Source organism: Equus quagga, chromosome 17 (genome assembly GCF_021613505.1).
Source record: "Equus quagga isolate Etosha38 chromosome 17, UCLA_HA_Equagga_1.0, whole genome shotgun sequence".
NCBI classification, from domain to species: Eukaryota; Metazoa; Chordata; class Mammalia; order Perissodactyla; family Equidae; genus Equus; species Equus quagga.
Window position 1 is genome coordinate 5,780,073 of NC_060283.1, and position 68,970 is coordinate 5,849,042.

The window sequence follows — 68,970 nt, forward strand, 5'->3', positions numbered from 1 at the left end:
CACTGAATTAGAATCTTTGGACATATGGTCCAGAAATCAGCATTTTTAAGCTTTCCTGGTAATTCTTTTCAGCCAGCCCAGCACCAGTCCGAGGACCACCTCATGGTGCCCATAGCTCTGGGGGTCCCTTATCATTTTCCCCTGGGCTTCTCTGTCCTTCTGGCTGGGCCTTCAGGCTGGCTTGTGAAATACTCGCATCAGCATTTCTATAGATGAGAGAAAATGGAAGACATGGGTTATAGAGAATGGCACCTCTTTGGGGAAAAGAGCCCCTGGTACCCTGGTTTTGGTGCGTGTAGCCTCCAGAACTGTTGTGATGGCCGTGTGTACATACACGTGATCCCCAGGACCGTTGTGATGTCTGTATACACGACACGTGCCACCTCGTGCTGTCATTAGATGTTTATCTCTACCACTACACTGGGCTCTCCTGAAGGGGCCTCGCTGTACGGGTTTTGCCTTGCACAGCGCCTCACATCAGTAGGTGCCAAATAAATGCTGAATGAATAAAGATGGTGGATGGCAAGAGTAGGCTGTAAGTGACGAGAGCTGAAGCCCAGAGAGAGGTAGGAGGGAATCTGGCAGATGTGCCCAGCAGTGGGTATACTGGGGGCCTGGGATGGCCTGGCTGAGGAGGGCCTGGGGGGCCCAGTGGCAGGGAAGGGGCCAGACTGGAGGTGATGATGACAAGCAGGTGGGGAGGATGGCACCACCTATTTCACAGGTGAGGGACCGTAAGCAAACACCTAGCACGATGCTTGGCATGTGCTGAGCTGGCTTTTCCTCTCCAAGGATTTTTCTTTCTCTGCTCTCCAAGCTGGAGATTAAAACCCATGTCCTGAAGCGGGACCTCCCAGAGTCACCCAGAGAGGGTCCATCCTTGTCATACTTGCAAACCTTCGGGAAGTAGAACTGGCTTTGGGGAGCCCTCTCTCTGGTCTTCTGAACTCTTAGGCAATTTGGGGCCTGATGGGCAGGTCTCTAAGGCACTTGCAGTTCCCTCCTCCGCCCCACAGGGCCTGGCCCTGCCCCAGCAGGCTGAGCTCCGCCCCCCACCCCTCCCCCGCCACTGTCCGACCTGTTTGTCTGGAGCTGCCTCTGTCTCCTCTCACCACAGCCAGGTGTGCCCTGCTGACTTGTCCCGGAGCTTGGGAGCTCAGACATCCTGTAACTCCTTTCTCCCACTCCTTGAAACTTCCACCAGCCTTGAACCACCCCCCGCCCAGGACCCCAGCCTCTTGGGATCCCAGGCTCCAGGGGGAGGAGAACCTTGCTGCCCCACCCCAGCGCGGGCAGAGCATGGACTCTGGGACCTGGGCCGTTGAGAGGCAGCAGACATCATGAGTGTGAACGGAGTGAGCAGGGTGCATGGGCACGGCCTGAACGGGGCTGGTGAGTTTTACTATGAGGCTGTGGAAGGGTCTCAGAACCCTGGGGGCCTCCTGCTCTCGCCAGCTGCCTTCATCGACCCCGCTCAGTATGCCAGCGTGCTGGAAGGACGCTTCAAACAGCTTCAAGGTGAGCTCAGCGGGCAGAGGGAAGCGCTGTGCCCAGGGAGGGGGCCTGGGGGCGTGGGAGAGGAGCCAGAGCCAAGGACACACGGAGTGGAGCATTTTCTATGACTCAGACGTTTGTGTTGGGAGACAATGGGCAAGGGGAATAATTACAAGTGGCCAGAAAATATATGGATGCTGACAGAATTGGGAAAAGCTTGGACCCACTGGAAGGGACCGTGAGAGAGCGTGAGTGGGTGTGACCACAGGCCCCGCTGGGAGCGGCAGAGCGTGTGTGTTGCAGCGAATGCGATGAGCATGGAGGCAGCGGGCGAGGCTGTGCAAAGCAGCATGTGTGTCAGCTAATGAGGCCTTTTGCGCAGTCTCACTGAGGCAGCTCGCTGTCGGTGCGTTCAGAGATGGAGCTCCTGCTTGCATAGTTGGAGCAGGAGAGAGGGGAGTGAGCCAGGAGGCTGAGGCACCCGGGGCTTGTTTGTGTTGCCCTGGGTTTCTGAGTGGGTGTCTAACTGTGTGTGAGGAGACAGTGTGTGTGGAAACGGAGTGTGTCAAGGGGAGTTGGTGCAACAGGCTCAGGTGTATCTCTGAGCAGGCGTGTGTTCATCCGGCACCAATATTGCAGTGTATTTCTGAGAGTCACTGTGTTGTGTGTGTGTGTGTGTGTGTGTGTGTCTGTGGAAGTTGTGGATGCTGTGTGAAGCTACACTTTGTCTCTGGTGCTTGGCTTTGTGCAGTTCCCCCCCAGCTGCCCCTATGTCCACCCCTCCCCTTTTATTCTACCTGTGTGCCAAAATGGCCTCACCCTAGTGTGCCTGGCATTGGGGCAGGCCTCCTGGATCCAGTAATCGCTATGATCTGGGCAATCCCAGCTCGGGCTGTAGACCCTGAAGGGAGGCCCAAAGGCACCCTTGGTTCGCGGGATGTCCTGTGCAGTTGTTAGGACCCTGAGCTTGGCCCAGGTATAGGGGTTGGAGGCAGCAGAGACAGGAATAGACATGGGTGTGTCGCCAGGTTTTATGGGTGAGGTGCCCAGGAATGTGAGATTAAGGGATGAGTCTTTTCGGTTTTGGAGATGCTGGTGCTGAGAAGGAAACAAAAAGTGACTCTTCAGGCCCTGGCCACTTGGGTGGGGTCCTCGCCCTGGGCTGCTCTGCGGGGGAACAGCTTCCAATGGCCTGAGCCTCCTCCCTCCCTGTCTCATTTATAACATTTTTAATTTTAATTTTTTGTGGGACCTGCCAGCATCCCCTCAGCGGTAGCTCCCCCTGCGAACCAGGCAGCAGGGCATTTCCCCACTTTTTTTTGAGATTGGTGCCTAATTCTGCCTGGCCTTCCCCACCCCACCGTGTTTCTTGGGCTTATTGTTTTCCCTGTTCCCAACTTTCAAGGTCTCGTTTCTTTTCTTAGCGTTGGAATGTTGGTGTCCTGGGAATGGATCCCCTTGCAGCCCATTGAATGAACCCACCCCACAAGTAGAGGAACCCATCTTTTCTTTAAATGATCCCAGGAGAGCCAGCTGCCCGAGGAGGCCTGCGGCCTCTGTCACGTCACATCCTCCTAATGACCCCTTGGAAGAGCCGCTGCTGTAATTTCAGTCCACACCCTCCCCTTTGTCCACCACTCAAAGAGAACAGCCATGCCTCCTGCTTGACCTGAGCACCTCTGGCTCTTTGCTTTGGGTTAGTTCACGCCTGGACAATCATAACTCATCAAGGAGCCACTTCCTGCCAGGCGTCTTACACACGTTGTCTCATTTAATCACCACAGTGACCTGCTGAAGTATAAAGTAATGTGCCCGTTTGGCAGATGAGGAAAGTGAGGCCCTGACGGGTGAAGTAATAGCGTTTCACCCCTGTTACGTGACAGGGCCCTGATCCCAGATCGCAGCCCTTCCCTGCATGTCCCGTGCTTCTAATTTCTTTCATCCTTCTTCTCAAACCTGTTTTCTAGCTCTCATTTTTGTTTTTTACCTTGCTTATGAGCTCATTCCAATTTCTTTATTTCCCAGCTTTTTAAGTTATGGGGTTTCCTCTTGGCCGTTTTCCTTCCCCTCCTCCTCCCCGGACCTGACTTCCGGCCTCTCAGGCACCCCCTCATCCCCCCAACCCCACCAAGTGGTGGTTAGAAGCAGGGGCACTGCTCATGAAGGACAGAAATGACCCCATGTTGCTGCCACAGATGAGCGAGAAGCTGTGCAGAAGAAGACTTTCACCAAGTGGGTGAACTCGCACCTGGCCCGGGTGACGTGCCGGGTGGGGGACCTGTACAGCGACCTCCGGGATGGACGGAACCTCCTGAGGCTCCTCGAGGTGCTCTCAGGAGAGACACTGGTGAGCTGTGGTCCTGAGGGAGGAGGGAGCCTGAGAAACAGCGGTGAAGGGGACAAGCCATAGGAGTCGCCCTTAGAGAGAAGAGTGACACCACAGAGCGGAAAGCAGTGGCTGCCCTCTGCTCAGAGGATGGTTTCATTTTGAGAAGTTTTGCCATGTGGATTAAATAGGAGCACTGCCTCATGGAGACAGGAACAGTGGCCCCATTGAAAACATTTCTTTTCCCACCCACTCTGAGTGCCATTAATTCCCTTGGGAATCTTAATCTGCTCCAAGCCTCATCTATAACCGCAGCTTTGGCTCCATGAACTCTGGCACAGCCCTGGGGCTGTCCCTGTGTTCCCGAGGGAGCTCATGGGGAAGGTGTGCGAAGCAGGGCCCCGGGAAGGCTAGGAGGGAAGGAGGAAGCCCACGGTCCCACGCCTTTGTGTCCCCTGTCCCCCCACAGCCAAAGCCCACCAAAGGCCGCATGCGGATCCACTGCCTGGAGAACGTGGACAAGGCCCTGCAGTTCCTGAAGGAGCAGAAAGTGCACTTGGAAAATATGGGCTCCCATGACATCGTGGACGGAAACCACCGGCTGACCCTTGGGCTGGTCTGGACCATCATCCTTCGGTTCCAGGTACCCCGGCAAAGCGTTACTCGGAGTGTGCGCTGCACACCGGTGCTGCGCCTCAAACAGCCACTGCTGGTCCACGGCAAGATCGATACCAGAATGGAGGGTCTAGAACCTTGTGTAGCAATTTGTGGTTGCTGCGGATCAATTAAGCGGGGTGGAGACCAGTGTGGATGTTGTCAAACTTCTCTGGCAAACTCCCTGTGGCCTGATCTGTGTGCTGGTCCTGTGCTGTGGGACCACATGTTGGTCCACGGGGAATGGAAATTTCACAAACTGGTCCTTCACCACTGGGAGTTTGAGAACTGCATTCACAGTCTGGTCGGCCCACTCTTCTTCAAATTCTCCTACCTTCCTCAAAAGAACAGCCACCCTACTTCTTATGCACAGAGCATAGCCAGTCCACTGTCCTCATTCCATCACAGCTCTCCTGATTGCCCCGCTTCCTCCCCGCGTGTAACCTCCTCTGCTCCTTACAGCCCTGAGCAGAGCTCCATCAGCTTCATGTCTGAAACCTAGCTCTTGGGGAATGTTCCCTCATCCTCCTGCACTTCCCCACCTGGAGGAATCAGCATCCTTTGCTTCAAAGCGCTCCCACTCTTCTGGCTTCCTACCCCATTCTACTGCCTCAGATCCCTTTGACCTGATGTTTTGTGGTGACTGGCCCTGTATGAAAGGTCCCCAGGCTCTGCCCCTGCACCCCGATTACAGGAGTCTAAAGAGCGGTTTCCTGCCGTGTATCTCAGAACTGTCAGAGCCCCAGTCCAGGGAGTGAGGGCCTTCCTTCCTTCCTTCTTAGATCCAAGACATCAGTGTGGAAACCGAAGACAACAAGGAGAAGAAGTCAGCCAAGGATGCCCTGCTGCTGTGGTGCCAGATGAAGACTGCAGGGTGAGGCTGCCCAGGGAGCGTGGCCTTGGAGGGTGGATGCACCGAGGCCATGCGGTAAAGGAAGGACGGGCTCCACAAGCTGGGGATCCGTCCTTGAGTCGCGGACTGGGACTTGACCCAACTCCCTGTTTTTCCTGGTCCCTGTCTATAGGTATCCCAACGTCAACGTGCACAACTTCACCACCAGCTGGAGAGATGGGCTGGCCTTCAACGCCATTGTACATAAACACCGGTGAGGAGACGAGAAGATGGGGTTAGCGAGCCTGGCGGGACTGCTGGAGGGGTTAAGGAGCCAGGGGCAAGCACACGTGTAGACAAAGCAGTGAGACAAGCTACACAGCACTTATGAAGGATGAACGTTCGGAGAAGAGCCAGGATGTGGGGGCGCCGTCCTGCACACAGGGCTTGCAGTAGGAAGCGAGGGGACAGGAGCAGTGGGTGTGGGCTTGAGTGGCCTAGTTCTCGACAAAATAGAGTTGGTGACTTAGGGATAAAGATAGGGGTGGCTTTACTTTTCCTCTTTGGGATCTCACATGCTTTTGATACCTTCTAACTTCCCTCCCCACCCAGGCCAGACCTTCTGGATTTTGAGTCACTGAGGAAGTGTAATGCTCACTACAATCTGCAGAACGCTTTCAATCTGGCTGAGAAGGAGCTGGGACTTACGAAGCTGCTGGATCCTGAAGGTGGGGCAGAGCTATGTGAAAAAGAGGCAGTGGGATAGAGACAGAAGGTAGATGAGTGGGTGCCAGGGGCGAGGGCGGGGAGAACGGGGAGTAACTGCCAACGGGTGCAGGTTTCATTTGGGGGTGATGAAAATGTTCTGGAATGAGATAGTGGTGATGGCTGCACAACCTTGTGACTATGCTAAAAACCACGGAATAGTATACTTCAAAAGGTGAATTTTATGGGATGAAAATAATATCGCAATTAAAAAAAAAGCTGTAGGAAGAAAGGCAGCCCTGTGGCAGAAAGAGTCCTGGGATGTCGTTCTATCCCAGCCCTACCACAGGGCAGCTCTGTGACTTAGAGCCAGTTGCTTGGCCTCTCTGTGGCTCAGTTTCCTTATCTCAAAAATGAGAAGGTGAGTCTATGTGGTCTCTAAGGGTCTTTCTGATTCTAAAATTCTAAGGTTCTAAGTTAAACTACGTGACCTTGAGGTCTCCCTGTGCACTGGCCTTTTGGTCAGCTGACCCTGCCCGTGGGCTCCTGTGGTTCTGATCTTAATGCTGATGAGACTGGTACTGGCCTCTGGGTTCTTATTTTGTGCCTGGCACTACACTTGGCAGGCTTTGATTTCTTTAATCCTCACAATTAAAGGGGGTTGGGGGCGAGTAAAGGTTAAGTGACTTTCCCAAGGTCGTACAGCTGGTGGAGCCGAGATTCAAATTCAGGCAGCCTGGCTCCAGAGCCTATTTCCTCAGCCACCTCCCTGGGAGAACAGCCAGAAGAGGGGAGGAGAGAGGGCCAAGTGACTGCTCTGTGAGAAACACTCTTTACTAAGCTCACTGGGCAGATCTGGGTCTTGGTTATTTTCTTCCTGTTTTCCATCCCACCCGTAGCCCCGTCTCCTGTGCCCTCTTAGTCCAGAATGGCCAACAGCCAGCTAGTGATGGAAGTAGGCCAAGTACAAGGGTCCTTGAAGAGTATTTGAGAAGCACAGCTTTGATAAGGAACATTTAAGTACAGCTAAGTGTCCTTTAACTTTCTGAGATGATTTCAGTGGTTCCTGGCTGCCTGTGGGTTTTCAGAGGTGGTCAAGAGGGCTTCTTTAGCTACGATACCATTTGGCCTAATTAAGAGAACCCCGGGGGGGCCAGCCCGGTGGTGCAGCAGTTAAGTTCGCACTTTCCACTTCTCAGTAGCCTGGGGTTCGCCAGTTCAGATCCCAGGTGCGGACATGGCACCGCTTGGCAAGCCATGCTGTGGTAGCCGTCTCACATATAAAGTAGAGGAAGATGGGCACGGATCTTTCCTCAGCAAAAAGAGGAAGATTGGCAGCAGATGTTAGCTCAGGACTAATCTTCCTCAAAAAAAAAGAAAACCCCAGGGATTTCAAGTCATAGTCAGCCTCAGTCCTTGTGGTGGAAGCTGATTCGCTTGAAGGACCCTCATATCCTTGGGCCCACAGCTGAGGTCTGGGACTGAGGTCAGAAATAGTCATGACCGTGCCCCGAGATAGCCCTGAGAACTGACCTCTGTTCCCGCTGCCAGGGCTCACAGGGTCCATTTCTCGAACATCCCCGGTTCAGGAGGCTCCCTTTGTACCTTCCGTCTTGCTGTCCCTCCCTCGGCTGACTTCTTAGACGTATTTCCAGCCCATAAGTCCACGATCTGTCCCCAAATGGGAGTGCTGTTTCTTTTCTTGCCTTTCTTCCCCCAAACAGCTAATTTTATTCTCCGCTGGGGACACTGGGTAAAAAAAAGCCTTCTCGTGTTCCTGGATTTTGTACTCTGCTTGTTTCTAGGAGTTAAAGATATAAATGTTAGTTTTTTCGTGCCCTTTTTGTCCAAATAGTTTGTCATTTTGCTCTGAAGGGAGCTGGAAAGATGTCAGCCTTGGGGCGCTGCCATGGCCCTAGGATTGGGGTTAGCGATTCAAGTTGCCGGTGAACTTCTGGGAGGCAGGTTTCCAGTCTCTGCCTGACCTGAGTGGTCCTTTTTCTCAGATGTGAATGTGGACCAGCCAGATGAGAAATCCATCATTACCTATGTGGCTACTTACTACCACTACTTCTCCAAGATGAAGGCCCTGGCTGTGGAAGGCAAAAGAATTGGCAAGGTACTCCCCACCATGGGCTGGGAGGCATAAGGCCAGAGGGGTCTTACGCCCCTAAAACAGAGGCAGAATGGAGCTTCAGGACTGGGCCAGGGACCGCGTGGCCAGGACGCCCATGTCGCTGTCTGCAGGTGCTGGACCACGCCATGGAGGCTGAGCGCCTTGTGGAGAAATACGAGTCCCTGGCCTCAGAGCTGCTGCAGTGGATCGAGCAAACGATTGTGACCCTCAATGACCGGCAGCTGGCCAACTCCCTGAGCGGGGTCCAGAACCAGCTGCAGTCATTCAACTCCTACCGCACCGTGGAGAAGCCGCCCAAGTAGGTGCCCCAGGCCACAGCATGCCTGTGCTCACCCAAGAGGAAGCCTAAATTAGGGCGGCCTTTTGGGAGGGAAATTTGGCAGTGCCTAAATGCGGTGGAGGCTCGTTTCCCCCAGCTCAAAGTGCCAGAAGCAGTTCCAAAATACATTTTAAAAATGAGTATCCATTTTAAGAAAAAATCATGCTGTGGAAATGATTGCTGTAGTGTGTGGAGTCAGTGCAGCCTACTCAGACAAGATTCCTGGTTGGGGTGTCGCAGCAGCCCCATCCCAGCTTAGGGACAGGAGGGAGTGGGCCCGACAGGCGGGTCATAACTGTCCACACAGGAGTGTGGCTGGTGATGTGCACGTTGCAAAGGTTCTTAGCATTTGTCTATTACAGCAATTAACTGTTTTCAAGTGTGGAGTTGCTGTTAAGCAATTCTATATGCTAAAACTTCTGTGTTTTTCTGTTTTTGAGCTCTTTGGGAGTTAATATGTTCCAGCTCCAAAACTAATATTAATCCAGAAAACCTCTGTCCCTGTACATTCCAGGAATGATGTGAGGTGTGCCCTTTGACCCAGAAAGTCCTCTTCTGGGCTTTGAATGGAGAGGTAGCTTCAAAGATGTTCACAAGCCAGACCTTTGCAAAAGAAAAATAAGTCATGGGACAGCCACTGCAAATAATGTCGAAGAAATACATTTATTGACCTGAAAAGATATTCTTGAAAAATCAGTGAAGAAGCAGTTTGCAAAACAGTGATTGTGGGCAGCAGAGAGTAAAGGGCTCAGCGACGAGGCTCAGGGTGCCTGAGTTCAAATCCTGGCTCCGCCACCTCGCAGCTGTGAGCCTTGGGCAATTTATTTGGCCTCTGTGTGCCTCAGTGTTCTCATCTGGAAAGTGGGGGTATTAAGAGACCATAGATAGCGAGTTCATACATGTAAAGCCCTGAGGACGGGCCCGGCTCACAGTGAGTGAGTCCTCTACAACGGAAGCTGTGGTTATGAGGCAATCTCATTTGGGTAAAACGAAAATGAAGGACATATGCACCTGCCAAAGGGTGACAGTGGTCATTTCTATGTGGTTTTAGTTGCTTTAAAATTCTGTTATTTTGGTTTGCCAGTATTTTCCGGCTTTCACCCAAAGAGCATGTATTGCTTTTATGAGAAGGAGAGCAACACAGAACCCTTCATTTTGAAACCTAAAGAGTCCCTGAGCCCCTAGTGGCCTCTGACTCTGACTTCCCTCCTCCGCCCGCGGCCTCCTGCCTCAGGTTCACAGAGAAAGGGAACTTGGAAGTGCTGCTCTTCACCATCCAGAGCAAGCTACGGGCCAACAACCAGAAGGTCTACACGCCCCGTGAGGGCCGGCTCATCTCCGACATCAACAAGGTCCGAGGCCTCCCTTCCCGTCCCACAGACGTCCCACCCTCAGCACCAGCCCCCACTGCCCCAACTTGAACACTCGTCCGGCTGCCCGCACCCCTCCCTGGTGCAGACGTGACTCATGCATCCTCTCATGCTGCCTGCACATCCCCCTTCCTCCTCCATCTGTCTCTCCATGCGAGCCACATAATAAAATTGTACCCTAAGTCCCATATCTTATTCATGTCCCCAACTCTCTCTCCCTACTTTTATTGTCTTCACAGACAACATTATAAGATTAAGAAAAGTAATGGGGTTCACCCGCAGTCCCACCACCACAGACAAATCCAGTGGTTTCCATTGCTCCCTTTTCCCCTCGTCCTTTTCCATAAGCAGACGTAGGGGTCACATGGCTCCGTAGCTCTCACACCGCCCATTTCTCGAACAGACCCACTAGGCCGAGCTTCCTGGGACTCGCCATGTGCCCCCAGCTCCCAGGACCCCTCCCTACCCTCCCTTCCTGAGCCCTGGCCCTTTAGCGCCCATCCTGTCCCCACCTCGCAGGCCTGGGAGCGGCTCGAGAAGGCCGAGCATGAGCGGGAGCTGGCCCTGCGCACCGAGCTGATCCGCCAAGAGAAGCTGGAGCAGCTAGCCGCCCGCTTTGACCGCAAGGCTGCCATGCGGGAGACCTGGCTTAGCGAGAACCAGCGCCTCGTGTCCCAGGTAGGACACGGGGTCCCTTGGCCTGTCCAGGCTGGTCAGGAGAAATGGGAGAGAGAGAGCGGTGGATAGGAGCTGTGCGATGTGGGCGCTAATGAAACAAGAAATCCATCACCCAGATAAGAAGACCAAGGAACTCAGGAAGAACCAGAGGCCAGAGGCTTGAGCAAAGAAAGAGTTAGTGAGACAGGATGGGATGGGGTAGAGAGGAGACTCAGAGCCACCTCGTAGAGTTGGCATCTTGCAGCAGAAGCGGCCTGGAGGGCAGAAGGGGAGAGCAGAGGTGGTGTCCCCGAGCTCCCAAATCTCCCCTCCCTGCCCCCCGCCCCAGGACAACTTCGGGCTGGAGCTGGCTGCGGTGGAGGCGGCGGTGCGGAAGCACGAAGCCATCGAGACAGACATCGTGGCCTACAGCGGCCGGGTGCAGGCGGTGGACGCCGTGGCCGCCGAGCTGGCTGCCGAGCGCTACCACGACATCAAGCGCATTGCTGCGCGGCAGCACAACGTGGCGCGGCTCTGGGACTTCTTGCGGCAGATGGTGGCCGCCCGGCGGGAGCGGCTCCTCCTCAACCTGGAGCTGCAGAAGGTGTTTCAGGACCTGCTCTACCTCATGGACTGGATGGAAGAGATGAAGGTACCAGTGGGACGTGTATGGTGGGCTTGAGATGATCAGGAATTGCGGGGGTTTGACGAGGGGTGCCTTCGCTCGTTTGCTCAGCCGATCTTTGTGGTGTATTTACGGTGCAGAGCCCTGTCCTCAGATGAACACACAGGGCCCTGTCCTCATGGAGCTCACGTTCTAGCAGGAGGAGATGGCTAATAAAACCCGTGGACCGATCAATAAGCAAGATAGCAAGTGGGCATAAAACCTAGGAGGAAGCTGGAAGAGGGTGTGTGCTGGAGGGTTCCAGGAAGGCCTCTCTGAGAAAATGCCATTTAAGCTGAAAGCAGAATAGCACTAGGAGCCACCACAGGGAAATCTGAGGAGAGAAGGGCCAGGCAGAAGGAGCAGCTAGGCAAAGGCCTCAGGCCTGTTCAAGCGTGGCGTGGTCGGCCTGAGAAGGGAGGCCAGCGGGACCGTAAGAACAGGGAGTGGGCCATGGAATGAGATCAGGGAGGGGGCAGCCAGCTCACTCAGGGCCTTACAGGCCTGGCCAAGGAGTTTGGATTTTATTCCAAGTAACACGCCGCGTTGAAAGCGACGAGAAGGTTTTGCAAAGGGGAGAGACGCGATTCTGCCTTCTGTTCCTTAAAAGATCCCTTTGATACTGTGCGAGGAAAGACTGTGGGCAGCCAGAGTGGGAGCCGGGAGACCAGCTAGAGGCTGTTCTGGGGATCTAGGCAAGAGGTGGGGATAAGGATGGGTCTGGAGTGATGCTGAAGATTGTTGGAGTGATGGGAACTGAGCCATGACGATAGGAGGGGGGCGATAATTCTGGAGCTGAGAAAATGAGTCAGAGTGGAGATTCCAGGAGCAAGATTTAGCAAGAAAGTCATTCTTCAGGAGGGGAGTTGAACACTATGAGGCTGGGGTGCAGGACAGAACTGGGGGTCGCTATGCGGGTGAGTGACAGACAGAAGCAGGTGAGCTCAGCACCAAAGAGGTTGGGCGGTGCCATCGATGCAGGAAAATGGAGCGCAGTTAGCATGTGAGTGTGGTGGCGGCTCTCAGACGTGCATCAGTATGCCGCGTGTGCCTGGCAGGGCCGGCTGCAGTCGCAGGACCTGGGCAAGCATCTGGCTGGCGTGGAGGACCTGCTGCAGCTGCACGAGCTGGTGGAAGCAGACATTGCTGTGCAGGCTGAGAGAGTGCGGGCTGTCAGTGCCTCCGCGCTGCGCTTCTGCGACCCAGGAAAAGGTGAAAAGTCGGGGGAGGAACTGGAAAAGGAGGGGCTAGGAAGGAGAATGTTAACAGCTGCAGCAGCAAGACTGGGGAAACCTGGGGACAGGAAGGATGATGGGCGGATGGTGGGTGACAGAGCTAGGGAGGGAGGCCTAAGAGAGTGGGTGGGGGGATTCGGAACCGGGGTGCATGTGGTGCAGCAGGAAGGCTGAGGTACAGCTCTTAACCCTCTGGTGTGACTTTTCAGAGTACAAACCATGCGACCCCCAGCTGGTGTCGGAGCGGGTGGCTGCCCTGGAGCGGAGCTACGAGGCGCTGTGCGAGTTGGCGGCAGCGCGGCGGGCCCGTCTGGAGGAGTCCCGGCGCCTCTGGCGGTTCCTCTGGGAGGCGGGCGAGGCCGAGGCCTGGGTGCGGGAGCAGCAGCACCTGCTGACCTCGGCCGAAACTGGCCGCGACCTGACCGGTGTCCTCCGCCTGCTCAACAAGCACACAGCCCTGCGAGGTGAGATGAGCGGCCGGCTGGGGCCCTTGAAGCTCACCCTGGAGCAGGGCCAGCAGTTAGTCGCCGAGGGCCACCCCGGGGCAGGCCAGGCCGCCGCCCGCACCGCCGAGCTCCAAGCCCAGTGGGAGCGGCTAGAGGCCCTGGCGGAGGAGCGCGCCCAGCGGCTGGCCCAGGCCGCCAGCCTCTACCAGTTCCAGGCGGATGCAAACGACATGGAGGCCTGGCTGGTGGACGCGCTGCGCCTGGTGTCCAGCCCTGAGCTGGGGCACGACGAGTTCTCCACGCAGGCCCTGGCCCGGCAGCATCGGGCCCTGGAGGAGGAGATCCGAGGCCACCGGCCAACCCTGGATGCCCTGAGGGACCAGGCCGCGGCGCTGCCTCCCGCCCTGAGCCATGCGCCCGAGGTGCAGGGCAGGGTGCCCACCCTGGAGCGGCACTACGAGGAGCTGCAGGCCCGGGCGGGCGAGCGAGCGCGGGCCCTGGAGGCGGCCCTGGCACTCTACACCATGCTCAGCGAGGCCGGGGCCTGCGGGCTGTGGGTGGAGGAGAAGGAGCAGTGGCTCAACGGGCTGGCCCTGCCTGAGCGCCTAGAGGACCTGGAGGTCGTGCAGCAAAGGTAGGCCCCATGCAGGCTCCCCCCCGGGAGTGGCCTTGTGAGTTGGTGCCAGTGTGCAGTGGCGGGGGTGGGGGGTCCCACCATAAACTGCCTGCTCTTGCTAATCCCTTTGAGTCTTAGCAGTTTTTGTTTTAATGAAAAATGTTAAACTAAGAAGTAGAAAGCATTATCCAACAAACTCCTACGTACTTGTCACTCGGATTCACTAATTGTCAAGACTTTGCTCTATTTGATTAATTTTTCTTTTTAAAAGCAAATCCCCAATATCATCATTTCATTGCTACATTCTCCAGGATGCGTCCTTTAAGAAATATGAGGAAGTATTCTTAAAGAGAGTAAATTATTTTTTAATTGTGCATGCAGACCTAAAATAGTTAAGGCTTTGAAGTTATAAACCTTTTAGTCAGAGACACTGATTAGCCTCTCACGAAGTAGATTTATTTACAGAATAATAAATATTAAAATCATTTAGAAAGGGTATTTTTCTTATAGAACCACAATACCATTATCACAGAACCAAAAATTAGCAATTCCTTCATATCGTCTGCTACTCAATCTATACTCAAATTTCCTGGTGGTTTTCAAAATGTAATTAAAGATTTTTGTAGTTTTCAAGGCATCCCATGACAGGGGTCGGCAAACTACAACCTTAGGCCAATGCAGCCGGCTGCCTGTTTTTGTAAACAAGGCTTTATTGGAACGGAGCCCACGCTCATTCATTTCCACATCGTCCTGCCTGCTTTTGCACCACGACAGCGGAGCAGAGTACTTGAGACAGAGACCGTATGGCCAGCAAGGCCTAAGTCTTTACTGATGGCCCTGACACAAAACGTGAGCAGACTCTGCTCCATGAGAATGTCAATGTCCCTGGGAGAAGTTGTGCTTCTCATCTTTATCACTTAAATATTTCTGGTTATCCATTCACTTTTCGACACATATTGGTAGGAAGGGACCCAGCTGGGCCGCTGAGGGGTGAGTCCCAGGGGGAAGACGGAGGTTCTGATGAAGGTGGGGCCCTGTGCCAGAGATTAGTTTGATTTTTACAGCTGTTCCTGACCTTTAACTTTCACCATCTTTTTGAGTAACTCCAGAGATCCTCGTTTTTCTTCTTGTTTTGGGGGAATTAGGCGCTCCCTCGTGACCCACAGATACTATGAACCTTGTGGGTCGGAGGTGCAGAGGCTCCTAAAAATGACCCTCGTGCTGAGTGGAGAGGAGTCTGTGGGAGGCTAAGGGAGGTGGGCCGGTGCATCACTGCCGCCTGCCCTTCATGCCCAGCTTCTTGCACCCTCAGGTTCGAGACCCTGGAGCCCGAAATGAACGCCCTCGCAGCGCGAATTACTGCCGTGAATGACATTGCAGAGCAGTTGCTGAAGGCCAACCCCCCAGGCAAGGACAGCATCGTCAACACCCAGAAGCAGCTCAACCACAGGTAGGGTTGGGGAGGGCAGGACTAGGGACTGAGAGAGCAGGCAGCAGGCGCGATGGAAACTGGAAGAGAGCTCTGTAGGGCATGGGATAGAGGCTAATGAGGAGGGAGAGTAGTCTGGAAGATGTTGGTGGAGCGGATGATGAAAGAGTTGGAGGTGGGGTAAAGGCAGTTTGAAGAGGCTGGTGCCCTGAGCAATTAAGCAGGAGTCAGCGGAGGATGAGTGGGAGCAGCCTCTTTCAAACAGCAGAAGCAGGTGGGTAGAATGTACCAAAGGAGAGAGAAGCAGGGACAGAGCTTCCAGATATCCCTGGACGGGGTGGGGAGGCTGAGCAACTCCAAACGCCAGACCCTCGCTCCACTCCCAGGTGGCAGCAGTTTCGGTCTCTGGCGGATGGCAAGAAGGCAGCTCTGACATCAGCCCTGAGCATCCAGAACTACCACTTAGAGTGCACGGAGACCCAGGCCTGGATGAGAGAAAAGACCAAGGTCATCGAGTCCACCCAAGGCCTGGGCAATGACCTGGCTGGAGTGCTGGCGCTGCAGCGGAAGCTGGCCGGCACCGAGCGGGACCTGGAGGCCATCGCCGCCCGGGTGGGTGAACTGACACGAGAGGCAAATGCCCTGGCTGCTGGCCACCCGGCCCAAGCCCCTGCCATCAGCGCCCGGCTTGCAGAAGTGCAAGCTGGCTGGGACGACCTAAGGGCCACCATGCGGCGTCGAGAGGAGTCGCTGGGTGAGGCGCGGCGGCTGCAGGACTTCCTGCGCAGCTTGGATGACTTCCAGGCGTGGCTGGGTCGCACACAGACCTCTGTGGCCTCTGAAGAGGGGCCGGCCACCCTGCCTGAGGCAGAGGCCCTCCTGGCCCAACATGCAGCCCTGCGCGGAGAGGTGGAGCGAGCCCAGAGCGAGTACAGTCGGCTGCGGGCCTTGGGTGAGGAGGTGACCCGGGACCAGGCCGATCCCCAGTGCCTCTTCCTACGGCAGCGACTGGAAGCCCTGGGAACCGGCTGGGAGGAGCTGGGCCGCATGTGGGAGAGCCGGCAAGGCCGTCTGGCCCAGGCCCATGGCTTCCAGGGGTTCCTGCGGGATGCTCGCCAGGCCGAGGGCGTGCTCAGCAGCCAGGTGAGAGCCCGGGGGACAGGGCCCAACCAGGAAGAAGCAGGAACTAGGGAGCAGGGAATGTGAAGGACAGTGGTGGGTGGGGAGGAAAATGGCAGTGGTGGATTAGTTGAGGAAACAGGATGGGCAAGGAGAACATAGAAAAATATGGGAGTGGAGAAAAGATGTAAGTATAACTTAGCTAAACTGACTTAAGAAGAAATAGAAAACCTGGCTTGTCATATAACTATTAAAGAAATCAAATCTTAGCTAGAAACAAGATAGAGCAGAATTTGGACTGTCAAAGGCCCCCCAGCCCAGCGTCCATATAGTTTTCTGAGCCTCTCACATTATCAGGCACCATTCCCACTGTCTTCAGAGCCACAGGGTCTGCCCTGCCCCTTCCTGGTTGGCCTCAGCGTCTCAGGTCCCCTCGGAGAGGTTGAGAAGTGCTTTGAGAAGTGAACTCGATCTCTCGCCCCACCCCCACAGGAATATGTCTTGTCTCACACGGAGATGCCGGGGACACTCCAGGCTGCTGATGCCGCCATAAAGAAACTGGAAGACTTCGTGAGCACCATGGACGCCAACGGGGAGCGGATCCGCGGCCTCCTGGAGGCCGGGCGCCAGCTCGTGTCTGAGGGTAACATCCATGCCGAGAAGATCCAAGAGAAGGCAGACTCCATTGAGAGGAGGTATGATGAGGACAGTGGGCAAACGAGGGGCCAGAGAGGGAAATGAGTGAGCACCAGATGACCCGTTTCACTGACCAGGAAGATGGAGAACGTGGCACGGGCGGACGAACCGATAGGGGTGGGAAGCTGACAAAAAGTAGGAGAGGAAGAGCCAAGTGGTTGAAGAGGGACTGAGCCACAGTCTGGGAAGTTCCGCCTCCCCCACATTGGGGCGAAATGAAGTTTGCTAGGTTAGCTGGATGTGACATCAGGATTCCTGAGTTGTCTTGTGCTCCCAGAAAGCATTGTCCCCAGAGGAGGAGCACTGAAGGCTTCTAGGTTAGTTAGAGGATCCTAAGCCTTTCACAGCAGGCTCAGGGGCTTCACAAGGGGCTGTCGTTACAGACACAGGAAGAATCAAGAAGCCGTGCAGCAGCTCCTGGGCCGTGTTCGGGACAACCGAGAGCAGCAGCGTTTCTTACAGGATTGTCATGAGGTGAGGCTCTCAGTTCTCCTGTGTCCCCTCCGACATTCCCGACATCCCTTTCCCACACACCCTCGCTCTTTGAGCATAGGGTAAGTCCATTGTGATGTCTCCTGAGCATGTGGACCCCTCCATGGCTTCTCCCCACAGCCAGCACTTCTCCTCCTGGCTCGCTCTTGCCCACTTTGTGCTTCAGTCTCCCTCCCTCTGAAATGTACTCTGCCCGCCTCCATCCCTGCTCTGTGCTTGGTCCAGCTGAAACTCTGGATTGACGAGAAGATGCTGACAGCCCAGGATGTGTCCTATGATGAGGCCCGCAACCTGCACACCAAATGGCAGAAGCACCAGGCGTTCATGGCTGAGCTGGCTGCCAACAAGGACTGGTTGGACAAGGTGGACAAGGTGAGCGGTGTGATGGGAGCAGAAAGAAGAGAGCCACTGGGGCCTCCTCCAGGCAGGGGCCCGGCCACAGTGCAGGGGAGGGTCCTGGCTTCAGATTATGGCTCTTTCAGAGCTAGAGATCAGGGGGCCTCTCGTGCCAAACCTCCAAGGCGGAAAGTTATGATCTGGGGAACAAACGTCTGAGGTCTGTGGGACAGTGACTCCAGAGCTTTGAGAATGTACAAATGAGTAGGAAACCAAACTGCAGCTTTGGGTCAACACGATAACTATTCCTGGGTCTAGAGCTGGATGATGCTCTTTATCAGGGGTCAGCAAACTTCTGTAAAGGGACAGATGGTAAATAGTTTAGGCTTTGTGGGCCATACAGTTTCTGCTGTGAGTACTCAACTCCGCTGTTACAGTGCAAAAAAGTAGCCGTAGAGAAAACATAAACAAATGAGTATAGCTGTGTCAATAAAACTTTATTTATAAACACAAGCGGTGGGCCAGATTGGGACTACAGGCCACAGTTTGCCAACCCTTGCTTTTGAGTCTTGCTGTTCATGGTACTTGGTCTCCCACCCAGCTCTTCCTCAAGAGCTGAGCTCAGGTAAAACTTTATTTCAACTCAGCAAGTGTTCCCGGACAATGCTGTGTGTGCTCCGGACTCTGCTAGGTGCTGCAAGGTATATAAGAAGACTCTTTCCTTCCTGCAAGGGCATGATGGTTGGGAAAAGGAGGAGAGCAGTGTATATTCAGTTTTTCTATTCATTCAGCATATATTTAATTGGTGCTACTGTATGCAAAGCACTGTACTAGGCACTGAGGGGAGAATGAAGGTGATTCCATTGCGGGCTCCACTCCTGAGGAATGACACTGTAGCCAGAATGAGATGTACGCAAATAGCTAAATTAAATCCACCGCAGGATATAGTGCAATAGAGAGCCCGATAAAGCGTGGGCGCTAAGGAGAGAGATGTGGGAATCTGGAAGCAGGAGCCTCCAGGGCAGTCCATGAAGGACGAGTAGGATTTGGACAAGCAGAGCTATTGGGGGAAAGATGTCTCTAGGTGGAGAGAAGAGTGTGAACAGGAAAGCAGAGATGTGGAAGTGGGGTTCCTGTATGGGGGTCAGGGGGCAAGTCAGTGTGGCAGGAGTGCAGACTGTGTGAAGGGCCCCATGGAAGAAAAGGGGAGGAGAGCCTGCAGGGCCAGGTCATGGGAAGCCCTGCTCACCCCGTACAGACTGTGTGTTGAAGTGTGGCTTGTGCTGAAGAGTCATAAAGTTCCCCCAGCAGTGCTAGACTCCGCCACTCTTCATCCTTGCAGCCACGTGTGAAATGGCCTGAAGGTGGTACCTTGGTTTGTGTTCCCCTGGAAGCAGACCCTGAAACAAGGCTTCCAGTGAAGGCCACTTATCTGGGAGGTGATCGCAGGAAACACTAGTAGGAGAGTAGGGAGATCAGACAGAGGAGGGAAGGTGGTTCCTAAAGGGTCCATTGCCATGCCAGTCGCCCTGGTGCGGAACTGACGCTCAGTCCCAATGGGGCACCCTGGGAGACGGCACAGAACGTGCATCAGAGTTATCCCAGCCAAAGAACAAGGGCACCGAGTATTTGCCTTCCCGCTCCCCGTCTGTCACTGGTAGAGGGCTGCTCCTGGGGGCGATAACTCTCTGGCACAACCAGCCTGCCTTGCATGCATGTCAAGAGGCCACACTTCCCTCACGTGCCTGGAAGCAAAAGTCCTCAAGCAGAAAGGCTGGGAGTGGGGAGACCAGGTGGGACTCACTTGCCAGAGTCCAGGTGAGAGGTCATGAGCTGAGAAACATGAATGAGAGCAGATAATACGAGACCACGTACAATGTGCCACTAGAAACCACAGCACCAGGAGCTCAAAACGAGGCAAGATTGCAGTGGCTTCTTAGTTGAAATGAGGTTGGAGCTGGACCTGGAAGGTGGAGGAGGGTTTAATCAGCAGTGAGGGTAGGGAAGTTTAGAAGGGGTTTAAAACCTTTGGGAAGAGCCTGTTAAGGAGAACACTCAGGAACCTGGAATTATTGCCCACACTTTAGGTCTCTGCTGCCCTGTAGGGCCCTGCTCTGCTCTCAGCCTGTAAAGTTCAATGGTGTCTAATTCTGACACTTACACCTTCTTTGCACCCAGGAAGGGCGGGAGCTGACCCTCGAGAAGCCAGAGCTGAAAGCCCTGGTGTCAGAGAAGCTGGAGGACCTGCACAAGCGCTGGGACGAGCTGGAGACCACCACCCAGGCCAAGGCCCGCAGCCTCTTTGATGCCAACCGAGCCGAGCTGTTTGCGCAAAGCTGCTCTGCCCTGGAGAGCTGGCTGGAGAGCCTGCAGGCCCAGCTGCACTCTGACGACTACGGCAAGGACCTCACCAGCGTCAACATTCTGCTCAAGAAGCAGCAGGTGCGTTCTGGGCCTTTGATGGACTGAACAGCAGAAGAAAAGAAGAGGGAGTCTGTAGCTTTTGAGATCTGGGAGCTCATTCTTAGACCTCGCAGACATATTTACTGATATTTCTCCAGGTGATTTCCCTGGGCCACCATATCAGAATCTCTGGGAGTGTGTATCAGTCAGTCTAAAGTCAGGAGACAGAACCCACACTCTAACTCGAACAAGGAACCTTTAGTAAAAAGTAGCATTAATTAGTAAAAGGTGGTTAACTACCAAAGGGGTAAAGAGAACCCCAAAGCAGGGATCAGAAAACACTTTTCTGGAAAGGGCCAGATAGTAAATATTTTGGGCTTTGTGGGTCATATGACCTCTGTCACAACTATTCAACTCTGTCCTGGTTGGGTAAAAGCAGCCATAGACGAAACGCGAAAGAATGGCTGTGGCTGTGTGCCAATAAAACTTTATTTACGAAAACAGGCAGGGACCAGGGTTTGCTGCTCCCTGCTCTAAAGAATCCAGGAATAGCAAATGCAGAGAGCAACTACTACCTCTAGGGCGGAGGAGGGGAACCCGAGGAAGGAACAAGATGCCCTCTCCCCACCCCAAGGCTGAGTTTCAGACCTCATTGGAGGGGGCAGAGGCCCCCTGGATGGCATAGAACTTTGCTGGGGTGTCATGGACCCGAGCAGATCTGAAGCTGGCAGGTCAAGGCTGGCCAGCAGGAAGTTCCCGCTGGGATGCCAGTAAGCCTTGCTGGAGAGTGAGAGCCACTAGGTCTCCTGCACACCATGGGCAGTGTTGCTATAGAAACAAGCAGCACGCTGGAACCGTAGATAAAAACCCCTTCCGCTCCTGTACATTGTCGTGTCCCTCCAGCGCCCTCTACTGACAAGGCTTAGCATTGCACCAGCGGGCAAAGGAGAAATGTTTACAGGCTCCAGTTGCAACTCTCAAAACAGGGAAAGACGGATTTGGAACTGAGGTGGATTTGGGGCTGAGAGGCAATAAATTGATAACTGGCACAGTTGTTATGCCCCCCTGGATTCTTATGTACGTTGAAGTTAGAGATCCACTTACTAGGCCAGGAGGATGCTCTCCCTGGGGTGAGCCCTGGGGATAAGAAGTCATGACCGGCTTAATACAGACCAGCGTCTCCTCTGAGTCTGAAAGCAGAAGCGCAGTGATAACACCTGCGTCCTCTTTGGGTGGACAGATGCTGGAACGGGAGATGGCTGTGCGGGAGAAGGAGGTGGAGGCGATCCAGGCCCAGGCGAAAGCACTGGCCCAGGAAGACCAGGGAGCCGGGGAGGTGGAGAGGACCTCGAGGGCTGTGGAGGAGAAGTTCAGGGCCCTGTGCCAGCCCATGAAGGAGCGCTGCCAGCGCCTGCAGGCCTCCCGCGAGCGGCACCAGTTCCACCGGGACGTGGAGGATGAGATTGTGAGTCACTAGGATCTGGGATGGGGTAGAGTCGTCATCGTGGCAAGTTGCCCCCTGCCTTGTGGCTTTCTAGTCTCATTCCCGGATGCTGGGGAGATGCCAGAAGTGCCCTGTTTTCTCTTCCCTTTGGCATTGAAAATCAACCCTCTAGGGACACTTGGGGATGTCCTCTAGATCCCTTTACCCCAGAACCAGAGATGACCATTCCTAGCACACACATACCAGGAGCCCTAGAAAACCTGTCCCGGGGATCCCCACGGTCCACCCCCTAGCCCTCACTTTGCCCTCTGCACCTCCACTGACCCCTTTTTCTCCTCCAGTTGTGGGTGACGGAGCGGCTACCCATGGCTAGCTCCATGGAACACGGCAAGGACCTGCCCAGCGTCCAGCTCCTCATGAAGAAAAACCAGGTGAGGCAGAGGCTAAAGGCAAAAGGAAAGGTTCCATGAGCCTCCCCAGCCTTGGAAGTTGTTTCCTTCTTAAGATCTGGGGTTTCCCTGGCTCCCTCTCAATGCTGTGTGTAATCCTAGACGTCAGTGGTTTGCCTTTCCTCACCACGGAGGGTGGGTTCCCTTGGTAGGAGATCCTGTGGCCTGAAGTGGCGTTACCATCACATCCTTGGGCCAGAAAAGAGGGGACATGATGAGGACTTAGGAAGGAGGAGAAGCAACAGTGTGGGGCCCTTGACGTTGAGTAGGTGTAAGAAGGGATGTGGCTGAGGGGTCCCTGAGCAAGCCTTTCAGTGTTTCCTCTTCTGTGCTGTGGACAGACCCTGCAGAAGGAGATACAGGGCCACGAGCCGCGGATTGCGGACCTGACAGAGCGGCAGCGTGCTCTGGGGGCGGCGGCAGCAGGCCCGGAGCTGGCCGAGCTGCAGCAAATGTGGAAACGCCTGGGCCACGAGCTGGAGCTTCGAGGAAAGCGACTTGAGGAGGCCCTGAGGGCCCAGCAGTTCTACCGGGATGCCGCCGAAGCAGAGGCCTGGATGGGCGAGCAGGAGTTACACATGATGGGCCAGGAGAAAGCCAAGGTGAGTGCTCAGGCTGTGTGGCTGCTTGTTTCCTCCCCCTGACCCCTGCTCCCTGATGCCCACTGTCCTCTCCCCCAGGATGAGCTGAGCGCCCAGGCAGAGGTGAAGAAGCATCAGGTATTGGAGCAAGCCCTGGCCAACTACGCCCGGACCATCCACCAGCTGGCAGCCAGCAGCCAGGACATGATTGACCATGACCACCCAGAGAGGTGAGCACAGCGGGCAGCAAGGGGCCCAGCCCGTGGGGGAGGGGGAGCCAGTTCCAAGAAGGTATGGGGATTGCAGAGCCTTCTGTACTACGTGTGTTTAGAACCATCTAGAAAGCTGGAGAAGCAGGGACTTGGCAGGTAGTTGGGGGCTAAGAGGGACAGGACTCTATGGAATAGGCCAGGGATCAGAACAATGCGTCCTAAGTCCTGTGGTGCCTCCCCATCCCCTGTAGCACGCGGATACTGATCCGCCAAGCCCAGGTGGACAAGCTGTACGCCAGCCTGAAGGAGCTGGCCGGCGAGCGCAGGGAGCGCCTGCAGGAGCACTTGCGGCTGTGCCAGCTCCGCCGTGAGCTGGATGACCTGGAGCAGTGGATCCAGGAGCGCGAGGTGGTGGCAGCCTCCCATGAGCTGGGCCAGGACTACGAGCACGTGACCGTGAGTACAGGGAGGATGCCGGCCGCAGATCAGCTCCGGGAAGAGTAGAGGACCCTTTGGGAGACTAGGGCCTCATCCTGGGCAGAGCCAAGGGGCAGGGGGTACAAGATCAGACTGAGCAGCGCTGTCCCCAATGGTTTTGAGGTATTTAATCTGAAGATTTGTGCAGAAAGGAGGACATGGGACTGAGCATAGATGTGGGCATGAAGGAAATTACCCATCGCTCTTTTTCAACAGAACTCAACATTCAGGGGGATTTGAGACTCCTCTCCACAGTTTGGGGATTTGGACTGTCACTGGTGCAAAACTAATGGGCCGTAGTTAGGGGATCCTCGTGCGAAGGCTAAAGGTTCCAAGCACCCCCAACACCTTTGATGGGGGCTGCAAGCGCCGGTCAAATCAGGGTCAATGGGAACCAGTTGCTTCTGCTCAGTGAGTCAGCCCTACTGAAGAAGTCTATTTTGGCCCAAGTGGCCCAGGGGAGAGAAGCGGGTTCCCACTTTGGGGTGAGAGGACTCGCTCCACCTGTGTGACAGCGCTGTCCGTGCAACTGCTTCCTCCACCAGATGCTCCGGGACAAATTCCGAGAGTTCTCTCGGGACACGAGCACCATCGGGCAGGAGCGCGTGGATAGTGCCAACTCACTGGCCAACGGGCTCATCGCTGGGGGCCATGCCGCCCGGGCCACCGTGGCTGAGTGGAAGGACAGTCTCAACGAGGCCTGGGCTGACCTGCTGGAGCTGCTGGACACGCGGGGTCAGGTGCTGGCAGCCGCGCACGAGCTGCAGCGCTTCCTGCACGGGGCCCGCCAGGCCCTGGCGCGGGTGCAGCACAAGCAGCAGCAGCTTCCCGATGGCACCGGCCGGGACCTCAACGCCGCCGAGGCCCTGCAGCGCCGACACTGTGCCTTTGAGCATGACATCCAGGCCCTCAGCACCCAGGTGTGACCCCAGCATGAGGAGGTTGGGGGTGGCTTGGAGGAGACTTTGTGGGGAAGGGGGGAAGGGGTCCCTCAGAAACGCTGGGGGGAGGGCATCCTCTTGAGGGCCACTTAGGGATGAGGTCAGAATAGTTCCAGGAAAACATCTCTGGCCAGGGGACATCTAGCTACCGCATTCACACTTTTAATGACAAGGCTCCTTGAGGACCCATATTTTCAGATGGTCCCAATGGCTAGAAGATTCTTCACATTGTACTAAAATCTACCTATTGGGCCCATTCAGGCTCTCGACTTGCACAAAATAAGCATATGTCCTTCCTCCAACCCTGTAGACCCCACAGACCCCCCAGCCAAGTCCCTTCTTCAGGCTGAAAATCTCATTCTGTCGATCTTTGACGTCCCTCGTGTCATGGCCAGGCCTCTGAGAGCTCAAATGAAAGCTGGTACCCAGAGCAAGCCTTGTCAAAAAACAGGGCCCCCGTTGGGTCTCATCTGGGGGCCTGGGCTTAGCTGGAGGCTGGGGGCAACCCTTTAAAAGGGCCACTAGCCTGCTTTGCCAGCCCCCCGCCCCCACTCCTCCTCCTGATTCTCTGGCTGGTAAAATGGACAGGACATAGAGAGCAGAGACTGCAGCTCCTCGGGGTCTCTGAGCTCTTCCTGACTCTGACCTGGGGCCATGCAGGTCCAGCAGGTACAGGACGATGGCCACCGGCTCCAGAAGGCTTACGCCGGAGACAAGGCCGAGGAGATTGGTCGCCACATGCAGGCTGTGGCCGAGGCCTGGGCCCAGCTTCAGGGAAGCTCTGCTGCACGGCACCAGCTGCTTGTGGACACCACGGACAAGTTCCGCTTCTTCAAGGCTGTCCGGGAGCTGATGCTGTGGATGGATGGGGTGAACCTGCAGATGGATGCCCAGGAGCGGCCCCGGTGAGGCCCGTGGTGCCCAGTGGCCTCCTGGGGTTGTGGGCTGGTGGCTGGGATAGGGTTGTGGGCAGCAGGTGATACAGTCTCTGTACCCCCAGAGATGTGTCCTCTGCAGACCTGGTCATCAAGAACCACCAGGGCATCAAGGCAGAGATAGAGGCCAGGGCGGACCGCTTCTCCTCCTGCATCGACATGGGGCAGGGGCTGCTCGCCAGGAGCCACTATGCGGCTGAGGAGGTGGGTGAGGCCCGGGTGCAGCTGGGGCATCCTCACTGATTTCTCCTCTGAGTCTTTCTGCTTCCTCTCATTCTTTCTTTGCAGAAACCTTTCGCTGTTCTCCCCTCAGCGCTGTTCAGGGATTTCCCACATTTCCTCTTTCCCCCAGAACTGTCTGCCTCTTGACATCAGAAGTCACTAGTTCCCCTGTGTGTGTCCCCAGAGACCCTGGAAAAGCCCCACTGGGTGCTAACTCACATCTCTGCCCCCTAGATCTCAGAGAAGCTGTCTCAGCTGCAGGCGCGGCGCCAGGAGACAGCCAACAAGTGGCAGGAGAAGATGGACTGGCTCCAGCTTGGTGAGCCACTGTGGGGGTCAGGAAACAGACTGAGGACACCAGGCCCTGGGAGGAGGGGCAGGGGTTCTTGTACCCTGTAGTTTCCAGAGCAGGTAAGACCAGGAATCCTGGGCGTGGGATGCAAGGCACCCACCCTTGGCACTGCCTGGCTCTGCCCTGTGCTCCTGCTCTGGGGCAGTGGCTTTTTCTGTGTCCCTGCTCTTGAAGTGCTGTGGCTACAGTGCCCTGCCTGTGCCCACTCTGACCTGCCATCTCCCTGTGACCCCCAATCCCTGCAGTTTTGGAGGTGCTCGTGTTTGGGAGAGATGCGGGTATGGCGGAGGCCTGGCTGTGCAGCCAAGAGCCGTTGGTGCGGAGTGCTGAGCTGGGTTGCACAGTCGATGAAGTCGAGACCCTCATCAAGCGGCACGAGGCCTTCCAGAAGTCAGCAGTGGCCTGGGAGGAGCGTTTCAGCGCACTGGAGAAGCTCACCGCGGTGAGGGCTGCACGACCCCCAGAACGCCCGCCCCATCCCACTGCCCCTCCCCACCCACCCTTGTGTTCTCTCTTGCTTAGGGAACACATTTCTTCTCTTCCCATTGCACCGGCATCTCCAAGATGTGAGCTGAGAGTGCCGTGTTGTCACCACAGCTTTAGGAGTCATCAGTTCCCTTGGGCGACACTAAGAGACACCATCCTCCCCCATTACTTCTAATCCCCACCTTCTTTTGGAATTATATTCTCCATCCTTCCTGTTTCATTAGACTCGAGCTGAGCCATTTCAGCTTTTCCCAACACCTTTTAAATGAGAACTTCTACGCTCTGATCTCAGAATTTTTTGACAGCTGGAGGAGCAGGAGAAGGAACGGAAGAGAAAGAGGGAGGAGGAAGAACGGAGGAAGCAGCCCCCGCCTCCCGAGCCCACAGCCAGCCTGCCTGCCGGGGCCCCAGCGGACAGCCACACAGCTCCTGCTGCTCCCTGGGACGGGTGAGAGTCGGGGCTCTTGGGGGAGGAGGATGACGCTGAGCCTGAGCGACCCGAGGACTTAGCATTCTGTGTCACCTTCTGCTGCTCCAGAACCCACCCCCGACTACCAGCAGCCACACAGGCGGCCAGCGTTAACGGAGTCTGCACAGATGCAGAGTCCCCACAGGTGACACCCCTGTCCCGTGTGCCCCCTTCAGAACCTTAGCCCCTCTTGCACATCATCTTACAGCTTCTTGTCCTTGTAGCCCCTGTTGGAACAACAGAGACTTGAGCAGAGCAGCTTCCCAGAAAGGCCTGTGAGTTTCTCCTGGAGGTGTGGGTGTTGACAACTGGGAGATGAAGGGACGAAGAGAGGTGTGAGCGGGTGGGGGGGATCGTGGGGATGGGAGAGGGCAGAGGCTCAAAGGAAATTTGGGGGTGGGAAGACCAGCTCTTAGACCTCAAGCTTCATGACGTTCAGGTTAAGTATCTGCTGTCTTATCCTTTGACGCTGACACTGATTTCCCCTCAGGAGTCTGGCGCAGGGGATGAGGCCAACGGGCCACGGGGAGAGAGGCAGACCCAGACTCGGGGCCCGGCCCCTCCTACAATGCCCCAGAGCAGGTCATCTGAGTCAGCCCGGGTTGCCACCTTGCCCCCTCGAGGCCCAGAGCTCTCCGCCCAGGAGCAGATGGAGGGGATGCTGTGCCGAAAACAGGAGATGGAGGCCTTCGGCAAGAAGGCTGCCAACAGGTGCTGGGTCTGGCCATGCAGCACTGTGGCCTTTCCAGTTCCCGCCTTCTGAAGAGGCTTGCCTGGAACCTCTTCCTAGATAGAGGGGAAGGGGCGCCCTGTAGAAGGAGCGTCCTGTGGGAAAGGGGTGGGACTCAGGAGCAGAGTGGGGCTCAGCAAGGGCTAGGAGGGTGTAAAGATGACGGGCCTAATGACAGGAGTTTCCCTGGAAGTCCTAGGACGCCCAAGCTATTCCCAGGGTTACAGGCTTCGTCACCTGCACCATGTCCCTCCCAGGTCATGGCAGAACGTGTACTGCGTCCTGCGGCGTGGGAGCCTCGGCTTTTATAAGGATGCGAAGGCAGCCAGCACAGGCGTGCCATACCACGGAGAAGTGCCTGTCAGCCTGGCCAGGGCCCAGGGCAGCGTCGCCTTTGATTATCGAAAACGCAAACATGTCTTCAAGCTGGGGTAGGAGCGGAACCGGGCTCTCCAGATGGGAGGGGAAGCTGAAATGATAAAGGTGACAGGGAGCCATGAGCTAGGTCCCGAGGGAATAGAGTTACAGGGCCAGGCGTTTAGGGACAGAGATGGGCATGAGGGAGAGGCGGGGGATTCTGGTTGTATTCCACACAAAGGGGAGCAGGAGCACCGAGACGCAGGCCTGACGGCTGATTATATCAAGCTGAAAGCTTATCCTGGGTGGGAAATGTGCAGGCAGAGTGCTGGCACTCCCCTGCCTCCAGGGACCTTCAGGGGCCTGCCCCTGCCTGCCAGGAGGCAGCCAGAGCAGGAGGCGCGGTCTGGGATGAAAGTGAGCTCACCCTGGTCCTCGGCAGCCAATCAGGAAGGATTTGCTTTTGCACAGTCCTGGGAATCTGAAGAATGTGCAGAACGTGTCAGATCTGGCTCTGAGGGCTGCAGCTGGCATGTTCTCCAGCCTGGTCCCTGGGTGATAACTGAGCTCGTGCCGGCCCTGATCGGGCCAATCCAGATTCTCAGCTCTGCTCTGAGGTTTCTCTCTCTCTCAACAGCTTACAGGATGGAAAAGAATATTTATTCCAGGCCAAGGACGAGGTGAGCTCTTCCCTTCTCCGCCCGTGTCCCTGTCTCTCCGTGCCGTTCTTAGAATCCTGTTTGCAGATTCGCCTTTCTCCACTCTCCTCTCTCTTTTTTCTTAAGTGTCTCATTCTTTGTAATCAGACAACCCACAATGTGCCCACTGGATGTTTGTGAAGGCCACACAAAAACATGTTCCCTATCTTAAAGGGGTTTTTTCCTCCAATGAGATGAAATAGTCAGATGCTTCTCTGCCTCCTCCTCTTCAGCCTCCCTGCTCTCCGCAGGCTGGCGACCCCGGCACAGCGTCCTTGAAGCTGACCAGTTGTCTGTTCATGCCCCCTGCAGGCAGAGATGAGCTCGTGGCTGCGGGTGGTGAATGCGGCCATTGCCACTGCATCCTCCGCCTCTGGAGAGCCTGAAGAGCCAGCAGTGCCCATTGCCACCCGGGGCATGACCCGGGCCATGACCATGCCCCCCGTGTCACCAGTTGGGGCTGAGGGGCCTGTCGTTCTTCGCAGCAAAGATGGCAGAGAACGAGAGCGAGAAAAACGCTTCAGCTTCTTCAAGAAGAGCAAGTAGTTGGGGGCAAGACTCCCAGGCCAGCTCCCTCCCTCTGTTCAGGAAACTGCCAGGGACTGTCAACAGGGACCACCCTCTTGTCAGGACAACTGCCTGCTGCTAGGGTCTGTTGCCAAGGTCAGCCCACCACCAGGAACTGTCTCTGGGGACAAGTCAGTGTTCCCAAGGGCAACCCTTCTCTTCTGCTATTTAATTCCAGACTGGTGGTGGCACCCAGGCAACCCCCGATTCCACTCCCCCCACTTCGCTCTTCCCCAGCCTTACGCCTCTACCCCCCACCACAGTGCGGACGGCGCCACACCTTCACCATAGGCCATGTGGGTAATGGCTGCCCCTGCCTCAGGGCCGTTCTCCCACCACAGCTAGGGCACGCCATCTGGTTCCTTGCCCCTGGGGACCAGCCAGGAACCTCTCAGAGCTGAAGCAGGACCTGGGGGCAAGATGGCCAGATGACAGAGTCAGAGACACTGCAACCCCCCCTTCCCATCCCCCCTCATCCTCTGACTCAAGTGGCCACTCCATCTCCAGTGACTCTCAACGGCTTCCAGGTGTGAGTTGTTCAGGGGCAACCGCAGCCTTGAGTCTGGCCAAGGAGGTGATTAAACGGCTCAGCTTCTCTTACTGCCTCTGGGTGTCTTTGCTTTCCTGACCACAAGCTTCTCTGCTTATGCCGTGTTCTTCCCCTTGGCTCCGGTCTCCTGGGTGTCAGGTTTCCACCCTGCCCCCAGCCTGCAAGCCCTCAAAGAATCACATTATTTTGAGAGCCTGCCTACCTTGGTCTCGCTCCCCATGATAATAACTTCCGGTTTTTGGGTTGACCAATGTCAAGCCTCTTTTTAGACGAAAGTTCACCATGGGTCAAGATGACGTTAGCAAGCAGTATTAATGTTAAAAGGCAGGGAACAACTACTTCCCTGTGCACAGCTTTCTTCACTTGTGATTCTCTCACGTTTTCAAAAATGAAAGACTCAGGGCTGACCTGGTGGCGTAGTGGTTAAGTTCGTGCTCTCCGCTTCGGCGGCCTGGGGTTCACAGGTTCAGATCCCAGGCACGGACCTACACACCACTCATCAGGCCATGCTGTGGTGGCGTCCCACATACAAAATAGAGGAAGATTGGCACAGATGTTAGATCAGTGACAATCTTCCTCAAGCAAAAAGAGGAAGATTGGCAACAGATGTTAGCTCAGGGCCAATCTTCCTCACCACAAAAAAAAGGAGAGACTGAAGAGCATTGACACAACCTAGTCTCAGCCACTGCTCAGCCTGACAGTGGAGAGTGGAGCAACACAGAGGGTGATTACTGACCCCGCTTTCTGTCTCATCCCCAATAGAGAGGATCAAGGGAGTTCAGACAGGGATCCGATAAGTGACAGGTTCCCAATCCACTGACCAATAGAATGACATCACCCTGGGAAGCCACAAGGTACATCCTAATTGTGTAAGTACACACACACACGCAGGAGAATGTATTCTAGATCTAGTGAAGTATAAAAAAAGGAGCAGGTGGCTTTCTCCCTTGTCTCTGGCTTGGCAATTAGAAGTTTCAGGGCAATAGTATTTGCCTTGGTGGCCTCCTCCAGGAAAAGCTTTGTTCTTTCATGGTTTCCCGTACACACACAAACAACCGTTTCTTTTTGGGGCTCAAAGAAGATCTTTCTGGGAAAGCAGCCCCATCTTCAGCGTATTCGGCCGAGGGCCCTGGCTTAGCAGACCCCAACTGTCATCAGCCATGACAAAGAGAGGGTCAGGCGTGTGCAGGCCCAGGACTGGCACAACACAACCCCAGAATGGTCTCCCAACATGAGATGTGGTAGACCAGACAGCCCACAGAATAATTACCCTTTTCTCTTAAGAAAAGCAGATTCAGAAGTCTTCCACTGTGAACGTAGAAAAATGTAACTGGAACAATCTGTCATGGCACTAAACGGAATAACACGTCAGCACTACAAGCTTCTCTTGTTCTTCAGGTACAACTGTAAAATCTCCACTGTGTGAAGGAAGAGGAAGTCACATATTGTGGACTGTTCAGGGAAGCTGGGTGTTTATACTCCAAGGTGGCAAGCCCGGGGGCTGAGGGGGAAAGCAATAATTGAAAATTTTAGAAGGAAATGTATACGAGGGTGAGAAATGAATGGAGAAATTATCATGTAAACATGTAAAGTGTAAGTGTAAATAGGGCAGCCACATGAACTGGTCCTGCAGAACGTGGTGAGTCCCTGTGAATGGACAAGCAATGAAGATATGGTTGGAGCATCATCTCCATACCTGTGGCAGCCGATGCTACCAGAGTGCATGAATCCTTAAGGACAGGACATGGACGAGGATAAGCATAAGGTCAAGAAGTAAGTCTTGGGAGACATCTTCGGATATGAGTGGAAGGAAAGATATGTTCCAGGAAAGATGACAGAATGGAATGGAGCAGTGAGGGATATGAGACAGAGCCCCAAAATGCAATAATGCAGGCACCAAAAGTCAGTGGGGAAATATGGACAGATAAAATGCATTAATTATTTAGAGGAAAAATGTGTTTGCATTCTTACCTAACACCACCTCCAAGGGTGAACTCTAGGTCTGTGCTGTCCAATACAGAAGCCACAAACCACATGGGGCTACCGAGCACTTGAAGTGTGGCCAGTCCAACCTGTGATGCACTGTAAGTGGCAAATGCTCACCAGATTTTGAAGACTGAAGAGGAAAAAAAATAACTTAAAATATCTCATTAATCATTTTTATACTCATTATAAATTGAAATGATATTTTAGCTATATTGGGTTTCAAAAGTATTAAAGTTAATTTCAACTGTTTCATTTTACTTTTTAAATGTGTTTACTAGAAAATTTTCAGTTCCATATGTGGCTCACGTTATATTTCTATTTGGACAGCATTGCTCTGAATGGACTGCAGATGTAAATGTGAAAGGTAAAAACATTAATGTGAACAGACAAAAATGTAGGAGAATATATTTGTGACTCAGGGGGGTAGAAAATGACATCTTATACAAATCTTCAAGGGCCAGCCCTGATGGCCTAGTGGGTAAAGTTTGGCACGCTCCACTTCAGCGGCCCGGGTTCGGTTCCCGGGCACAAAACCATACCACTCTTCTGTCAGTAGCCATGCTGTGGCAGCAGCTCACACAGAAGAACTAGAAGGAACTACAAATAGAATATACTATGTATATTCTAAGCATAAGTACCAACTATGGAGGACGAGGATGGCCCAGGTTTGGGGAGGGAAAAAAAAAACTTCAAAAGCACAAACTTTAAGACAAAAATTGATTAATTTGATTACATAAAAATGAAGGGTTCCTGCTCACTGACAGACACCATGGACAAAGTTAATAATATGGTGAAATAAGAGAAGATATTTGAAACCAATGATAGATTAATATCTAGAATGTACAAGAAAATCCTGCAAATCAACAACAGAAAGGAAACTGCAACCTAACAAGAAAGATGGGCAAAAGATATGAATAGGAAATTTACAGACGCGTAATCCCAAAAACCTTCACAAGAACAAGAAGCGATACTTAAAATCATTAGTAATCAGAGAAATGCAAATTAAAGCAACAGTGATGTATCACTTTATACCTAGTAAACTGGCAAAAATTAGAAAACTGGATAATGTCAAACATTGGCGCAGATGTTGAGACACAGGGCCCCTCGTGTGCTGCAGGTGGGAGGGTAAGACTGGTGCAGTTTTGCCAGAGAACAAGCTGGCACTACTTAGACAAGTTAGTTCCATGCACACCCTGTGGCCCAGCAACCTAGCAATGCCACCCCTGGGCTTACATCCCCAAATTCTTGCCGGGATCTATTAGGGCACATGATTAACAGACAGGTGTTAATTGCAACCTTGTTTATAATGGTGGGGAGTCGGAGGCAACCTGAGTGTCCTACACCCAGAGATGGATAGGTAAAATGTGGTGGTCGCACACTATAGAGTATTACTCAGCGGTTGGCTACCACATGGCAACATAGCGCTTAGTGAAAAAAGTAAGCAACGATGAGCTATACAACACGATTTACATAATTTACCTAAATGCATAATTTGTGAACCTCATTTAGATCCATATTAGAAGACACCAACTGTAAAAAGACATATTTGCAACAATCTAGGGGAAATGTGAATATAAGTATTAGGTAATACGAGCATAGCGCTGGCTGATGTTTTAATTAGAGGCAGATAGTGAAGTTCTTATAGGCAAAAGGACATTATATCTGGGATTTGCTTTTAAAAACTCCAGCCAAAAAAAAGAACTGGAGGGGTTAGATGAAATAAGATCAGCAAAATGTTGATAATCGTCAAAGCTGTGGTAAAGGGTCCACAAGGAGTTCATCATAACATTCTCTATTTGTGCCTTTTTGAAAATTTCTGCAATAAAACATTTTTAATGATGGAAAAAGCAAATGTGTACTAAAAAGACATGTCTTGCAAGAACACAGACAAAATAATACACGTTAAACTATTAGAATGGTTGCCTATGGGGACGGGAGATAAAAGGGAATAAAAAAGAGTAGGGAAATCCATGGGGAAGGTGACGGACTGGTGCAGTATCCAAACGTGGGGAGAGGGATAGTAAATGTAATGAAAATCTTAGAAGGGTGAAAACTATGAAAAGAACATTAGTTTTGGTGACCTCACAAAATTCTGGGAATTGCAGAGGAGGACAGAACCCAAAACCCAGGGTATGAAGGTGGGCCATAGCAGGTTCAGGCTCTCCACCTGTGAAGTTTGTCCTGGAACACAGTGAAGAAACCCAAGTTAGAAAACAATAGTGAAGACGAGAGAAAGCTATGTCGGAAATGGGCAAGGAGGTCCCCACACATGTTTTAAAAGTCTGAGTGTAGAGAGAAACTGGAAATGCCCAAGAGAAGAAGGGAAGGGGAGAGGTAGATAGAACTAGGTGGGAGACAAGTATGAGTGTTATTAAAATTGGAAGGACAGTACCTCTTCTGAAATGGCTGGGAAACAGAATTCAGCGAAAGGAACACATCAAAGTGGCTGGGGAGGAAGAGGGCAGCCTAGGAATTTGTGCCTGATGGTATCAGAGAAGCTTCTACGGAACCAGCACAATGAGGAATGGTTATTGACAGTCACCCTGGCATGCCCTACTCGGAGATAAGCTCAGTCCATCAATCTCCATAAATGTCTATTCTTTCTTCAAGGGTGACAGTCAGTAATCCACCTAATAGCTTTCCTTTTGCCACCAGGAGGTGCCCTTGGACCACAGCTGAATTTTGAATGCTAGAAAGTGCCCGGGGACTCAGTTACCTAGTCCTTGGTGTGGACGTGGAGACCCTGTCCCACTCCCGAAACAAGGAATCTCTCTGGGCCTCTGCATCAAGTATTTCCTTGGTGTGCTCACCATGGACCAGAAACCGCGAAGGACACATAATTAGAGCGTTTACTCTAGCTAGAGGGAGAAAATCAGCCCACGTATATACACGAGCAAACAAAACACGATTAATTGTAGCCTGGATACAAGGCCTCTTAGAGCTATCCCAGCTCTGCCATCTTTGGTTCTCAGTTTCCTCATTAACGAATAATCTGTTTGCAATGAAAAAATTTTAAATTATGTTTAAAGCTCTACAAAAAATAACTAGGTTTGCTTAAAATGTGGCAGGCCTGTATTTCGAAAATGTTGTCCCAAGCTGCCATAGAGGCTGGCCAGCCCGCTAAGTGAGCCCCCTTTTAGGGGACTCAGTGAGATAACCCTTTGTCATCAGCTGCCGCCCCCTCCAGCCGCCCCAATAGCACGACCCATTGTGACGCCAGGACTCCCCCAGGCTTCTGACTTCACAAGGCAGTGGTTGCGTCCGGAGCCCTTCTGACGCGTTGGCGCCGAACCCATTCCAGGGTGGTGATTGGCCAGCCGGGGCTGGGGGCGGGCCGACTCCGCTCCGCAGCGCCGTCACCAGCTGGCCCCGCCCTCGGCCCGGGGCGGCTGGGAGCCGAGCCTGCAGCAGTCATTTGTGTGCGGCCGCGGGATTGGTCGCCCGGCTCCCGCGAGGGGGAGGGGAGGGAGGCAGCGCGCACCCGCGCGTGCGTGAGCTGGCGCGCGAGAAAGGGCCCGGTCGCGCCGAGGCTCGAGCGGCCGTCGCCATTTTGTAGGGTTCTCTCTGACGCGGGAGCCGCCGCCGCCGCCGCCGCCACCGGGAGGTGCGAGGGGGTCTTGCGGGTGTGTGGGGAGCCCGAGGGTGGCGGGCCAGGCCTCTGGTGGACGAGGATGGCCCGGGTTTGGGTTTCTCCTCTCGCTGCGAGCGGTCCGGGAAAGACAACGGGAGGAGGCGGGGCCGGGTCCCCGGAGGGGGCGGGGCAGGGGTCGGGTCGAGTCTTTGTTGGGGCGAAGGAGCTGGAGGTTGGGTCACTGGGGGATCCCGGTTTGGGGCCAAGGGGTCCTTTTTATTCTTAGAGTATATTGAAAGGTGATACGGCACGGAGGAGCGAGACACAGATTTCCCTCCAAAACCTTGTTAGCAGGGACGCTCCGATAAATGCCTCTTGCCCCTGCTTGGCCTCTTGTCTTTCCTGCCCCCCGAAAAAGAGTATTTTAAGACATGAGACGGCTAACCCTGTTACTGAAGCCTGCCTCGTTGCACGCAGATGATGGACCGTGCACTGCATGCTGACCCCCCGCCTCCTGTTTGTGTGTCACACAGCCCACACTACTTAAGCACAAACCTTTCTCCCCTTATTGAGAAAAAATAATGAACGTCTCTGTGAAGGTCCCAAGGTGCCAAGAACTTCTCTGGAGGATTAAAAGTAACCAAAATGCAATGCGCTGAAATTTCCCACTCCTCCCCTAACTTTTGGAAATCTCGTTTCTTCTCTCCCAGGCTCTTGTCAGGATGGTGAAGCTTTTCATCGGAAACCTGCCCCGGGAGGCCACAGAGCAGGAGATCCGCTCACTCTTCGAGCAGTATGGGAAGGTGCTGGAATGTGACATCATTAAGAACTATGGCTTTGTGCACATAGAGGACAAGACGGCGGCTGAGGATGCCATTCGCAACCTGCACCACTACAAGCTGCACGGGGTGAACATCAACGTGGAAGCCAGCAAGAATAAGAGCAAAGCTTCAACCAAGTTGCATGTGGGCAACATCAGCCCCACCTGTACCAACCAAGAGCTTCGGGCCAAGTTTGAGGAGTACGGTCCAGTCATCGAATGTGACATCGTGAAAGATTATGCCTTCGTACATATGGAGCGGGCGGAGGACGCAGTGGAGGCCATCAGGGGCCTTGACAACACAGAGTTTCAAGGTGAACTGCTCTGGGGTCTGGGTGGCAGAACTGAATGGGGTCTAGCTCAAGACAGAGGCAAGAACACAGGACCGTGGGGCTGGCAGGGTGGTGTCTTCCATTGGATTTCAGCTAGAAATGATAGATTGTATGTTTACCACTCTTAAGTACAATTTTCTTGGAGAAGCACACACTTCCCCTTTTCAGATGTGCCAAGATGTTCGTGAGCAACTGCGTGGCATCACAAACTGTAGGTTACTTTATCCTACAGGCTTCTTTCATTTGAGTGCTGTTGGAAGTTTAATCTCTCTGGGCAAATGAGTACCTCCTAAGAGAAGGGAGGATAAAGGTCTGTGGCTGACCTGCTGCTTTTGTTATGACCAGGAAGCCTTATATTTGAAAGTTTCACTGCCTTGGATTTATACTCTCTGCTGTCTTGGGTGATGGGTTGTGGGGAAGAGGAACATAAGACATCTAGAAGAATCCCTATATTATAGATCTGGGTGGTGAATCTGGATTTAGGGGAGTACCTTCTGAGTGCTCAGATTTGCTCAGTCTGTGACCTTCTGCTCCACCTACTATTATTTAACCCTAAGGGAAAAAAAGAACGTTTCTAAAACTATTAGGTTGAATGGGAATGATGGGCCTGCTTCTGAGGAGTTCCAGTAAGGGTGCCATAGAGCATATTGTGTTATTTATACCAATAAAGGTACGTATGTCATTAATACCACAAGAGGTTGGCTGAAGACTCTAAAACTGTGCTGTCTAATATGTAGCCCCTAGCCACATGTAGCCATTAAATTGAACTTAAATAAAATTCAAAATTCAGTTTCTCACTTGTACTGCACACACTTCAAACACTCAGAAGTCACGTGAGGCTAGAGGCTACCTTATTAGCACAGATATGAAACATTTCCATTATCATAGAAAGTTCTGTTGGATAGCGCTGTTCTCCAGGTTTTTTTCTCCAGTATCATCTTGGACCACACTTTTATAGCCACTCTTCAGGTTCATAAATGAACATGATTTTTTCTTTGGGTGCCACTAACAGGGTTGTTAAGAAGTACTTACGGGTCCTCTGCTAAACCTACAAAACAAAAGAAATGGGAGAAGAAAAAAAGTTGACCAGAAAAGGGTAAGAGAGTTTGCAAGTAGTGGAAATAGCAAATAGTGCATGAGGTGTGTCTGGCCTCAGCCCGTGGTGCCATGGCCTGTAGCTACTCTACAGCATAGGGCAAAAGTCGTAGATACTTGCTACTCTTAACTAGTCGTATGACTTTGGACAAGTGTTTTAACCTCTCTGTGCTTCATTTTCCCCACTTATAAAATAGAGTTAATGATCCCTGCGGTACCTCCCTCACAGGATGGTAGTGAGGCTAGAGTGAGGTGGTAGATGGGAAAGTGTTTTGACAGTAAAAGCACTCTATGATGAAAGGTGAGTGTGGCTGGTCACAATGAGTGTGTTTCTGTTATGGTTAGAAACATTTAAAATGTGATAGTTAGCTTTCCTTATTTACTTTCCTTATTTATGTTTGTTTCTCTTCTACCATTTTAGAAAGCTCTTGCACTTTAGACAGCTTTAGAAAGTATTCTAATTATTTCATTTGATGGAAGGGATCATGAGCGGGAGGAGTGGGGAGGAGTTCTGACAGATAACAAGCAAAATGTAAAAAGAATGTGGGAAAAGGTACAAACTGCAGAGATATTCTAATAATGTAATACTGCGTGTCCTTACATTTTAATATACAATCGAATGAAAGGGGCAAAAATATGTATACGGAAGTGAGTTGAGTTCATTGTCGGGGGAGTTGGCTTGGGAGGAGAGTGTGTTTTAATAAAGCAGGTTTAATTACTTGAGGAAGTGGATGTCTGAGTAAAGCAGTGATCCGTGAAGAGTTTTTAAACCGTCATCCCTGGAAAAGAAAAATCCTTTATTTGGTTTTCATGTTCTTAGGCTGGGCCCTCTGGAGAAAGCGCTCTGAGTTATACATAAAGATATTTGTATAACCAAAGTTTTTTTTCCAGAGAAAGTTTAGCATTGGATAATAAGTTGCAGTTTTACAGAAAATAAAATCTAGGTACCAATTTGTCATATTTTTCAATAAAGCTTTTTCAATCATCTCCTAAAGAAGGTGGCCTCTTCAGAGTGCCACTGTGGACATCTTGAATCTTGCTATGTTAATGGCTGCCATTTAGGGCTTCTGAATTGTATGCCTTCCAAAAGGAAGCAGCAGGATCTGAGTTTACCTGGGTCTTTCAGGATGTCTCCTCTCCACAAGCCGCACTGAACTGACCCGCTATTGAGTTAGCAAACCGTCTGCACTGGAAGACCCCAAAGACACTGTTCCCAGGGAACACTTCTGCAGCTGAATTGGGAATGATGTGTAAGCGTTCAGTGTCTCGTTCTTCTGATGTGTAAACAAGCATTAAATTGGAGTACTGTTGTCTATCAGCTACATCCCCAGCCTTCTCTGGATCCTGGCACGTGATAGGAGCTCAGCAGTTGGGACCCCACGTTGCCCACCTTGCAGTATTTTAATACTTTTTCTGTTCCAGCTTTCAGAAGAAAACACTTTTATTGGGCTGGTTTTCTGGAAAATGTTGGCAGCCCATTTCAGTCACTTTTGGAGGTCTCAGAAAATCTTTAAGCTTTTGGCCTCTCCAAGTGTGGTGGAGTGGTAGAATTGAATTTTCTTTCCGTTTTCTTTGCCCTGGTTCCTTGAGGTAATAGAGAAGCACTGTGTCTCTCTTATTGTAACAGCTTTAGGGGATTTCAATTAAAAGCCTAGTTAGAATCTTTGGAAGGACTGAGTGAAAGGAGCTTCACTTCTATGACAGGTCTTTTAGTTCTAGGTAAAAAATTTTTTACCTGACTCCTTTTCACAGCTGCTGCCAAAGTAGATTTTGTCACAGATGTTTATAAACTTATGAGTTCCACTCTCTAAATAAAGCAGGGATAAAGATTTGATCTAGTAATAGAAGCATCAAGGAAAAATGACCGAGTTTTGTTACTCAAAAAAATGGACTCAGAATCTATAAAAGAGCAAGTTAAATTGAAATTTTTTCCTTAAAAATGTATTTATGGATGTCTCTGGATTGCTGCCTTTTAGATTGGCATGGTTACTCCATCATCAGAATTGGAGCACAGTGTTACGTCTCTCACACAGATTAATGTCACTGTGCATACTTGAAAGCCAAGTCACTTGAATCCTCCATTCTGTGTTATAGAGAACTCTACTTTTGGGAAATAAATTGGGACAAAAATCTGTGTATTTCTGTTCTAAGCATAGTTAGTATGTGGCCGTTAATAACTTCTAAGAATTAGAATGGGAGTATTTAAATCTCTGAAAACAATGGGGTGGCTAAATGCTGCTTTCAGAGAATTACTGCCATTTGCTATCCGTTGACTGTGTCAGTGGTGATGGTGGATGCTGCGTCTCTGTTAGCAGCTGGAAGTAAAAACCTGAGCACCTTTATTTCTGCCAAATAAAGGGTTTTAAGTTGGAGGTGGCAACTACTAGAAACTGGGTAGTAGGAATCTTAGACATTGGGCAGAACTGAGTTTGACTAAAGTGATGTTACTGCACTAACCCGCTCCCCTCTCAGGGTCAGTGCATTGCGCTGTTCTGGCTGCCGTCCTGAATCGGGCTGTTTCCAACAGGATGGTGGAGCACGAGGCCTCCTATCGCATAGCTGCATCCAGAACAAGGTCTGTTAAAGAGAGAGCAACTTGCTGATCACGGAGGGGGGATTTGTTCTGAGCAGCCCTTAAGTGTGACGCGAAGCCCCTGTTCTCTACCGTCTGTACTGGCTGTCTTTTGGCTACAATTTGAAAAGCATTGACTTGATCTCCAAAGTCTTAGGCAGTTTGGAACTAAATACTGCCAAGAATAGTCCTCTCAAACTGCTTTTAAAGACCTTGGATGCTTTCATCAGTAAGGGTCCCTGGGCTTGGTGGTACACAAGCCCAGGGCAAAGATTGTTTCTTCTCTTAGCTGTTCCTAGTGCTGGTCATTTCCTGGAAGTATGGATGTGGCTTGTGTGTATGGGTGCCCAGAAGCCTTTAGGCAAATGCTACCTTTTCCTAGCAAGTATATAATCCTCTAAAGAATTATAAGCTACATGGCAGGATGAAATGGTGATCATTCCACTACACGGGAACACACTGTGCCTAAGAAACAGTACTGCTTCAAGATCTTTCTAATTCTTGCTGTTGAGAGACCTTGGTCAAGTAGTTTTCTTTGCCACAGTAGGCATGGATTCACCCTTGCTGAGAAAAGTGGGGGTCGGGTTGAAACCTGGAGGATCTTATAACTCCTAGAGGTACTGGAGAGGAAGCATATGGTGAGTTAGGTATGATTTGTGAAGCCAGCATAGCCACTGGTGACACCTGCAAAAATGGCTGGAGGAAACAAGATGGACAAAAGATTGCTGTTGTGTTTAAGCTACAGTAAATGCTCAGGCCTCATGTGGCCCTGAGTAAATCAGTGAGAGGTTGGTAAGATGCTTTCCAAATTTAGCATAACGGAGGTTTTGTTGGCTATTTAATTTGGAAGAATTGACACATTTTGAATCGTTAATAACAATTAATAACAGTCTTAGCAGTGAAAAGTGGAAACTTTTTCAATTTCTGTGCTGGGGTTGGAAGGAAGGAGAGTTGTGGAGACAGAAGTAGAGAATCCAGTCTACCTGGTGTAAGTAGAAAGTATTGACTGGTCTCTGAGAACTCAGATTTTCTCTAGCTCTCACCTGTATTAAAACTTGAGCTTCTTTTGGAGGGGATTGCTGAAACAGGGTTGCAGGAGTGTGTGTATGTATGTGTGTCTGCTACCAACTAGTTTACTTTCATTTGGGGAAGGATAGATTGTCAGTGAATTATAATAATTCTTACGTCTATTTCCTCAAGGCAAAAGAATGCACGTGCAGTTGTCCACAAGCCGACTTCGGACTGCCCCTGGGATGGGAGACCAGAGTGGCTGCTATCGGTGTGGGAAAGAGGGGCACTGGTCCAAAGAGTGCCCAGTGGATCGTACAGGTCGTGTGGCGGACTTTACCGAGCAGTATAACGAACAGTATGGAGCAGTGCGCACGCCCTACACCATGGGCTACGGGGAATCCATGTATTACAACGATGCATATGGAGCACTCGACTACTATAAGCGTTACCGGGTCCGCTCTTATGAGGCAGTGGCAGCGGCGGCGGCAGCTTCCGCGTACAACTACGCAGAGCAGACCATGTCCCATCTGCCTCAAGTCCAGAGCACAGCTGTGACCAGTCACCTCAACTCCACTTCTGTAGATCCCTATGACAGACACCTGTTGCCGAACTCAGGTGCCGCTGCCACCTCAGCTGCTATGGCTGCTGCCGCTGCCACCACTTCCTCCTATTATGGAAGGGACAGGAGCCCCCTGCGTCGTGCTGCAGCTGTGCTCCCCACAGTTGGAGAGGGCTACGGTTATGGGCCAGAGAGTGAGCTGTCTCAGGCTTCAGCAGCTGCACGGAATTCTCTCTATGACATGGCCCGGTATGAGCGGGAGCCGTATGTGGACCGAGCACGGTACTCAGCCTTTTAAAAACTGGAGGTGAGAGTGGGGTGGGTGTGGTTAAGAGATTCCATTTAGTTCCCTTGAAAGAGACCCATCCTGCATAGAGGAGGCTAAAGCCACCTGTTTGCTGTCAGGACAGTATCCAAAAGGTTTAAATTTTAGTAATTTATTTCTTTAGCTTAGGCCAGAGGTTCATGTGTGATTCCAACCAACTTGTTCCTTCTGAGAGAACAACAACAAACTCAGTTTGTTAATGAGAATATTGTTTTTAATCAAGTGTAAGCAGATCTGGGTTACAGAAACAGTTCAGAGAACTCACATTTGTTGAGTGCCTTTTGTGTACATTATATCATTTAATCTACACAATAAGCCTTTAAGATATTTTCTCTTTGACAAAGAAGGGAACTAAGGCTCAGAGAGGTTAAGTGCTGCGTCTGAAGTCATCTGGTAATTGAGAGGTAGAGCCAGAATTCACTCTCAGGCCTGGCTGACTCCAAAACCCATTCTCTTCCCACTACAAGAGTCACTGTGGTGTAAGCTGAAGAGTACAGGTTCCGAAGTTAATAATAAGGTAACAGTGAGAATTTTAACTATACCGTTAGACTTCCAATTTGCTAATAAAACTAGTTAGGTCATGAGCCTTTATCAGGGGAAATTCTTCTAATATATATCTATAAGCCAAATAAGGTCCTATAAATTTTAGGTGTTTAGTTCGGAGACACTTGTTTAAAAGCAGAATTTTTTATGCCACTGTCCCTTGGAGTCCTTTCCTTATTAGTAATCCAGAGCATCTTGTTATATGTGGGCACTTAAGTCATATTTCTGAATAGCCTTTGATGCTCTCATTTAGAGCCAGATGCTTCCCGTTTCTTCCAGTGGTTTTTGTTTTGCTTTTTGTTTGAGAGGAATATTTAAGGAACTAGATGAAACAGGTAATTTTCTGACATCTATAAAATCCCATTGGTGGGGACCCTGGAAATTTAATTTTTCCTGCATGTATACCAAAGATGTTGAGATGGCAAGAATAATTAGGAGTATCTAAAGATTGATAAATCTCTTTATCTGAGTGGAAATGGTATCATGACAACTTTCTACTCTCGTGGTTTTTCTTGTACCTTGAAATTGAGCATCGCTTGAATTAGAGGCCTAATGGCAAAGTTAACTGAAGTTATCACTGAGTTTCCAGTGTTCCTAACTTAGCCCTTTAGTACTCATGTAGAAGAAAACAAAGCAATAGGAATTTGCCCTTTTGTGTAGTGAGAAGCAAATATGGCATGAACCTGTGATGTTATGTCCTATAAGACCAGGACACGACTTGGGATCTCCTAAGACCACTGTGTAGCAGTGTGGGTTCATGTGCATGAAGTGGATAATCTTAAAATTTGTATATTTTGCCATTAATTTTTACTTTTAATGCAGCTGGATCTGCCATGAAGTGGGATATGCCTCTATAATAAGGTGGTATCATCTATCAGATAACTTGTTTCTCTTGAATATGTTTCAAAGTTAAATATTAAATTAGTATATTGTGGTCTTTAAAGGGTATTGCTAAGGTATTTTAAAGTGAATTTTGACTGCAAGCAGTGGTTGTTCAACTAACTCTTTTTAGTGATGACTTTTAAAGAAACTTACCTTCCAGGTGTGAACCTCAAATGGACTGAATAACCCTGAGTTGGTTGCAGTCCCAGGAGCCTGATGTTAATGAGGCTGCCAGGATGAAATACTCCAGAACTGTTGGGGATCCAAATTCGGGTCTCACCCTAGCAGAACTGATTCAAGAACGTCACAACTTTTGAAGTCGATTGGCACAGATCAAGACCAAGATTTGGCCCTTTGTCTGTAATAAGTAGAGGAACTTGGTGTGAGTTAACTTTTTTTTTCCCCCAGCCATTGGTGTCTGGAGTTCCCATCATCAATGGAAGAATTAGAGAATTTTAGGATTTCTTCTTTTGATTTGGTAAGGGGAATTTGATCAATTAGGGGAACTACTGGAATTATGGCTCTAAATCTGTGACCATATGACATGTTGGTGTGTTGGCGGGTGAATGAACCACTCCTTGATATCCTTTGTGATTGTCATTTCTGAAAACTTGTTTACTATGAAAGATTAAAATGAAACAATTTAGAATAGTGCAATTAGCCATATTTGAGATGTTGGCATCTTCTGCTTTTCCTGGACCCAAAAATTATGATTCTTGATAATATCTGTATGCCCTTTGTTGCAGTGATAGTAGCCTTGTATCACAGAGGTTGTCTTGCCTAAAAGATAGATAAGAAAATGGGAAAGATGTATTTATCACCAACACAGCAGTCTTCCAGATAGATTGCTTCTCGTTCTGTGTATAGCTCTAAGTAGAGTCCTGTATATAGCCAAAGTAGACTCCTAGGTAATTACATGGGATATAAGTTTGATCCAGTCTGACTTGGTTTTGTTTTGTTCTTTGTTTTTTTCCCCCTGGAATACAGGACGGGACCAGGGCCCTTGTACTCGGAGCCAAGCTGCTCTCCAGGCATTGTGTAAGCCTCTTGTGTTGTGCTCTCTTTCAGGTAGGATAATTGCGGACTGAACCCTCGGGCTGCGGTCATATATGAGAACTTGCTCCGCGCGGTCCCCTTTGCCGGGATGTTTCCATTGCTTCATGTTTCAGTAAACAAAGGAATTTGTGACCAACTATGTTTTCTTTCTTAATTTAATTCTTCTCAGTTGACTTTTCTTTCCTCCTGAGACTAGTCTCTGTAGCCTTTCACTCTATTCCTTATATTCCCAGCCTCTGAGCAGCCCTAGGTAAGGATTATGCTGGCATCCCCTTTTTCCTGTACAGTGGAACCCCTCATATCTTGCTTTCCTTAGGAGTTGAACCCTTCTCCCTGTCTACAGCAACATCTCCTTTCCCTTTAAAAACTGACCATGTAGTGGCAAGCAACCTTTTACTCTTCTCTGTTAGCTCTGGACCCTAACATTGAAGCTAATCTTCTGAAATTGCTAGGACCAGTGGGGTGGGGGAGGGGGGGAGGGTTGTTGTTGTTTTGTTTGTTTGTTTTGTTTTTTTATGTCTGACCTGTGATCGTGGTACAGCATTAGCTGAAATTTAGCCTTGTTTTATTCCACTCCTCCCACTTTTTTTTTTTTTAATATTTTGACAAATAAACGTTTCTAACACTTAAGTGTCTTTTTGTATGTGTGTGTTATTTACCACCAGTGTTTTCTGGTTCTTTCTCAGTTGTGCTCAAGCTACAAAATTCAAATGAATACACGTATGAAGTTTAGATGTAGAAAGAAGAATTTAGTGAGGTAAGTAATATGGCTTCAGCAGTGGATGGAGAGAAGTTAGTCAGCATCTCAGACATTGATAAATACGCTACTACTGGTGGTCAGGCTCCTTTTCTCTAAATAACCAGAGTTGCTCTTTCCAGTTTAAAGGCTAGCAAACCCAGGTTAGTAGTGATAGAAGTAAGCCCCAGAGAGAACCCTGCATCAGGAAAAGGTTGAGCCAGAAAACCCATCAGGTTGACTCAACTCGACTTGATAGTGTATGTTTGTTTAGAGTCACAAACGGTTTAAAGAGGTCTCTCTTTTCATGATGATAGTATTCTGCCAGGACTAGGCTTTGACTAAAATGAATAAGATAGTTATATCAAAAGAGGGGAAATGTATGTCATAATGTTTTAAGCAGAAAAGTGGGGTATTCATGATTAGCACTGAAAACATTCTACAATAAAATGTATCCTGGAATTTTAAAAAAAGATTTATGGACATTTATTATCATTGCTTAGATCCTCACAAAACAGGTTTAATGATGAACTCAACCTTACTTAAGCTTTATTGTATCCTACATGGAAATGGTGACATATAAATTCTGTGAATTCTTATCTACAAAAATTATATAGCATTTCCCCCACCTATTTTATACTTAAAATAATCCTGACACAGGTGAAGCAGATTTTTTCCCTGATTTCTTAAGGCTAGGAGACAGCAATCTAGAGAGGTTAACCTGTCTGTGTACACACTCCAACTAGTAGTGAAGTTCACAAGGCCTCTGTTAGCTTCAACATACCCCAAGGAGGCAGGACTGTCCCTGTTTTACAAAAAGGGAAATACTGAGATTTCCTTGGAATTAATCTGCAAGGCACCAGGCAAAGAAAGAAATATTTAAAGGTTTTGCTGGCCTCACCAAAATCTCCAGTCCTCTGTGCTAACTTAACATAGCAGTTTAACCATCTTGATTGCTATCTCACCGGCAGGACAAATTAGATTCCACAGAATAGTTCTACATCAGCACTGTCCAGTAAAACTTTTGGCAGTGTTGGAAACATTCTATATTACTGTGCTGTCCAGCTTGTAGCCACTAGCTACATGTGGTTGTTCAGTAATTTAAACATGGCTACTGAAGCTGAGAAACTGAGTTCATTTTAATTAGCCACATGCAGCTACTGAGGACTTAAAATGTGGCTAATGAAGCTGAGAAACATTTTTTTTTTAGTATAATTAGCCACATGTGACTGGTGGCTAGTGTACTGGACAGCACAGTTTAAATGGTAAAATAAGTTTCTTACATGAGGAGGAAGAAAAGCCTTGCAGAATCATACAAAATATTTTTCCCTTAGGAAATCCACTCACTCGCCCCAGAATAAATAATACTGGGAAAAGGGTTAGTTTTCAGTCAATGTAAGAGGACAGTTGAGTAGGAACAAACGTGTTTATTTCTAAATTTCAGTTCTTATGTGAAAAACTGCACACTGTGTATACAAAATCCCCTTTATTCACCAAAACAAGCTTCTCGTTATAGACCACCATTTCAGAGTCCCACGAAGCCTCACAGTAAAAGCTCCTGAATTCACTTATCAGTGATTTGCATTCCTACGAGCCAGGATCTGGGTGATGAAGAAGACATGCATGGTTCCTAATAGAAAAGCAAACCTTAATTATATCTGTGATAAGTACTATGGAAGGACAAATACAGGGTGCTATGAAAACCTGTAATAGTAACATTGGGGAGGTGTGGGGGGGTGCTATTCTATGGCAAGGAAGCAGCACATACAAAGGCCCCTGATCAGGAAGTGTGTGGTGCCCGTTAGGAAGCAGAAAGGGAGCCCTATGGCAGGAGAAAATCTGTGCAGGAGAAATCTGAAGAGCTAAGTTACAGGCACAGTTCATGAGAGGCTGTGTTAAGAAATTTATCTTTAACTGGAAGCTAGTAAAGGGTTTTATGTTTGGAGGTAACAGGATCAGATTCATTTTTTTTTAAAAAAATCGCTCTGGAGGGGAACAAAAGTGATTATAAATGTGAGATTTGTCTGATATAAAAGAGGTCTCTTCCCCTAATCATGAAGCCAATTAAGTTGGTGTTTTGCTTTAAAGAGAGAAAAAATACAAGGAAAAGGACCATCCGTAAGGACATGTGATTGAAGGGGTAGTCAAGGGGGCAGGTTTAAGTCCCTGAGCCATAAATAAAGGAATGGGCTGTGCCTGTCCCACCCTTGCATTTGCCGAGCACCTGCTGCGGACCAGGCCACGTCTAAGGGCTTTTCTCAAGGCACCACTGAGTACTGAGGAGCAGGGAAGACGAGCTAAAGTCTCAGATATTTAAGAGACTATTGAAAGACAGCGTGGTATGATGAAGTGTTCATTGCTATGAGAAACGTAAAAGCATTGTGAGAGTTCAGAGAAGGGCAGTTATTTACGGAGTTCTACAAAACTTCTATAGCTTATTCTTTGTGCCTTGAGATTGAAACTCTTACTATCTCTCCCCTTTGAAATAGAAATATACTTATCAGTAGTCCACAGAGACTGAAATGTGAGAGATGAGGAAGGCCGAGGGGATGCCCTTGGCCCAGTTTGGGGGAGAAAAAGAGTAATACCCTGACCCTCCATCTCCACGGATTTCTTCCTGAGCAGTCAGCTATTTGAGGTGGGGTTCTGGGCACCACCTCAAACAAGGCCCAAACACCGAGGCACTTCAAATACAAGCAAAGTAAACCCTACCCTGATTTAAATATTGCTGCTGGCGAGAAAAGTATCCAGATTCCCCTGTAAGACAACTCCCTGGGTTCTACTGCAACACCCTCCCTAAGGTGGTGGGGGAGACAAACCTACTGAGCCACAGCTCGTCCTTGGCAAAAGCTCCTACTGTGTAACCAAAGTTTTGCTCCACTTTTTAGGCCTGCAACAGCATCAAATCTACCTCTTCTCTGATTTCCAGCCACAGAGGAGTTAGACAATGTGACACAGAAAGATACTAGGACCTCAGGGCACTCAATGCACCACACAGAGCTTGTCCAAAGGCAGAAAAGGGTTGGCTGGCTCCAAGGTAGCCCAGAAAAGGGAAACAACTTGCTCAAGATTGGCCTCATGGCTTGTCAGGATTTGGCTCACAAATCTGGTCCTCAGAGATGAGTCTCCTGCCATAAGAGATTTGGAAGTGGAGAGAAATAAAAATGCGCTCGTAGGAAGAGCTGTCTGCTTGTCAGAAGAATCCACTTCAGAGCTTTCTTAAGATGAGGTTTGGGGCTGGTCCGATGGCACAGCAGTTAAGTTTGCACGTTCCACTCTGGTGGCCTGGGGTTCGAACCCAGGTGCGGACCTGAGAGCAGTGCTCGTCAAGCCTTGCTGTGGCAGGCGTCCCACATTTAAAAAAAAGTTGAGGAAGATGGGCATGGTTGTTAGCTCAGGGCCAGTCTTTCTCAGCAAAAAGAGGACGATTGGCAGCAGATGTTAGCTCAGGGCTAATCTTCCTCAAAAAAAAAAAATGAAAATAAAAGAGATGAAGTCTATGCTCTACTGCCAAGTGCAAGAACTATTGATGGATCAGCCCCAGGAACCCACTAAGGAAGAGGGAAATGTCTGGTGAGATGATTTCAATCAGTAGTGCCTTAGGTTTGCAAGCTCTTTGAGGACCCAGGCCAAATTCAAACCTCACAATGGCACTACAGATTTGATGACTCATCCATCATCTCTGCTTATCCACAAGAACTCAGTGAGGCAACATCTTTCGTCTCCCAGGAATTAAAGCAAACAAGGTTTATAAAGGTTAAATAATTTGGCCCCCCTCCCCACACACAGTGGTGAGGAGAAAAGACTCCCGATTCCTAGTGTGTCTTAAGAAGCTACTGAAATGGAGAAGAGCAGTTGGCAAAGGGACCCGGCCCTCCTAAGAGTAGGCCCTATGTACATGGAAGCGGGTGGAGAGGGAGGTTTTTAAGCCTCTTCATTTGGCGAGGTGAACCAGAGTGCCAGTGATGGCCTTGGCCAGCCCTTGGCTCTGGTATCTCAGAAGCAGGACATTGGCTATGAAATTAGGAAAATGAGTGGTTAGGGAAAGGGCCCTTCCTGCCATAAGTACCATTACAGTCCCTTCAAGTTGGGGCACTGCCAACACACTTCAGTGGCTGTGTTTGTGGATCGAACCTTGCCTTTCTGTCTGGACACGAGAAATTTTGGCCAAGATCTAAGCTAGGTGCGAGTGGCCAACACTCAGGGACCATGCTGCTGCCAGCACACATCCCCACCTGGACCAGTACTGCCCTGAACAGGGCTGGGCAGACAAAGCAGTGGAGTGACACAACCCCGGCCACACCTGGGAATGGAGCTCCCACCCAGGGGTGGAGCTTGTGCTGCCAGACGGCACACTCGCTAGACTAATGCCTAAAATTCGGGCTCTGGAGGTGGACGGCCAGAACTTAAACCCAAGCCCTTTCTGTGGCCTTGCACATATTAGTTAATCTCTCTGAGCTTGTTTCCTCAATTGTAAAGTGAGAACAATTGTAACTTTCCTCTTACACTTGTTCAGGGTAAATGTAAAGCACCTGACTGGCTATTACCATCACAAACTGAGTGCGAGCAGAAGAGTGTTCCACCCCTCCTGCAGCTCAGCAACTAATGGAAGAGGTAGACCCACAAAGAAACAAATCTGTGATGGCAAACTCTCAAGAGGACTATCTGTGCAGGAAGACAAAACTGTCCTCCTCTTCAGTCTTTCAAGGATTCCAGCTCCCCCTCCTGTTTCTTGCCCAATTCTAAGACCTAGAGACAAACCTACTCAAGCTCTGCCCTTAGGGATCACCAAGTCTCGAAGCTAAAGGGCTCTCCTAGGTTATCAAAAAGTTCCTCCATCTCTGCCTTTCTTGACTGCTGAACTCCTATGGGATGGGGCATGATTCTAGCCCTAACAGTGGCCATCCACAAATCCTCTGGTCATACCCTAGGGCCCAGTCCTCTGCTGGCACTAAGTTTCTTGAATGACTTCTGCGACTCCTAAAAATGAATGGAGGGGGGCAAGGGCAGGGGGTAGTATGTTCCCAAGAGAAGCACATCATTCAAGTGATAGCTTACATATACACATTTATATTAAAAGCCTTTATGTGCGAGGCACTGTTGCCAGGCACTGGGGCAATTTCCCATCCCCCTAGCTTATGATTTTGTGAAGAAATTATTCAATAACTGATTAAGCAAAGAAATTGGGTTAAGTGCCACAAAATATACAAACTGGGCACAATGGTAGGGAAGAATGGGAGGGGGCATCTACTTAGAGGTTGTCAGGGAGGGGCCTCTGATGCTTGATCCTGAAGCTAAGACCTGAAGAAGTTAGCCCCTAAAATGGTCAAGAGAAGGTCCTTCCAGGTAGAAAGAAGGCCCCGAGGGAGGAAAGTGCTTGGTGAACAAGGATCTGAAAGGCGGGCCAGTGTGGTTAGAAAAAGGTAGGTGAGGTGGAAGGGCCTGAGATGATGATGGAGTGTGAGGTAGAGGCCAGACACTTCAAGACATTTTTAGGCCACGGTAGAGGACTGGCATTTTATTTTAAATACAATGGGAAGTAGCTGAAAGCTTCTAAGTTATGGAGTGACAATCTGATTTATATTTAACAAGATCATCCCAGCTACTGAATGGAGATTACACTGAGGAAAGACGGGAGGCTGGCCCGGTGGCACAGTGGTTAAGTTACTGCACTCCACTTCGGTGGCCTGGGGTTCTCAGGTTTGGATCCCAGGTGCAGAACTACGCACTGCTCAAGCCATGCTGTGGAGGGATCCCACATATAAAATAGAGGAAGATTGCCACAGATATTAGCTCAGTGACAATCTTCCTCACCAAAGAAATACAAACAAAAAATTGCAGACAGACAAGAGAGGAAAAAAACAAAGAAGGAAAAGAGAGGCCAGGAGAAGGCCACTATAGTCCTAGTGGTAGATGGTTTGTATGGTCTTGACTATCACTGTGGCAAAGACATGGACAGAAGTGGCAACATTTGATATAAAATGTGCTAAAGAACTGATGAGGGGGAATAAGAAATGAGGGAAGTATCAAGGATGACTACCAGGAATCTGGCTGGAGCAGCTATGTGGATGGTAACACTATTTAAAGAAATGGGGAAGACTGGAGGAGAAACTATTTTGGAGTGGGGGACTCAGGAGTTCTACTTCAGATATATCAAGTTTGAGATGAATTAAAACCACCAAGGAGCACTCTCAAGTAGGTCTTTGGTTCCCTGAACTTTGAGCACAGACAAGAGAGATAAATTTGAGTCTTCAGCAGAGAGATCAGCATTATCCAACAGAATGATGTGAGCCACAAATGCAAACCACATATGTAATCTGAAAACTTCTAATACAGACAACATTTAGAAGTGTAAAAAGTAAAAAAACAGGTGAAATTATTATTTTTAATAATGTACTTTACTTAACCCAATATATCCAAAATATTTCAACATATAATAATCATTTAAAAATGAGTATTTTATGTTTTTTCCAATGAGGAAGACTGGCCCTAAGATAACATCTGTTGCCAATCTTCCCTTTTTTTTTCCTCCCCAAAGCCCCAGTACATAGTTGTATATCACAGTTCTAAGTCCTTCTAGTTATTCTGTGTGGGATGCCACCACGGCATGGCTTGATGAGCAGTGTGTAGGTCTGTGCCCAGGATCCGAACCGGTGAACCCCAGACCACCAAGGCAGAACACGCAAACTTAACGAGTTGGCCATGGGGCCAGCCCCTAAACATGAATATTTTACATTGTTTTTTATACTAAGCTTTTGAAACCCCAGGGATATTTTACACTCACAGCACCGAATGTGGCTGTGGCTATGATACTGGACAGCACTTTACATGATATACAAAGCCAAGGGAATTGATCAAATCACCTAGAATGGGGTTTCATCCTTGGCACTGTTAATACTTGGAGCTGGCTAATTCTGAGCAGGGGGAGGTGGCGTGATGTGGGGGTTGTCTTGTGCACTGTAGGATGTTCAGCAGCATCCCTGACCTCTACCCTCTGGATGCCGGTAGCATCCACCATTTTGACAATTAAAAACAACCTCAGGCACTGCAAAATGTCCCGGCGGAGGGTGGGGAGTGGAGAGAAGCAATCACCAGTGGTTGAAAACCACTGACCTATAGGGAGAGTGTTGAGGGAAGAGGGCCCAGGAGAACTCTGGGGAACTCCAGCCTTAGCCTCTGCCTTAGGTAGTGTGCATGGGGAATTGAAAGGAACAAATAAATTCTCTGGTTCAATTTTTCTAAGATTGTATGGAAATGAAAGGAAGAGGTGGGTGATTTCATGTGAAAACTGCAGAGATCCAGTTTCTAGCACATGAAAAAAACCAACCAATATCTGTAACAGCAACATCAAGAGGTCTTCTGCCACTGTCACTTACATAATCAAGTTTTTCTGTTCTCTTCTGATCTCTTCCTCTTGACAACCCATGGCATTTAATTTTGAGAACTGTCCTCCAAGAGAAACTCCACAAACCTGTCTGGAGAGATTGGAGGTTATCCCAATTAGAAGAAAGTATGGGTGCGGATTCAAGTATCAAGCTTCCATGGCCTCTTGGTCAGATACACAGCTCTCTTGAGCACAGAGGAAAAAGTATGCGGGCTGGAGATATACATCTGGGAATCTTTAGAATCCAGACGGTAGGTAGAGCCAAGGGAATTGATTGATACCACTTAAATGAGGAACACGGAAAAAAGAGGATGGAACCCTAGCCTCATTTTTACTGCCTCAAAAATGTAGCTTTTCACCTTGAAAGTCCAAATCTGTGTTTTTTTTTTTTTTTTTAAAGAAACCCAAAACAGGCCTTTAAGGAACACCTAGTGCAAATGCTAAGGGAGAAGGGGCCTGGCATGTATTCAAATATCTGTAAAAACAAAGCCTAGTGCAGTATGGTCAAAGCCAAGTGAGCAAAGGAAAGTAGGATAAAGTCAGAGAGCTAAGAGGAGAAGGGGCTGGATCATATAGGCCTTTATAGACCTTTCCATGGACTCTTGACTTTTACTCTGAAGGAAATGAAAAGCCCCCAGGGAGGGGGGTAGGTGCAGTATGAGCTGAGTTGTGAAAATATGTGATTTCTATTTTACAAGGATCACTGGGGCAGCTATATTGTGAATGGATGGTAGACAGTGTAGAAGCAGGGAGATCAATTAGGAAAGAACTTATAAATCCAGGTGAGATGATGGTGGCTCTGATGAGGCTGCTAACAGTCAGGGAGATTATGTGAAGTAGAGCCAACAAGATTTCCTAACAGACTGAATGTGAGTATAACCCCTAAGTTTTTGGCCAGAGTAACTGAAGGATGGAGTTCCATCAACTGAGATGCAGGAAGGGTTCAAGGGGGAGGAGATCAGAAGTTCAGTTTTATACAAGTTGTTTGAAATATCAGATAGCCAAGCAAAAACGTCAAATGGGCAGTAACATATGAATCTGGAGTTTGGGAGAAAGATCTGGATCACAGATAGAAACTGGGAATTTTTGTGCATAAATGGCATTTGAATCCACAGGATCACCAAAGACCAAGATCTGACTTATGGAGCTTTCAACATCAAGAGGTCAGAGAGACTAAAAGGAACCAGTAGAGGAAATTGAGAAGATAAGAAAACTAAGAGTGTTGCATCCTGGAAGTGAATTAAGCGTTAAGGAACAGAGAGTAATCAACTACATCAAAATACTAATACCAAAGATATAAGTAGGTAGATGAGGACTAAGAATTGACCAGGGGCTGAGGGGATTAACTGCAAAGCAGCACGTGGGCTCTTTGGAATTACAAAAATGTTCCATATCTTGATTGTGGTGATCGTTACACAATGGTATAATTTACCAAAATGTCTCAAAATTGTACTCTAAAAATTGGTATATTTTTATAAAAGAAACCTCAAAAGCTCTATTTTTAAACAAGTGCATCACATCATGATACCCCTCTGATTGAAGACAATGCAAGACTATTTCACTCAGAGTAAAGGACAAAATGGCCCTAGATTATCTGCCTCATTGTTTATCTGACCTCCTTTCCTACTACTCTCTCCCTGTCATTCCACTCTTGCCTCCAGACTGTTAGAACAGGTCAGCTACAGTCCCACCCTGGGGCCCTTGCTCAAGCTGTTCTCTCTACTTGGAATACTGGAAGTCTGTTTGGCTCTCATCTCATTCAAGTCTGCTCAAATCTCAACTTCTCAATGAGGCCTGGCCACCCTATTTATTACAGTAATCTGCAAGCTTTCATTGCTCTAGCTCTCCCAACCCTCCTTACTCAACTACACCCTTTTTAATACAAAGCTCTTATCTCCGAACATACAGTTTACTTATTACCATGTTTACTGTCTGTCTTCGGCTGGAGTGTAAATTTCAGATGGTGGAGCTTCCATTAGTTTGGGTCATGAGGATAAGAAAGAGAAGAAACCACCACCAACTATAATGGACATGTGTCATGAGCAAGAAATAAACCCTGATCTTGTAAGTTAAAATAAAAAAAAGTGACCACATGATTTAGCAACATGAAATCACTAGCAATGTTCCTGTGTACCACTAGGGGTAAAAGCCTGATTAAAGAGGTTTTAAGAGAAAATGGAAGGTGATAATTTGAGACAGTTAACAAAGACCCTTTTCAGGAGTTTTGCTACAAAAAGGAGTGAAGAAATGAAGTGGTGGTAACTGGCAGGGGAACAGAATCAAGACTTTTCTTTAAAATGGGAACAAGAGAATGTTTGTTTGCAATAGATGACGTGAGAGGGACAGAACTGCAGGAGCAAGAAGATGGGCCCTAATGCATAAGTAAAGCAACTGGCCTTAGATAAACTGAGTTAACAAAAGGGAATGTGATGTAGGTGCAGATGCTGGAAGGTGAGTAGGTATGATGAGAATGCTAAAATTCTCTTCTGATTGCTTCGGATTTCTTCAGTGAAGTATGAAAAAGGTCAGGGCTGGCCCCATGGCCTAATGGTTGAGTTTGGCGTGCTCTGCTTCGGTGGGCTGGGTTGGGTTCCCAGGCATGGACCTACACCACTAGTTGGCAGCCGTGCTGTGGTGGAGACCCACATACAAAGGAAGGAAGACTGGCACAGATGTTGGCTCAGGGCAGATCTTCTTCAGCAAAAATAAGGTCATTAGCTAAGCAAGCATGAAGGGAGAGGAAGTGAATGGGAGAGCAAATTGACCAGGGACCTATTCTCCGACTGCTTGGCAGAATTACAGGTCTACACAAGATACAAAATTTGTGATCATTTAAGTCACTGAGATTGTTTTTCTCCAGTTACCTTCAGCCTTACCAGTCAGCAGAATTGAGTAAGTGAATTGGATTCAATCTGTTTTGTGGTTTTGCCAAGCAAGTATGATGAAGCTGGGGGACTGGGTAGCCCTGGGACTCGCAAAGAAAATGATGGTGTAGGCAAAGGAATGACAATGAGTGGCTACAGATTTCAAGTTGGGTAAATAAGTGAACAGATTAAGAGGGTGAAGAACAATGAAAAACTGGATGGATTGGAAGTTCCAGTGGGATCAAAGGGATTGGAATATTAAACAAAGCAACCTGGAAAGACCAGAGATAGCTGAGGTAAAGACAAGAAGTAAATTTCAAGAAATTAGGAGGCTGGCATTTTGAAACCAAAAAAACAAGACACCCTTTCATATCAATTGATATTTAAGAATGATGCACTGATATGATTTACCGATTCTCCCTTGGTAAGGTGGGAAAATACTGCCAGCCAGATTTGTTATCCATCTGCTATCTTAAGAGATGTCCAAGACTAAAACCTAAAGGAAATTTGTTTAAAGAAATTGTTTTATGACTAATTTAATTAATTTTAATGATGCCCAGTACTGTTTATTTTTGTTTCATTATTCACTCTGGTAAAGCAAATCAATATGGTGGTAACATGACTCTCTAAATCAAAGTTATATGAACCATGTAAAAAATTAGTCTCCGATGAAAAGTTGGACCAACCAATAGGAATGTTGGTCAATACACACCAAGCCATGTAAAGTCAGTTTAGTGAAATCAGGTTTAAAAAAAAAAAAGTTCTTGTTGCAGCATAAGAATGTACTGGAACTGGACACCAAGAAATTAAGACATCTGCTAATATATAGCCTATAGCTTGACCTACAACCATCACAGAAAGCCAGCTGGGTAAAGGTTCACCAAGTCTTCCACCCAGCAGGAAACCTGGGGGACAAAATCTCTGCTTAGGCCAAGATAATGGCCTCTAACTTGGGCCAAATCTGAAGTCTGTCTTGCAGACAGATAACTCACATATTGTAAGAGGCCACCAATGGTCTTGAAGCCTAACTCAAGGAAAAGGCCACGGGACCGGAGTGAAGAACAACTCCTAATAGAGCAAACATACGAAGCAGCCAAACACGGGAATGCGCCCAGATGAAACTGGAGATTTACTGCAAATCAAGTAAAATGAGCTCTCCCCCCAAATAAGAGATTCTAAAACTCACAAATAAGCTTTGCCTTGGATTGCCAATGGGGATAATTTGCCAAAGAAAATGTTTCAAAAGTTAGGGAATTAAAACTTATCTGCCTGCTCGCAAATTGGTCTGCACGCTGTCCACTAGATGGAAACAGTATTACAAGACAGAAAAGGACTAAGTGAGAAGAGAAATGTCATTCTCGTGCATCTTGACTAACAGAGGCAGGGTGGGGCCCTGTAGGTTCAATCCTGATAGAGAAGTCCTGGGCATTGTCATACTGGATTGGGGAGCACCACTGATTCTCCAGCAGGTTCTGTAGGTAGTATGCTATAGACTGAATCCCTGGAAGACAGGCATGACAAAGTACAAGAAATCTGATTAACACTCTATGAAGTAAAGTCTAAAGCCTATTATGTAAAGCACTCTAAGGGGTTTCATCTTGCCCCCCAAGCCAAGCCCTAGAGACTATGATTTAATTGGTATAAGGCAGTGGTTACCCCTGGATAAGCAGGGTTTGTTAGAGTAGGTAGGAGGCCTCTATGTCCTGCTCATTTCAGTCTTTCATCAAAAAAGGTGCTAAAATTTCTTACTCCTTTTAATTAGAAAAGGAGATGCTCTAATAACATTATTTTCATTCCTTTGGTTCCACTGCAATTAAAATTTGTCTCCACTGGGTCCCCAACTGAGTGGCCATCTAGAAAACGAAGTTAGATATCTACCTCACACTTTATATCAAATAATTAAAATTTTAAGCTTAAAAAAAAATGAGACCATAAGAGTACCAGAGGGGCCAGCCTCGTGGCCTAGTGGTTAAGTTCGGCACACTCCGCTTCAGCAGCCTGGCTTTGGTTCCTGGGTGTAGACCTACATTACTCATCAGTGGCCATGCTGTGGTGGCAACCCACATACAAAATAGAGGAAGATTATCACAGATGTTAGCTCAGGGCAAATCTTCCCTAGCAAAAGAAAAAAAAAGGACCAGAAAAAAAAGTACGAATTTTCATATTCTTCAAGTACAGAAATTCCAAGTATGATGCAAAGTCCTGAAGCCCTAAGAAGACAAGGCTGGAAATTCAACTACTGTACATTTAATTTTCCTGCATGGCAAAAACCTCATGAAATAAAATGACAAACTGGAAAAAACACTAGCAACTCATATCACAAAGAGCTGATTTCCTTAATGTATACATCGCTTTCAAAAATTAGTAAGATCAACACCCAACTGAAAAAAAGGTAAGGACTAAAGATATGAAAAAGGAAACAAATTGCTCTTAAAAATATAAAGATGATCAACCTCACTAATATAAAAATAGATGCTATGCATAACTATAATAATACACCATTTTAACCTATCAGGTTGGAAAAAAATCAAATGCATTGATGAGGGTTTAAGGAAACACTTTGATACCTTGCTGGTGGGACTATAAACTGGAATAACTCCTGAGAACAATTTGACATGTAACAAAATGTAAAATGCCATTCCACCAAAGGAATATAGTTTATAGATACACTTGCACTCACACAAAATAACCATTTCTTCTAATCCAAAATGCCATTGATTTTAAAGGGCATCCTTGATTTTAAAATGCATCATTATGCTAACACTAAAAGCAAAACACTGCCAATTAAACTATGGATGTCAAGATACAGTCAAATTTCAGGTATTAAAAAATATGAGGAAAATATAAGAATTGATTAAATATATATCCTATAACCTCATTAATTTCATTCCATAAATTTTTTTTTTAAATTGAGGTATATATTCAAAATCTGGTTCCCTATCTTTGCTGGGTCTCCTACATTTTATAGATGTGCCATACTGAAATTGCACAGGAAATTTTTTTGACATCTTAGCTCCCGGGCTGGTTCTCTGGCTTTCCAGGAAAAATTTTCATTATTCACTACTAAAGTCTGCTCTTCAAACCATTTTGACTAAATCAGAATGTCCTAGAGTCCAGCTCAAGCTAGTGGGTAAAAACTATCTTCCTTCCCCTTGCGAAAGCCTGGATGAAATAGATCAGACTAGAAATTCTATACTACGGGAGCTGCAAACTCTCAAATCTGGTTTCAATATTCCTTGCACAGTGAAACTGAGAGTCCTCTCATCTTCTTGCATAACTGAGTACAAAAAATTCAGCATGCTGGATAACGGTACTGAAGGAGATCAGCAGGCTAAGTAAGCCCTTAAAGAACCAGCCCGGGTGGGCAAAGAGCAGAGTACTCAGTTTGCCTCTGCTAGCCTTGACAAGTTAGACAACACTCGAGCAGTAATAAAAACCTCAATTCAGCTTTTAAGGTTTACCTATCACTAGGCTAAGCACTTCCTCCTTTGGTGTCTTACCTCCTTGACAAGACTGCTAGCACCCTCAGGGATGCTACTGACCTGCCAAAAAGTAATACACATCCCTACTCCTATCAGAAGATTCGCATTTGGTGAAAAGTTGGAAGGTTCACTGAGTGTTAAGCCACCATCTCAGGCTTACGACAAAACTGAGAGCTGTTGGTGACAAAATTTTTTATTTTTGTCAAAATAATCCACGCACATGGTTTAACAAAGCAAATAGTATAAGGCTTTCAAAAGTCTCTTGTCCCATCCTCCCAGAAGCAATGGCTTTTAGCTCTTTTTAGCTGTTTCCTACCTTTATGTATCTGAATAAGATGCTCATTATTCTCCATCGCCACTTTTTAAAAATTAGCTATTGATTTCTATCAAGAACTTCAGAGTTCTGCTCTTACACACCTCATTACTCACTCATCCACTCTTTCCCATTCTCAGATGACAATTATTTTATTAAACACTCAGTGCTGCCATATTATGACTAGGTTGAACCCCATAATTATATTTTACCAGTTTTTGTTTACTCTGGAATTAACATTCACCTTTTTTCATTTATTTTCTATGTAGTCAGTAATTCCACTCTGAACTCTTCAAATGAAGCAAAAATTTCCTCAAAATATTCAAATACAGGAAGTTTCAAATTCTGTGTTGGAGATACCCCCTTCTAAAACTCTTACTTTCTCCTGCTTCAACCTAGACTACTGTCCCCCAAGCCCTCAGCAGAAAACTAGCCCTGAGACTTACCATTGCCATCATTTTGGTAATTCTTTTTGCCTCAGCATGAGACCACAGTGGAGAACTCTAGTACTGAGCAAATTTTATTCCAGTAGTTTCCTACAGCACTTACTTAACACAATGCAAATGTCCACCTCTCACTACTCCGTCCCCCTAGAGTCTAGTTTACTGCTGACGTAGCTTTGGGGTAAGGAGCCCAATTTAATGTAGCATTCACCCAAGTCAACCTCAATTTTAAAGATGCCTGAAGGACTTTTAGTCAGAGGTCTAACAGCAAATTAAACTCCAAAATCACCCTGAAAACTGCTCTCCTAAGTCCTTTGACCCATCCAGAACCATCAGGCTGGGCCAGATGCCATCACTACGGAAATGTGACCATTCCCACCCCCACTTGACTTCCAGTGATACACCAATTATTTGCACAGCCAGGCCTAGACAGAAAGCTGTTTGTGGATGCAAGGTTAAGGACAGGCATCATGCCCTATTCATCTTTGTATTCTCCACATGGTACTTACACATGGTAGGCAACCAGTGAGCACTTCATGAAGTGCAAAGCCAGCTCTCAGCTGGATACTAACCACACTTTTACTCAACAGAATGAATGGTGGAAGGCTACAGAAAATCAGCGTGGTAAAGCATTACTCATTAAAAACCACTGCATAACTCGAGTCAAGTGATGGCAGTATAACTTTGTCAATTACACAGAGCAGACTATGTGACTTGAACTCAGAGATACATGTGATTGGAAGCTTAAATAAAAATAATTTCAAAAAACTTCTTAATGTTGAAATATTAGCAAGCTAAATTCAATCCTTTCAAATCACCTTCTGAAGTTTTAGAATTCACAATTTTTCCCTTGTTCTTAATAGTGTTCTTCCTTTCAACAACAGTTAAAAAATAAAAATTTTTTAAAAGCAGCTTTGGTAGGAATACAGCATTAAACCAGCCCTAATTCTGGCAGTCAGGAAAAACTGCTATTGTGTCTGTTTCTTGGAGACCATGCTCTCAAAGCAAAAAGCTTAAATGATTCCCTTTAAAATTGTAACCAGACAGCATATTTTATAACGCAAAATATATTACATATCTATTAACCTATGATGTCACCACCTCGGAAAAGCCTTTACTGACCATTTCCATCTAAATAAAATTCTCCGCTTGACATTACGTATATTTTGTCTCCCCCTCTGAGAATATAAGCTCCAGAACTATATGCATCCTCAGCACCTAGAACAATACTTGCAGAGTATCACTCAAAATATTTGTTAAATCAATGAATACTGCTAGTCTCCATCTTTTGAAACTTGCCAACCCCACCCATCAGACCAAGGGGTATAAAAGTGTGGATCAGTGATGGATCAGTCTTTGAACAGAAAAAGGGACCAAAGTAGGCACAACCCTCCAAGTGGCAATGGCAAAAAAACCAACCCAGCCAGGGAAGATAAAAAAGACAGATGCTAGGAAAGTACCCAGCCTAAATATTAGTTACAATCATCGTTACTGACCACCTCTTAATCTGAAGGAGCTAATAACTCTTCCCATCCCTAATCCCCTTAACTCCACCAAGTTTTCCTGAAATTGTCATCTTCATCACTTGACCTCTCACAAGAGACAGCTTCCATGTTCAGTATTTGTATTTTGAGGCTAACAGGAATAAACCAGAAATGGTTGCTGGAAGGATTAAATGAGCTAACACATGAAACACCTATCACAGGGTTTCACACAGAGCAAATATTTACAAGTTGTATTGATAGTTATTCCCATCTCAGCCATCTAAGAACCAAAATCTATCAGTCAAGTAGAAGCATTAGAGAAATCTGAGAAATCACCCAACTAAAGACCAGCTCCTTTAGTTCCCCCATCACAACCCCCCTTTTCTAAAAGCATAATGCCTAGCACACAGTATTTGTTGAATGAATGATTTGGGAAATGATCTAACTAGACACAACCCTACTAGTTATGAGTCGCTTAACGATGAGAATACTCTGAGATATGTCATTAGGCAACTTCATCATTATGTGAACATCATAGAGTGTACTTAGACAAGCCTAGATGGTATAGCCTACTACACACCTATGCTCTATGGTACTAAGCTTATGGGATCACCACTGTATACACAGTCCCTCAGTGACCAAAATGTCACTACGTGGTGCATGACTGTACGTATGAAAACTGGAGCAAGAAGGTATAAACAAAAAAAATCTGGAAGATAGTCTGTTTCGATAGAAGCATGGAACTGAGGCAGTGGTTCTTCCTTACACTCACCCCATATCCTGTTAAAAAACCTAAATCTCACTGCTGGGTCCTTTTTCTCTGCTGGTCATTCTAAAGGCTCTAAGTACAAGTAATGAGGTGTTAGTGGGATCATTCAGCTATTCCTTTTTTTCTGGTGAGGAAAATTGGCCCCAAGCTAACATCCATTGCCAATCTTCCTCTATTTTGTATGTGAGATGCCACCACAGCATGGCTTGATGAGCAGTGTGTATGTCCGTGCCTGGGATCCAAACCTGCAAACCCCAGGCTGCTGCCAAAGCAGGGTACACAAACTTAACCACTACACCACCAGGCCAGCGCTCCCATTCAGGGATTCTTTTGATTTTGGCAGAGCTATACAATAAATGGTAGAAGGCATTAAAAAGTATTACTTATTGGCCTGAAGAATTAGCAGAATGCTGTTGGAGCTTAAACTTTATTTTTCCATGTGGCACGAAAAGTGAAAGCTGACCTCCTGTTCCCTCAAACCCTTCCTTTTCCTAGACCTCTGCCTTGGAAATAAGTCAAGCTAGATTTATCGATTATCTGGGTGGTTGGAATGGTAGTACTAAGGAGTGGGTGATAACTGTTCCTCAAGCAGGGAAAAGACCTACATCTCAAAGCTACTAGTAAGTAGTTGGTTTTGTAACAAAGGTGAACCAGTGGAAAGAAGTCTTTACTGGAATAAGGCTGCCTGCCTGGGTTCTTCTGTACAACCCTTTAACACTTGTAACGCCTATCTGCAATAAAGAAACTGCAGTCATGTTCACCCAGAGCTGAAGGTCAAACTACACCCTCCCCATCTCTTCCAGGGACAAATAAAGAACCCAGACGCAAGCCCAAGCAAGAACTCTCTCAAAGCACACATACCCTAAGTTGAAAAACCATTTATTTCACCAGAAAGAAAAAAGTGATCCAACTCTAGGTGTCTACCCGCCACAAGCCTGTGACACTCTCAACAAGGTCATTCCCAAATCCAATACCCACCGGAAGTAGGAGGCGGGGAGATAGTACAACCCCCACCACTGTTTCTGCACACAATGAGGCCTGCTGGGAGAACAGAACATGAATGGGAAGCTACAGAAGTACTGAAGGACAGGAAGAACAGGAACATGGGCAGGAGAAAGGAAAGGAAGAGGTGGTCTGAACTTAGCAACGTAAATTAAGGTCCACGGTTCCTGAGGGACTGAACACACAGAGCCGAGAACGTCCCGGAGATGGGGTACCACGAAGGGTGTATTCTCATGCACAACCGCAGCTCGGAATTTCAGCCCACACACATCCCACCTGAAAGAGAGCACAATACAGGGGCTTTACAGCAAAGCTCAAAAGGGCTTTCCCACTTAAAACTTCAAAGAACATCTTTACAAAGTCTGGTAACTTGACACTCCTTTTTAAAGTTTACTTGTACCCATCCCCAGTATCATGATAATCTCTAAAAGTGAAAAGAGCCTGAAGGCCAGCGTAACTAGAAAGGTCAAGCAATTCCAACTGAGGTCTTTCTCTAAATTAAATAGCAAATTTTCTTTCATGAGAGTAGGCAGAGACATTGCATTTCTCTTGATGTTAACATTAGCATTCTTCAGAAAAGGCAATTTTCTACATCACAAACTGTCAGTGGACAGCAGGAAAAAAGGAAAGGTTCCAATTAGCTCTCTGGAGTAAAAAAGTCAAGTGTTTAAATGTGGGGGTTACTACCAAGGTCCAAGTTAAAAACCATTAAGTCTAGGCAAAAGTAGCATCAACTGAACAAGCTGTAAGACCTGAGGGCATGCAATTCTGCCTAGGGAAGAAACTAAAACACTGCATTGGAGGGCATGTGTAAGCTACACGTCAAGCCACTCCGTTTCTTTTCCAGCCCTATCAGTGATTTCCTATCCAATAACCCTGGGCAAGTCACATACTTGCTGCCCTAACTGAAAAGATGACAGTGTAACATTCACCCTGTTACTACAGGATTACAGATCAATGGCTAATGTCTGGGACACACTGGGGGCTACTCAAAACAAAGGGTGTTGGGAATCACCCTTTAAATACCACAGCAATCTCAAACACCTAGAGCCCAAGGCTGGCAAGCATCAGAAGAGAATATACTTAAGTAGAGCCAAATGGATCATGAGGCTCAAAACGTACAGTAGAGGAAAACGCCAGAGGACTCAAGGGAGAGCTGGTGATTCAAGAGTCTTAAATGCTCATAACTAGTGGGAAGATGAAGGGAGTGATCCGCTTAAGGCAAAGCTCCCAACTCTGGATTTCAACATTATCAAACAGAGTAAAATTAACAGGTGTGCATGTACATTTATATTCCCACACATCCTGAAGAAAGGGAAAGGACGTCACATCTAACACTATGGGGACAGTTTAAAAAAAACTGAACAAAGTAAACGGGCTCTTACAGGACAGATTCAAAGATAAAGCATTGGAGTAGGCACTCTACTCAGGGAATGAATCTGAGCTGAGTGGAGAAGAGGGATTTGAGTCTATGCCCCAGACTCCTTGTTGAACACAACTTTATAAACTAAGATACCTTCTTTTATACTCCTCCTCTGCCCCAACTTACCATGAAATAGGGGGGGTTTTTTTTGTCTATAAAGCTCATGGGGAGTGAACTGTTCAGGAATGTCACAACTATACTGCTTCAAGATTAAGATGATGCCACTTGGATAGTCTTCATAGTAACTGGGACTTGAGCAGTGACGACCAGTTAACTACAGTTATGGATTTTATCATTACAGGTCACATCAGACCTTTCACATAGCACGAAGCAGAACAGGAAACCTGCAGACCTTAGTAATGCTGTACACCTAGAAGCTGTAACAAAGGCTCTGAGAAACAGCACACCCGAGTTTGAATGTCTGGGTCCCAGGTTCAGTTTAATTACAGCACACAGGTGTGAACCAAGATTCACCACACCATTCTTTGTTTTTCCAGGCATAAATAGAATCAGATTGACTCCCACTACTAGGAGCCCTAGAAAAATAGCCTAGAGGACTAAGGATGTTTATACATTTCAAAAAGTTAAGTAGTTACAACTTCTCCCTAGCCTCTGAACCATACTAGTAACCTTACCATAACCCTGCAAAAGCAAGCAAGCAGGGCAGCCTAACTGGAGCCTTTAGGCTGCAGGAGATGGCAAAACCAGAACAGGGGACACCCCACCACTCTCACCTCAAGCTTTAAAAGGCTGAATACCGCGCCCGATCCGCATACTGCTCCCGCTCATACCGGGCCATGTCGTACAGGGAATTCCGCGCGGCCGCTGAAGCTTGGGACAACTCACTCTCATGCCCGTAACCGTAGCCCTCTCCAACAGTGGGGACTGGGCCTGTAGCGCGACGCAGGGGGCTCCGATCCCGCCCGTAATATGAAGTGGAAGCTGCATTAGCAGCAGCAGCGGCTGCTGCAGCAGCAGCAGCAGCTCCTGAGGTCGGCAACAGGTGTCTATCGTAGGGATCGAGAGAGGTGGAGGTGAGGTGACTGGCCATGGCTGTGTTCTGGACTTGTGGCAGCTGGGACAGGGTCTGCTCTGCGTAATTATACGCAGAGGCAGCTGCAGCCGCCACTGCCTCATAGGACCGGGCAGCACGGCAGCGCTTGTAGTAGGCATCGAGCGCTCCGTACGCGTTGTTGTAATACAACGAATCCCCATAGCTCATGGTGTAAGGTGTACGCACTGCTCCATATTGCTCATTATATTGCTCGGTAAAGTCTGCCACTCGGCCCGAACGATCTATCGGACACTCTTTGGACCAGTGCCCCTCTTTCCCGCACCGATAGCAGCCGCTCTGGTCTCCCATCCCGGGCGCAGTCCTAAGCCGGCTGGTGGACAACTGCACGTGCATTCGTTTGCCTTGAAGAAACAGACGCAAGAAGGGTTGCTATCACTCTTAGTCATAGCCCCAGCCCCTACCCCAGACACTGGTCATAGCAATGGCTTTACCTAGACAACCCTAATGCAGAACTAGTTGACAAAAAGATTAAAAAAAAAAAAAAAAAGTCCAACATATAAAAACAGTATAATGACCCAATTTCAGGCAAAGATCAATTAGATGAAGAAATGCTTTGGCTCTAATGGTAGTTTAATGCTTAAGAAACTGCATTTGCTCAAAACAAGCATCTCCTCCTTTGCCAAGTAACTGTGGACAAAAACTACCCTGAACAGTGGCCCAATGTCAAAAGAAACCACACTAAGTAGGAGTACTCCACAAGATTCTGACACCTCCAACCTTCACTATCAAGACTCTGATTTCATTACACAGGAAAATGCAAAGGCCAGTCCCCCACCCTACCCCAAAATCAAAGAATAGAGTAAGACTCTCAAGTTACCACTGAGTGACCTAGACTTGATCCGTGGCTGAGTGTGGTAGGCAAGTTTCAAGATATTTGGAAGAAACACTCATGGATTGGGGGAGGAGGGGCAAAACATGAGTCGAAGGACTGCCTTTCCCCTTAACTGAGTCCTTTAAACTGATGGTTCTGATACTAATTCTAACAAGGATTCTTTACAATCTGACAGCTAACTTTGTGACCCTCTACTAGGGTCCAAGAAAACAGGACAGGCAGTTCACAAGATGCCTGCATTTTTAGACAAATACTATGGAAAACAGGGAAGAAAAGGGGGTTTCAAAAAAGTGGTGAATAACCCATAGAATTAGTCAGTGGATTAAACTGTGCATTTTAGCAAGATTAAGGTACTTTTTCTCCTTAAACTAGGTATATGAGATCCTAAGAACATACACTTAATACCATTTCTTGATGAAAATTACAATTTGTATTCTGGATATGAAAAATACTATTTCTAAAAACTGAGTCAAAGAAAAAATTTTCTGAAAAAGTTTAAGTCAAACTTTTTCACAGAATTTTCACCTAACATGATCTACCAATTTAATGGTAACCAAAATTCCAGCAGAAACTTTCCAAGGTAGTTGGATGCACCAAAACATAAAGATGAAGACCTGAATGATTAGAACCTGGGGCGTCAACAGATAGGTCATCTACTCATTTAACACTACAGAAAGTGGTAAATACACAATTTCACCTGGAAAATTAAATTTAGGATCTGGGAGGCTAGAAAAGGGAAAAGGGGGTGGAAAGACCAAACTATTTAAAAAGTCTTGCTTTAAACATTACATATCTGTTGGGTAGGTTGCAGGTTCAGAGTATATGCAATTAAGTACTTAAGTGCTTTAAAGTGCTAACTTGTGTCTCTCTGGCATTTGCCCACGGGGCCATTTTGGCATCTAACAAAACCAGAGAAAACAAGTGCAACCAAGGAACCAACCATGCACATTCAGGACATGAAAGTCATTAATAAATGTCCCGGGCTAAGGATTTGCCCATCCCAAAGCCAGAAAAACCTAAATCTTTTAAAATATCTAAAACAGATGTTCTTTAAATGGGCAAACAATAAATACAATACCTGTAAATAAATACTGCTACTCTACAAGTACACAGAACTCCACTAGACAGTACTAACAAGAATAGCTGATAATATAAAAAAAGGCAAAAATAACAAAGCATAGGCAGCATTAGAGAGCCTATAGTTCAGATGCCAAGAGTTATGCTATAAGGATGATTTGTTCTGGATCACTCTACACTGTCCTCCCCTTACACACATAACTGTGACAAGCAGACACCACCACCTCTTCTATGACTGGGTTAAAGCGTAGAAGAGTATCCAAAAACTAGGTATCATACCACAAACCCTCCACAAGAACAGGCTTTGCTCCAATTAAGTTGTTGACATAAAATAATTCTCAACTTACCAATTAAAAAAGGAAAACAAACTAGACCTGAGAGACCTGTGACACTTTCTTTAATCATGCACAGCAATACCCATGACACAGGGCACTCGTTACTTGGGAGAATGATGATCAGACCTCCAGCTCTAAGAACGGTCCAACTTAAGAGAAACAGACACCAAAGATAGCAGCAATGACTCTTAACAAGAGGAGTGCTCAGGAAAAGCAGCAGGCGCTACCTTGTTTAGGCTAAAAAGGTTGGAATATAGATCAAAAACGTAGCAAGGAGCTGTGGAAATATCCCATAATTTGGAAGTAGTTAAAACCAAAGTGAAAAAGCTTTTTTGACACTGAGGACCCAAAAGGGGTGGGAGAAGAGTTAGCAACACACCATGGTTACCACCCCCTTCATGACTGCCACTCTTGCCACAGGAGCTCAGACCTTAAACCAAGAAAACATGCCTTCCAAATAAAGTGACAATCCACAGCATCATTCATGCTGCCCCCTTCCTGGACACACTAACAGTTCATCTAGTCAAAACTCCAATTAACACCCATCTAAGTGCTCTATTCACCAAGGTTGTTAGAGTCTACTCCCCCAACCAGTGAAAAGGCACTGCCTATACTGCCCTCAAAAATCTCAATACCTCCTCCTCAGAAATTCCTGAAATTAGCCTTTTAATTCTCAAGTGGCCTCATCCTCAGAACAGATCCTCTTGGTACAAGCCACAACAGAAAAACAACAAGAGCTGTAGCCCTTCAGAAACACTAGTCACTTAATAACTATCTTTACTGAAAAACTGTGAGTTGGGATGAGGTGGGAGAGCATAACAGGGATTCTGCTCCTAAACGTGTTGCTTAAGCCACTTTTCCCAGGTTCTTTATATGTAAAATAAGGCATAATGCTGATACCGTGCTGAGGCAATAAATTCAGAGTGAAACACTGCAATGTGCTCTACATTGCCCAAACCCCCCCCCCAAAAAAAACAAAAAAAACGGGTAACTGGGGAAATCTTCAGAGGAAATGATTTCTGCACTAATAGGCATAAACAAAAGCCTCAGGGGCTCCAAACTAAAGCCAAGTGGTTTTTCTCCCAGAGACTAGATTTGCCTAAGGTAAAGCCTCTAAATCCCAGCATTCTCCATTTTAAGTCCATGGCCTACACTTAATCCTTCACCATCAGCCAGCGAACAGCTATAGGTCTACCCCAAACCCCTCTCTCTATTTATCCAACCTATTTCCTGCACATAACCTTGTGTGCAACCCTCTTCCCAAAGAGGGTGGTTCACCTTGAAACTCTGTGTTGTCAAGGCCCCTGATGGCCTCCACTGCGTCCTCTGCCCGCTCCATATGTACGAAGGCATAATCTTTCACGATGTCACATTCGATGACTGGACCGTACTCCTCAAACTTGGCCCGAAGCTCTTTGTTGGTACACGTGGGACTGATGTTGCCCACATGCAACTTTGTGGAGGTTTTGCTCTTATTCTTGCTGGCTTCCACGTTGATGTTCACCCCGTGCAGCTTGTAGTGGTGCAGGTTGCGAATGGCATCCTCAGCCGCCGTCTTGTCCTCTATGTGCACAAAGCCATAGTTCTTAATGATGTCAC

At 48.4% G+C, this 68,970-nt stretch overlaps 3 protein-coding genes and 1 long non-coding RNA gene across 10 annotated transcripts in view; 2 read left to right on the forward strand and 2 right to left on the reverse strand.

The window, feature by feature from the left end:
• The first annotated feature begins 1,086 nt into the window (after window positions 1-1,086).
• On the forward strand, window positions 1,087-29,447 carry SPTBN2 (spectrin beta, non-erythrocytic 2). The gene is made up of 36 exons (XM_046643414.1): window positions 1,087-1,518; window positions 3,690-3,841; window positions 4,290-4,463; window positions 5,257-5,348; window positions 5,500-5,580; window positions 5,919-6,034; window positions 8,018-8,130; window positions 8,259-8,446; window positions 9,702-9,819; window positions 10,357-10,515; window positions 10,844-11,146; window positions 12,217-12,370; window positions 12,603-13,473; window positions 14,768-14,905; window positions 15,271-16,027; window positions 16,496-16,698; window positions 17,083-17,173; window positions 17,417-17,563; window positions 19,706-19,969; window positions 21,171-21,395; window positions 21,716-21,805; window positions 22,165-22,425; window positions 22,504-22,634; window positions 22,868-23,072; window positions 23,639-24,013; window positions 24,695-24,939; window positions 25,035-25,173; window positions 25,426-25,510; window positions 25,789-25,985; window positions 26,335-26,477; window positions 26,568-26,643; window positions 26,723-26,773; window positions 26,989-27,209; window positions 27,486-27,659; window positions 28,223-28,265; window positions 28,596-29,447. The coding sequence occupies exons 1-36, from the start codon at window positions 1,341-1,343 to the stop codon at window positions 28,827-28,829; spliced, it is 7,194 nt and encodes a 2,397-aa protein (XP_046499370.1). The 5' UTR covers window positions 1,087-1,340; the 3' UTR covers window positions 28,830-29,447.
• A 5,397-nt stretch (window positions 29,448-34,844) lies between these two features.
• On the forward strand, window positions 34,845-44,616 carry LOC124229630 (RNA-binding protein 4B). 6 transcript variants are annotated; one of them, XR_006885909.1, is made up of 5 exons: window positions 34,845-34,990; window positions 35,668-36,091; window positions 40,977-41,653; window positions 43,257-43,574; window positions 44,084-44,616. XR_006885909.1 is itself a non-coding variant. In XM_046644980.1 (4 exons), exons 2-3 carry the CDS (start codon window positions 35,680-35,682, stop codon window positions 41,642-41,644), a joined length of 1,080 nt encoding a protein of 359 aa, XP_046500936.1. In that variant the 5' UTR covers window positions 34,845-34,990; window positions 35,668-35,679; the 3' UTR covers window positions 41,645-41,653; window positions 44,165-44,615. The 6 variants fall into 6 exon arrangements, 2 of the variants coding, with proteins under 2 accessions (XP_046500936.1, XP_046500935.1); XR_006885910.1 differs by having other exon boundaries at window positions 43,257-43,478; XR_006885912.1 differs by having other exon boundaries at window positions 43,257-43,478; window positions 44,165-44,616.
• A 1,743-nt stretch (window positions 44,617-46,359) lies between these two features.
• On the reverse strand, window positions 46,360-57,141 carry LOC124229631 (uncharacterized). Its single transcript, XR_006885913.1, has 2 exons — window positions 52,265-57,141; window positions 46,360-46,518 (listed from the first exon to the last, which is right to left on the reverse strand). It is a non-coding gene; the product is annotated as an uncharacterized LOC124229631 (long non-coding RNA).
• Window positions 57,142-62,768: 5,627 nt separating this feature from the next.
• Window positions 62,769-68,970, reverse strand: part of LOC124229629 (RNA-binding protein 4) — a 7,453-nt gene continuing 1,251 nt past the window's right edge. Inside the window, exons 2-5 of one of the 2 annotated variants that reach the window (XM_046644977.1) lie at window positions 68,650-68,970; window positions 65,390-65,468; window positions 64,787-65,059; window positions 62,769-62,905 (exon numbers count right to left, since the gene is read on the reverse strand). The exon at window positions 68,650-68,970 is cut by the window's right edge and continues 102 nt beyond it. In XM_046644977.1, coding sequence (XP_046500933.1) covers window positions 64,795-65,059; window positions 65,390-65,468; window positions 68,650-68,970 — 665 coding nt within the window. In that variant the 3' untranslated portion in view covers window positions 62,769-62,905; window positions 64,787-64,794. Of the gene's footprint in view, window positions 62,906-64,786; window positions 65,469-68,649 lie in introns of both variants that reach the window. The other variant, XM_046644976.1, reaches the window with a different exon arrangement.

What these genes read in the sequence shown, in the direction of transcription:
- SPTBN2 (XM_046643414.1), top strand. Translation starts at nt 1,341, where the DNA reads ATGAGTGTGAACGGAGTGAGCAGGGTGCATGGGCACGGCCTGAACGGG. An exon ending in GCCACTATGCGGCTGAGGAG is followed by an intron (nt 25,174 to 25,425) that starts GTGGGTGAGGCC and finishes TCTGCCCCCTAG; the next exon opens with ATCTCAGAGAAGCTGTCTCA. An exon ending in CCTGCTGCTCCCTGGGACGG is followed by an intron (nt 26,478 to 26,567) that starts GTGAGAGTCGGG and finishes CTGCTGCTCCAG; the next exon opens with AACCCACCCCCGACTACCAG.
- LOC124229630 (XM_046644980.1), top strand. Translation starts at nt 35,680, where the DNA reads ATGGTGAAGCTTTTCATCGGAAACCTGCCCCGGGAGGCCACAGAGCAG. An exon ending in TGACAACACAGAGTTTCAAG is followed by an intron (nt 36,092 to 40,976) that starts GTGAACTGCTCT and finishes TATTTCCTCAAG; the next exon opens with GCAAAAGAATGCACGTGCAG.